Source organism: Rissa tridactyla, chromosome 2 (genome assembly GCF_028500815.1).
Source record: "Rissa tridactyla isolate bRisTri1 chromosome 2, bRisTri1.patW.cur.20221130, whole genome shotgun sequence".
In the NCBI taxonomy this organism is placed as follows: Eukaryota; Metazoa; Chordata; class Aves; order Charadriiformes; family Laridae; genus Rissa; species Rissa tridactyla.
The window spans coordinates 166050836-166122924 of NC_071467.1; the positions used below are offsets into that span (position 1 = coordinate 166050836).

Here is a 72089-nt window from a genome sequence, read left to right on the forward strand (position 1 = left end):
CATGGGGTTGTTGTGACCCAAGTGCAGGACCTGGCACTTGGTCTTGTTGAACCTCATACCAATGGCCTAAATCCTAGCCTTCTCCCAGTAAAGAATACTGCAAGAAATTACTTTGAGTACAGGAGAATATAGTAAACCTGGTTTGTCCAGTCACTCTCTTCCTGACCCTCTTTTTCTGCCCTGCGACCAAAGATTTTCTTTGCTCCTTGGTGGAAGGACAGCCCAGATTAGTGTCCAATGCTCCCACAAACCCCTCAAGATGTGCGTTCCCTACCCGTGAGATTCCAGTAATTTCCTTGAGCCCCTTGAGCATAGCTGAGCTGGAGATGGTGGCCCTGCAGCTTTAGCTTCTACAGCCTCCTATGCTTTTCCCAGTTGCCTTCATCTCCCTTCAGAGACCAAGTCTGGGTGAAGTTGCAGACTGTAGCAACGCATCCACAACATCTTTCAGGGATGAAAGATGCTTTTAACATCCCCAGATGTCCAACACTTATCTCTGGTAACACTGGAGTCAGCTAGCATAGGATAGCTCTGATGCTGATGATGCATCAGCTTGGCTTACCGCCCTTTTTCATTAGAGGAAGAGAATTCTCTCAACAGGCCAGGAGAAAAACAAGAACAAGAACTGGAATCAGTCAGGCAGGTGTTAAAAAAAAAAAAAAAAAAAGAAAAAGAAAAAGAAAAAGCCAGTGTCTTAATAAGTGAATCTCCTTCCTCTGGGGGAGCGGCGAAAGCTCTGAGCGCTACTTTGCTCCCTGCATCCCCCCCCTTCACAAAGCCCAGCTTGAGGAGCAGCAGAGCACTCTGTAAGCGACACCAGTCTAATTAATTAATGACTCCCCGGCGTCAGCTCTGTGGCTGCTGGGTTCGAAAAGGAAGGCAGTAAAGAAGGGCCAGGACAGCATGCGACTGCTTCTGGTAAATGCTGACCGCTGCTGAGAGCTGGCTGGGTTATTCATAACCTCCCCTGCTTTGGGCTACAGCGCAGAAGTCGGAGAGATACTGGGAAGAGAAGATGGCGTGGGATCCACCCTTGCAGCATCCTCTCTCCTGGGCAAGGTCTTCCTCCCTGTTGTTGTCCTGCTCAAGAGCTGCCATGGCACAGTTAATTGAGGTAAGGAGCAACTTGCTTTACTGGCTGGGGGGCCGAGGGTATCCAGAAATCATGGATTTTTCCATGCATGTTACCCAAAGAGGACAGGTAGGGCAGAGAGCAGAGGATTTAAGGTGGCTCCAAGGAGTTAGAGGCTTCTTTGGGAGATGCTAGTTGCTTTCTGCAGGCCCAGCCCTAGAAGGAAAGAGCTTTTAAAATGCTGATAGTTACTGCTAAGGACAGTCAGCACTTAAGGGCTGCTTTAAGCCCCCAAAGAGGGCTTGACACAGTGCAAAGGGCCAAAGTGACAGCACGGCATTTTCTAGCCCGGTATTGCATGTCCAACAAGTGCCCCACAGCAGAGGCTCAGGGAAAGAAGACAAGGACCAAGCATGACCCAGGTGGATCCTGTACCTGCATGTACCTGCCCAAGTTTAACATCTAGGCTGCGTTTTCCTTCTGCTTTCCCTCATTTCCTCTAGTTCAGCCAAAATGTTAATTTTTAAGGTGAGGTTCCTCACACACAACTCAGTTTCAGAGCTTTCCCCTGAGGATGACTGCGTGCTTCTATGGCCCCAGCTCCCTACAGCAAGGCTGGGATGAACTGGGAGGGAAGAGCAGCTTCACAACCCAAGACTGCGCTTGGAAGCAGTTAAAACTTATTAACAGCAGTTCCAGAAGTGAGAATCCTATGTGGAATGACAGCCCCCCAGAATTACAGCTGCCAAAAATATGTCAGCCCAGCCATTTTCAACCTCTTCATCACTTTTCCTAAGGTCTGAGCCACATTAGAGGTAGCTGCTGCGTTGGTCCAGGGTCGGAGCCCCAGAGGTACAGTACCAACGTGTTCCTGCAGCAGAGCTTGCTTTGCTCAGATTTATGGGTTTAGCTCGAAAATACATCTGTGCAGGCGTGGCTGTGTTAAGGGTTCTGATGGACTAGGATAAGGAAGGATTTTATTTTCAACATTTTAAAACTTTGCATCCCTGGCTGCCCTGACCCTCACCTGGCCTCGCACCAAGCCAGGTCTGATCTCCACAGCCTTTGGTCTGCAGATTTTAGCAATTCATCACCAACACATCAGAGACAGTGACAACCATGCTGAGTTCATAAGGGCCCTGTGGTCCATCTTCTGCCCCAACCCTCTGGTTGTCTCATTTTAAAGCTACTTAATTCAGTATTTTTCAAATGGGTCTTCCGACCCATCCTATCTCACCAGGATGTAACAGCCCCAGCAAGGCAAACAGGAACCTTAAACTCCTTTACAATTCACACCAGCTCTGCTGTGGACATTTTTCACATTTTTCCAAGCTCTTCAGCCTACAGCATCTCTCAAGGTGACAAGTGAGGCAGAACTTTCTCTTACAGAGCACATTTCACAAAGCACGCTTTGCTGAAGCCAGGGCAACATGCAGACACAGCATCCACCCCACCAGGAAGACATTCCCTTTCATTATGTTTTGTAGATGCACACTTTACGGGAATTGTCCTCATGCCAAAGCAAAATGAAGATAAATGGCAAAACTACAAAAATTTTTATAAAACAGGTGTAATTTCATGGTCTGCTTTACTTATACCAGACTTTCTCAAAAACTTGTCTACTTCTTATAGCACATCAGATGGAACAAATCTCATCTAGAAACACAAGCTCTATGGCAGTTTAACTACCAGTTATCCAAAAACAAGATTAGAAGAACAGTCAGTTTCTGTATTTCTAAAAGCGCATGAATTACAGGCTGCTCCAAAGCTCTGCAAGGACTTTTTACTTCAAGTAATTATACAATGCAGTTATCCTCAATAATTCAATTTATGCTAAGCCAGCCCACCTAAGCAAATAGAGAGAAGGTCAAAGGGGCTGGACATCAGAGCATTTCAATGAGCTCAAAAAAAACCGCCCAAAAACCACCCACCAAAAACCAAAAAAAAACCCCACACAGTAAGGAGAAGTAAAGAAACGAGACGATATTCTTGTTTAATGATGTTTAAGTGTTTTCAAATGTGCAGATTCATGTGCACTTTCCACTTGGGAGCAAAGAGGCACTAAAAGCTGCTGAATATTGAGTTTAATTGCTTTGACAGAAAGCTTTCCTCTCTCATAGGCCTTTTGGAAGAATTCTCAGTCCCTCAGGTTGAAAATTAACTGTCCAAGGATGAGCAAGCTACACTGGCACTGGGTAAACGCGGAATTAGCTCCATGGGCTGCCCTGGGCACTGCCCTATTCAATGCACCAGGAGCCCTCCTGGAAGGTGCATTTGCAGAGGGATATCTTGCACTTCACCTGGAGGTGTGGATTCTTTCCCAGGAGCCCCTTGCCCAAATTCAACTGTAATTTGTACAAGTTTGTGAAGATACACACCCACATAGCCTAGGCACCCTTGGTGCCTCCAACCTTTAAAATGCATTCATGTGCTCAGACATCAGTAGGTGCTGGATAAAAACCTAGAAGAATGGGAAAAGGCTCTTTTCCAGCATCACACCAATGCTCTAACACCAAGAAGACTGAAGAACAAGAGAGCACTGCTTTGGCTTTTTTACCCTCCTTGCACAGGATTGCTCGGACAACACATTCAGCTCCAATAAAATATACCCATTACATGAGATACATATAACACTGGCCCATTCCTCAGATTTACACCTTCCCCATAATTTCTCCAAGAGCCCCAGTTAGGATAAAGAATGCATTTCAAGAAGCAGGTAGTTTACACAGGGAAGGAGGGACAAGGCGATAGCACAGTTCATGGCACTGCTGCTGCTTTTGCCCATCAGACCTTCGACATGCCCAAGGGGTGCTCTGGAAATAGGACAAGTTAGGGAGGGAGGGATATCAACATTTGCAGCGCCTCTAGATCAGAAATAAGCTCTTCTAAAGGTCAATATAAACCCCATCGCTTCTTAGATTTGTCCCTCTTTTGGGCCAGGGCTGAAAGTTAGCACCATAATATTTTATGACTATTTCATAATCAGCTTAAGGAATAGTCTACTCTGCAGCATAACAGAAAATCCATTAGGACTTTGCTTTAGGAAAGCACAGGGAAATCTCTATGCTTATTTGACCCACTTTATTGATACTAAGGACTGATAAACCATCTGGAATAGACTACATTTTGCCAGTCATATGGTTCATTATTGAGTTCCATATTGATGTAATTATCTTCTCATTCCTATCCCAAGGTTTTCTCAGTCCTCATTTGATTTACCTGGGTTTTCTCCTTTGTTATAAACCTTTATGTCTATCTGCAGGTACCTAAAGGAGAGAATCAGGCTAGACAAAAACAAATATAAAAAAATAAATAGTCTGAAAACTGGACACCACTGTTTTATAGGAAAGGTCCACCTTGTTTTGGCAGAATTCAGGCCCATCAGTGTCATGGGTTATCACAGGGTGCTCTGGCCCCAGATATGTTGCATTCCTCATGGAGAAAACAATCAGGATGACCTCATTAGGATAACGTGCATCAGGTCAGCTCTTAAAAGACTTAGACCAGGTATGAAGTTGGATCCTGGGATGGGAAGGAATCAGGTGTTTGGGAAGTAGTATGTGGTTAGTCAATGCTCCCCTTGAGTCAATTATGCATCTGTCAGACCTTTATTAAGCTCTTAGTCTCTGGATTGGAGTTTGGAGCTTCCTATTCAGGAGATTAAACTCTGTCCTAGGAAGGCACATGAAAAAACTCTTCAGAAGCTTTATCAGACCAGAAAGATGTGCCACTTCTCTCTTCTAAGATAGAAATTAAAATAAAGATGCTTCTGGTCTCCTGCCAATTCTAGCTTGGACTCCTTGGAAAAGCTGAACAGATTTTAGAGTAAGGAAAAAAAAAAAACCCACAAAACAAAACTGCTATTGTTTTTTACTAGTTATGAAAAGCTTCAGTGGAGCAAAGGCAGGTCCTGATGGAGTAGGATGAGAAGATCCCTGCAAGATAAATTGAAGGCCATTTAAAAAAAAAAAAAAAAAAAAAGAGGGTTAATTAAAGGCTTTCAGATGTTTTACAAGACCTTCCACTTTCAAATTGCCACATAGACAAATGATATATTTGCTGTGCAGGGTGTTAAGTGGAGCTCAGATTATACCACACTTAACTCTATATAGATGAGCTCAAGGGACTGTAACCCTCTTTTGTAGCCTCCAAGTGAATGTGATGGATGAGGTGCTGTATGCAATAATCTAAAAATACTCATGTGTGACTGTAGTTTAAATGAAGGCAGGTAAAATTACTGAGTAGTTATAGTGTTCTCCTGAGGTTGATTTCCCATGTGGATGCATAGATTTAACTCAATAGCTGACAATAAAAAGAACAATCAAGAAAACAATAGTTCAGGAGGACATACACAAGCGACACACACGATCGTTTCAGGTAAGTGTTAGCTTCAAGAATGGCATCTTTAAGGAAGATACCAGTATTTTGGGTCAGCTGTATTCAAAATATTAAAGAAAATTACAAAATCCATTTTCTGTAAAATTCCTTGTCATGGTCTGTCTGAGGAGAGAGGCTCAAGAGAGGGTCAGAGACTATACAGCATACAAAGTCACTGGACCCTCCCAGACACAAACCCACACAAATGTTAAGGAAAAATTTAGACATGCTCTCAGAGCATTTTCATTATTTGCAGAGAGATTGCATCTATAAACAACTAATAAATTGCTAATAAACAATTATCCTAAATGCTACAGCTATGCTAAAGAGGCTGTTGTGTGACTGCTGCCATTCTCGGATGAAAAGAGGCATCAGGGTTCAAACTGAAACTGTTGTTCACAGGACCATGAACTGGTCCAGGTAGGAAAAAAAAAAAAATATGAGCTTCCCATTGGGAACTAGGGAGGCTGGACGTCTGAGACCACGAGAGGCTCCCTTTGGCCAGCCCAGGAGCAGCCCTGACACAAGCAAGCTCACGACCAGTTATATCTACATCATAATTTAATGTTAATTACTAGATTTATCAGCTATCAAACATAAATTCAGTCATTATGATCGGTCTTCTTTTTTTTTTTTCCTAAATGCATAATCCTATTACATCAGCCCTTGACCTGTGAAGCCACAGATCAATTATCATTACTGTATTTTAAGTGCTGCATCTGGACTCTGCCAGGGTTTCACTGCCACTGCAGAGGATTTTGATGGCCTCACTAGATAAGTTTTTCCTGCATGGGGGTCCATTGTCAGATTGTCCATCTCCTCCTTGTTACTTGGAAGGAGGGGAAGGGAGAGAGTGCACAGGTGCATTTATTTGAAGCTCAGTCCGCCCAAACCATCTGTGGCCTTTAGATATGTGTAATCAAATGCAATTAGGAATAAACATTGTTAGTTTTTCAAGGCCCAGCCATGCTGCAGGCAAAACACCAGTCAAGCCTAATTAGAAGGGGCATTTTTTAAAAAAAAAAAAAAAAAAAAAAGGGAGACCTTGAAAAGCAGTGCCTTTTACAATTTTTCTTCTTTGTTGCTTAATGAAGCGCATAACACTCCTGTCTCTAGCAGCTATCTCCTTTTCCACTGGGGATAATACCTCTGCTTCTCCCACCAGCACCACTGACAGTTTCTGCCTGCCTGAAATGAATCAGAAACAAAGCAATCATGATTTATTTATTTATTTTAGTTAGAAGAACCAGTGTCAAACTGTTCTGACCCAAAAATGCAACTCGCCTGGAAATTATTTAGTATTTTGGGGTTTAGTAGATGTTTTACAGCCCTGAGTGTCCAATGTAAGCTCAGATCCAGCTCCTTACGGAGTAGTTTTTCCTCCTCCCAGCCCTTGCTGGACAATTGGAGAAGCTGCAAAGGTGCACACAGTGAAACTCTGAGACATGCTGGGATGGGGGACACCTGCCTGGGCTCTACCACACCTGGGACATGCCATTCAAGAGGGCTTGGGGACCAAGTCTTTGACATAGTTCTGTCTTCACTGGAAGCAGATGTTGTGCCTCCTCAGGTAGGAGAGCCTGCCATGGTGGGTAATACAGCAAAAGAGAAGCCAGGGTATCATCAACATAGTCCAGCCTTGGCTCCTACTTTAGATCCGCCCCTCAAAACCAGCTCTCCAGGGTCTGAGGCATTGGAAACCCAAAGCGTGGGACAGTAATGGGCCACGAGCCCCTGTTCCAGGCTGCTGCCAGGGAATCACTTGATCCCTAGGACACCCCAAAAATCCCCTTGTCTCTCCTCGCTGCTCCTACTCCCAGAGATCAAGCAAAGAATTGGATGTCAAGGGCAGGATTTACCTGCTCTAAATTGGGTATCTAGAACCTGGAAACCCAGATCTGAGCTAGTCACTGTAGGCTCCACTAATAATCACTGAAGAGAAATAATCATGTATTCATCAGCGCTAGATTAGTTCCCTCAATGGGATGAGTAGCCCTGAGTAACTGCCGCTTTCTCTCGGACATAAATAACCCTGGAATAACTAGCTTAGGCTTAATTACTTGTGCCACACATTATTTAAGCACCTAAGTAAGGATAGATGCATTTTCTTTAGAGGGAGAGATTTAGCCTGAAGTTTAAGATACAAAAACATTTCTACAGTAGTTGTATCAACAAGTGATCTGGGCACCTCAGCTTCCGTGGGAGATGTAGTCAGTGCAGTCAGAGGCTAAGGATCTATTCCACTGGCCTGCAAGAGATACCCCAGTCAGCACTCCACCTTTGCTGACAATATTCATTATTGGTATTGGCTAGGAGTTGGATTCGCTTTCCTAAACATAGCAGGCTAATCTTATTTGAGGCACTGTGCTGTACTCCGCCTGTTTTCCAGCTGCTGCTCCAGAGGGTGCAGGTCTTCCGTAAACATTACATGGACAATTTACCAAGACCTACATCATCGCCTTTAAATTTAAGTTTAGGCTACTAAACTAAGCCATAAGTTCCTCTTTTATATAACATGATTATACAATCTTTCAGCCCAGAGCCTCCTGATTATTCCTTTCTGATTAGTTCTGTTTCCTCCTGGAGGCCCAACTTCTTCATATACCTATGGGCACTGCCCAGACAACTAAGTGGTAGCAACATTGTTGTGAGGATAACCTCAGGTGTCTTTGCAACTTTTTCTTGATATTTTCTCATCTGCTTGCCTTCAAGAGTCTTTTCCTGTTGAATTATTACCCGAGTGTTGCTAATGCTGCTTCTTGCTTACATTTTCTGTGTCCTTAACAGCTTCCTTCATCTAAAGGTGACTCCTCTGAAGCCCGATATCTTTTGCAGAAGTCTTCTTCACTGCCTCCAGTCTTCTGGAGTCTTTTGTTTAGCGCAACTGCTTTGCATAGATAAAGTAATGCTGTTAGTCTTTATACCAAACACAACCTCTTCATTCATCTGTCCATCTTGCACTTCTGGACCCCACTGGTGGCCAAGGGCACAAGTTCACCTTTGATGGAACTACTTGGGTTCCCCCCCACCCAGGGCCGCATAAGAATCGCCTTGTCCCAGTTTAATCTTTGCTGCATTTCACCTCCTTGCATCTTTTCCTTTTGTCCCCGATCCAGTCATTCTGTTATCTTGACATTTATTGCCAAGCACAAATCAGTAACTCCAAATCTTGACATTTATTCCCATGCAGAAATCAACAGCTCCAAACCTTGACATTTATTGCTGAGCACAAATCAGCAGTTACAATTTCTTGAAGCTACTAAGAATTAGTTTCATTAAGATGTTTTTTCCCACCACCACTGTACATGTCATCTCCAAAAGCTAAGAGGACCAGATGTGGGCTAGCGTTGCACCTTTCACCCTGTGAAGTTTGGACACATTGTCTGGTCAGCATGTGGAGTAATGCAAACTTAGGCATCTGCTAACGCATCCCAGTGCGCACACACAGCCATAGATCAGCTTATATGTGATAGTTTGCTAAGCTGTGGTAGCTTGACCATTACACCACAGTAATTTCACTGCATACTTCAGCCCTAGCATTGAACACTCACTCTAAGAATATGAAGAAAAGTTACAGTGACTAAATCAAACTATCCACATGAATGGTCATGATTCTGCAGCAGTCTTGCTTCATGCTTTTTCCCTTTGCACTCTTCTCTTAAATATGCAATATATTTTGCTACTTTACATACTGGTTCACATCAAGAGCTTTTGTGAAACCAAGAGAAGTGGAAGAGATCTTTAACCTTGTTGTTTCTTCCCTCCAATTTAAGTTCAGCCTTGTTTAAGGTTATGCTGTTCTTCATCCAGAAATTACTCCAGAATTGTCCATAAACTGGTAGCAAACGTTCCAATCACTACCGTCCTGCTACTGACCGTGAGCACGTGCATCCACAGTGATGCAGAGTCTCAGGCTGTCCTCCTATTGAGGCAACAATGGCTGTAGCACCCAGTATGTCAGCACATCCCTTACCTTTCTGCCTATTTTTATCTTCCCCATCTTTCACTAGTCAATGAGCTTGTTTATCATTCCTTCATGACTTAAACTGGAGAACATTTAAACATCAAAATAACGCCTGCTACTTGTTCCATCTCTGTGAAGGTTTTACATAAATTGTGCAGCAGTTAGAGGAGGATCCTACAATCCATTCCAGACCTATTGATTGATCTTGAGAATGCTGTGATCTTGAGAATATTTTTTAATTGCTCTTCTCAACTACTCCACTCTGTACTGGGAATATTACTTCTGTTGAACAAAGATGATGCATCAAGTGCTTTGAGATCCCCACAGCAAAGAGACTAACACTGGAAATTTCAGCAGGCAAAAGCAGCAAGGATCTCTGGTAACTCTGCGTGTGCTGTAGAAAACCAGTAGCGTCACTTCCAACCATCCAAAGGTGGGTTCTTTTTCCCTCACCTTCATATCTGCAATTTGCATTCTCTTTTACTTTATTTTATTCTGGATTCTTTGAGGATGTTATTTATGATTATTGCTGATTAGTTATTAATGGTAATGTAAAACAACCTGCTGAAGATCATCAGGTTCTGGTGCATGAGCTAGTCATGAGACAGGGAACCAGGTTACACGACCCACAAGGGGTTTCTCTCCACAGCTGTAGATGGGCAATATGCCCACAAGCACGTGTCTCTTCTGAGCACATGAGAAAACACACTTCTTGGATGTAGAGTAATGCTACAGCCCCTCTCTTGTCTTGGGACTTTTTGCAGCAGACCACCACTCAGGCTGAGTGTCCCACCATAGTCAAGAAAGCATGGAGTGTTGTGTTGCTGTGTGCAACACAGGCCTGCAAATGCTGCAGTGAGGCAGATGGAAGGACCAACCATTGGCAATGTGCAAGGCTCAGCTGAGCAGGCTGTACATGCATGATAACCTCCAGAGATGCAACTCCCTTCCCTGCACATCATTAGGTCCTTTGAGGACTTCCTTCTAAAACAATCTAGAGCAACAGCTACAGTCAGCCTTAAACCTCCAGCCATCTACAGAGCTAACCCTTCACCTCTACTTCCATCCGATATAACCATAGCAGGACTAACACCAATCATGTCCCTGTTCATCTCTTTTCCCTTCTTCTTGTGCACTTAAGGCTTACCCAGATATGCAGAGTCCCAGCAGAAGCCCCACAATTTCCTTTTCTCACCAGTTTTCATCTTTATATTTGTCTCCCTTTCTTTGTTGCCCATCAGAGGCAAGTCTGGAGGAAAAGATTCATCCTTTGGAAAGCTGAGCTTCACAAAATGGTAAAGTCTTGCCAACTACTGCAAATGAAGTGTCTCCTGTGAATCAGATTGAGATACCCTAAAAGTTAACTCCAGCATAGGTAGCAAGGAAAGAAAGCTGAATCCAAGGCAGGAAGTAAACTTAGAACTCTGGGGTCAGCACCTCTAACTAGACAAAGTTTTCTGAACTTAAAACGGTGCCCTGATGCCTCCCCTGACAGTAGGGCTGCTGTCTACTGCAGCTTCTTCAATTTCTTTTCTTTGTCAATGGATGCTTCGTAAGGAGTAGAAAAGGGAGATCTTTTGGTGCAGTGTCACAGATTCGTACCTCTTTGATTGTCCCAGATGTCTCCACAAGACCGCACCACTCTGACCAGACTTTCTTTCTCCCTTAGTTCACCTGTAGCAATTCTGGGGTTTGAGCACTGGGTGCCCCATGGCCAGTCCCTGCTCTAGGGGAGAAAGGTGGCCATCACAAATTGCAATGAGCTGTGGCCCGGTGGTGCTGAGTAGCCAAGACACATTGGAAGCAACCAACACAGACAACGATGCTATTCACTGCAGATGGATTCTGAATAGGGTGCCCCTGGGAGACAAAGCACTCCAGACACGGCGGGAAGCATCCTTCATTAGGAAGAGACTAAAATATGGTTTGTATTGCACAAATAGGCAAGTAATTGGAAAGCAGCTCCAGCTCCAATTCACTCTTTGGTATCCATTACAGCTGGGTTTTAACAGCACTTTCATGGGCTGAGAAGGGAAAGGCACTGAAGGGAATCATATGTGCCTGTTTAGGAGATATTTCTTTTAGAAATGAAGTGTATTCAGCTTCTATCAAAAGGCTATTGCCAATGCAGATCAGGTCCTACGTTCAGATACAAGGCAATGAAGATGTTTTGCTAACAGTCCTTCTGAAAGGTCACTGACAGGTTTTAACTCTGATTTTCTGCACCACAACCCATCATAATGTGAAGTTCATTAGCAGTGAGGGATTGTTAACCTCTAATTTTCTAAGCCATAAGCCAAGAGAATAAATGCTGCTTGTTGGTGTATATGACCCTACCATATTGTCACTGCACTGGGGACATAGGAGTTGGTCCAGACAACCTGTTTCATGACTAATGTTTGTCCTCCTAAAACACCTGTGAAACATGTTCAACCCCATTTCAGAGATGGGGAACTGAGGTGAACAAGAACTAAGGACTGACTCCACAATGAGACTTAGGTTCCTTATTTGTCCAACATTTAGCCATGAGGTCCTTGTCCTGTTTCCATCTAAATGGTCACTCCAGAGAAGTTACTTCTACCAAAGGCAGGTATCTATAAGGCTATTTGATCCAGACTCTGCCATAGATATTGAAGATCTACTCAATAGCCAAAGGAGTTGAGGTTACAGTTCACCTCATTGTAGTAGTCACCAAATCACCGCTAAACTACATAATGAATGCTCACGTCATCTTCACAAGATAAGGTTCTCATCATTATTATTCAATTTTTTCACCTGTTTTCTAATCCCCCCCTTACGCTTCTTTTTTTGAGCCTTCTCAGGATCTGGAAACAAGAGCGCTGTTTGTGTTCATCAGACACACTCCCCTCTTTACCTGAATCCCCTTTTTTTGTAGGCATGCACTACACAGGACATTATCACATCTTTTCTGACCTTTGGTACAGTACAAGCCATAGAATTTAATTCAAAGACCTTCTTGCTAGCCTGAATAACTTAACTGATTAAGTTAAGTTATCCTGCATGACAGTCAGGCTTAATACAACCTCTACAAAAGAATTTAAGAGCAGGTTTCTTTAGTCAAACTTGTCATTAGTGACTCAAAATACAGAAGCAAGACTGCTTAGAAAAGGTACTATTAGCAAATAAAGAAAAATACCAGAACTCTCTCAGTTCTTTTTTTACATTTCATTTCAATTACTTACTAATTAATTTCAAGACTTCTGTTTAATGGAGAACACCACTAAAAAAATTTACTTCCCCAAACCAAATACAAATTGAAAGAAAAAGTACACTTATAGCTAGGAAAAGTGCACTTAACTGTAAAAATAAGGGTATTTTAAGGAACATAAGCATTTGGCATCATGTCTCCTACTTAAATTATTTTCGAGTTCACTATAGATGTATGCATATATGCATGAAAATACAAAAGGAACTTGCAAGGTACAACATAAAAAGAAATGAAATGGCAGGCAGCCTTGTGGTTTATTCTTTTGAAGGCAAAAGTGAGAAAAGCCAGGACTTTCCTCCTGGACTCCCAGCACAACTGGATTGTCTCTATGCATTTAATGTGTCCTCAAGGAACATAAGGGCTCTCAGGAAATACAGGTTACCCAAATTCTTTATTGCAAAGATCTGTTTGGTCATTACTGTTATTTATCTATATATATATAAAAAAAACCCAATCAGATCCCTGGTCTAAGCTTTCATTTCAACTCATTGATGTTGTCTGCGTTGTTTAGCCTCCCTACAGTATATTCTGCTTTCTGCTCTGAATCTCTCATACTGTTGGAGCTGTAGGAATCAGAGCTCTGGCTACAAAATTGGAGCCTCTAGACCAGAGTGACCCATTTTGAACCATTTTTCCTTGTATTTCATGAAATCTGCCATGTGTGCTTTGTGACACTGACTTTACAGAGTTAAAGCAATGGGATTGAATCCCCAGTGCTTAAATGCAATTTAAATAGCCATCTCAAATTCATCTTTGCTGTTTTGACAACTAGCAAATATGTTGTTTGGGAATTACTACCTGCATATTGTGCTAGGGTCCATCAACTCCTCATTCCCTGGTGACAACGGGACTTAAATCAAGTGTCCTTTTTGAACTTACAGGCCCCTGTATCTGTCCCTGTATCAAATCCACATGGTATTTCCCTTCAAAATATCTCAAGGCAAAAGTAAAGACGCGGCAATGTTCCTGTGCTACCAGTTGGGAAACTGAGACACTGGGCGCTCTACACAGTGCAAGGTGTAGATATGAGATTTCCTGATTTTTTTCTCATACCTATGGGTGATGAGGACACTGCTATGAAATTTCTATGAAGTCTAGTGCCACTTGACATGTCCTACAATATCCGACATGGGTATGGGACCTGGCACATATGACACAATGCAAGATCTGTGCCCTGCTGGGTAGGTAGATGAAGGATACTCCACAGCACCTCAGACAAGACTAGATGCCCGCATTTAAAAGGTTGAATCCTACCCCCACTCACATCTTTAAAACCAAGGAACAAGAAACACCACTACAGAACTGCATATTACTCAATTTTAGAAGTCCTCCCCCCCTCCAGAGGAGCATTGCCTCTGCAGAAAGGGAAGTTAAGGATGTTCAGAGCTTGAACACGAGGCCATAGAGAGGTACATGCCTGGAGGAGCTCCACAGCAGGACAGCTGGAGATAAGATCCACATCTTTTTTGGTAGCAGACCCAGAGTCATCCCTGCCTGCAGGACAGGTGTTGTCCAGGGCTATCTCTGCCCAACAGACAAGTCCTTTACCCATATAACTGCTGTAGTGGGGCCAAGACAGAGTAGACAAGTTATCTGGTGCCTTCCTGCATGGCTTCTTCAGACAGTGGGGTAGCTGTAGGCTGTGGCAGTTACCACACGTTTAAAGAAGGCGGGTAGAGAAGGAACCAAGTGCAAACTATGCACTAGCCCTCCTCTCAGACCCTGTGAAGTCTAAGCAGAGAGAAAGGGACCCATGTGGGGTCAGGAAGGGAATGTGCACCAAGAAGGGGAACAGACCCAGTATCTTTCAACACCAAAATCCCAGCCTGATCCAGGGAAGCAGCTCCCCTGTTCCACTGGCAGGTTCATAATATAGAATGATGAAAAAAATCAAAAGAAATGACCAACCTTAAAGGTCAGCATTGACTGCTGTCTCACACACAGGAACTTCTGTCCTGTTTGATCTAGCAGTTGTTCTGCAATGTTTCTCAAGGGTTCAGGAGAAAGGCAGAAAATCACTCTCCTGGAGGTTGAGCTGCTGGGGCCAACTGTGAGACAAGGGCTGACCCCTGTCCAGTGGAAGCTGCATTGAGCCAAGGCTCCAGGGATTGCCCCCTGCCTGAACTACAGTCTGGCCGTGGGCTCTGCTGACCCTTGAACCTGCCCCATCACTATGGGCATGTCTGGTGACCTGGGCTCTCTGCTCACCCTGACTGCTACCCTGGGCTTGTCCCTCTCCCCTTGTTTGGGCGTGGTGGGATGGGGTCTTGCTGGTGAGACCCCTGCCCTGCTGTTTGTTGTCCCCCTCGGGTCCCCAGTTTTAGAGAGCAGCTGGCTCTCACTGCACCCCAACATTTAACTCTTTGCCTCCTTCCCATCTTATCTAGCCCTAGCAGAGCAGATAGCACTGCAATGAAACCTGTGGAGAAGTCTCTTCAAAAAAGAAAAAAAAAAAAAAGCCATGTTTAACTTTGCAGCTGAGTCTTATAAATACATTTTAAAGATAGGAAAGCAAAATTTAAGAAGTTTCCTCTTGACCCCAGGTGATGGACTTTTTAGAAAAAGTTGAGACTTTAAGAAATAACAGCAAAAAGATTTGCTTTGTAGACATGAAAACTGGCAATATTTCAGATAAATTTCAAAATAGAAAAAGCTTTAGATATAAGCTCTTCAGTGAAGTTTGTATTCCTCAAAGATTTTCAAACTGCGGGGCCAGTAAACTGGGCTCCACCATCTCCTATGCTACTGGCATCCTTCTGACTGTTTTAGAGAGCCTTGAAAATCCTAAACCACGTTTTTCTCTTTTTGTTCTCCCTCTTTCCCAGGCCACCACAGAACCCCCAAAAAAGAAACCGGACCCTGTCACTTCAGAGACGGTGGTGATCTGGGGGCTGCGCCTCTGGCAGGTGATTGGTATCTTTGCCATCTTTGTCCTGGCAGTCAGTAAGTGGTAATTCTCTGCCTTGCACCAACCACAGCACCACCCCAAGTAGGACTTGTTCCTGGAGGACTACAGACCAGTTGGCCATGGAGGTTGCAGGCTGAGGCTTTTTGGTCTCTGGCATCACAGGGTTACACACCAAGGGGTTTTTGAGGCAGGGAGAGGCAGGTGGGGTCTTTGAAGGAATAACAGGTGGGCCACCATGGCTTCATCTGCAACATACTTATCAACAGGTCCTAGCTGGTAGCACCACAGAGCAGATGAGAGAGTACAGAGCTGTGCCACAGCTGGGACTGTTTTCAGCTGCAGTACCACATTCAAGCCCAAACACATTATAGCCGTCGTCCTGCCCTGTCATATAACCATACAAACCACACGTGACCCCTTGTGGTGCTGTCCCACACTAGAGATAAGAAAACTCAAGAGGTCTGCAGTCACAACCAGTTCTGGCATTAAGGTCCCTAACTCCAATTCCGGGTGCCAAGACTTTCAATTTGATTTTAGCAGGGCTTTCAGGACCTACCCCCCACTTTTTTTTTTTTTTTTGTTACCCAAGCACTAAGAAGCCACTGGTTCAGACCTCGTGACTGCAGTGAGATGGGATCAGACACTCACACAGCACACTTTAAGGGCCTGTCTGGGTATGGCTGATTCCCCACCTGAGTTTCTCCATCCAGCTTCACCCCCTTGCAACTCAAACTCTGTGAGGAGTGTAAGCCAGCTTCACTGTACATTGCAGACTACGATCATGAGCTTCCTTTACAAGAGTATCACTTAGGACACCATCGTAACCCCATCAAAATTCAAGTGAAGGATCTTCTGCTCTCTCCTTCAGTCAACTATAACTTCATACAGAAAAAATAGATCAGTTTGATACAAGTCAAACATGATAAATCTGTTTCTTTCCCATCTTCTTACTCTCTAGACTTTTGCAAAGTATACAGCAAATTCATTTCTTCCAGCAAACAAAGTTTTGTAACAGTGAGTTACACTGACTCATCTACAATCCCCTTGAACCTCCTTTTTTTCCTGTTAGGGACCAGTGAGCAGAGGGACAGAGCCTGTCCCCAGTCCATTAAGGTAAATCCCATGAACTCAGAGATCACCTCAAATCCTTACCCACTCCAGGAAGGACAACATCCAGCCTTATGGACTGAGATACATTTACATCTTCCAGGCATTTTTTACCATTCTCTTCTCATTCTGGCTTGTGGCCCTAATTGCTTGTTAAATTAAGTTTCATAAGTGGAACAATGAAGCATTTTAAAGTGACTGAAGGAAGGTTTTGAGTGCCTTAGCTTTCTGCATCACATTCTCATCACTGCTCTCATTCCTTATAAGTGATGAGCACTCTCCAAAACAGAGTGACCACATGCAAGCTCCTGGTGGGGAACAGCCACAGACAATGCCAACCCTGACCTAGAAGCAACCTGTTTAGGAGAATATGGGTTTGCTGGGCCAGCTGTAAAACCATTGTATTGCAGACAAATTATTTCTACCACTCCCTGTTACTTTTCCATTTGCTGCTAGAACTTGCATCTAGACACAGCCCTAATCTAATCAGAGAGCATAGCAGTCTGTGTGTTGACTCTACTGGTATTGGGTAAATCAGGCCACTTCTTGTTGCCGCAGTAGCCTCTTTGGCTGCTGTAGGTAGCCTGTATCAGTCCTTCCCTGATAACCTTCCTGTTACATTCCCATACTCTGTTTAAATTAGATATTTACATTTTGAAAGCAAGTACAAGCATTTTTCTTCTTTTCTTTCCCCCTCATTGCCCTTTCTGGTCAAACACCACAGCCTACACCCAAAGTCTGAGAGATAACTACTCCCAGAACTTGTCTGATCTCAATCAATTAAGCTTATGCTAAATCCCCACATGCCGCAACACCCTTTGCCAACAATCACAAGAAACTCCACAGGGCAAAGTTAACTCTAGTGACTCCACACACCATGTGAAACACGCATCAAAATTAACAGCAGGAGTTTTAGAATGCAAGTAGCCAGGTAAAGGAGTTTATTTAGCTATTTTTTCTTGGTTCGAGGGAATCAAATCATAAAGAAATTTTTGTCCAGTAAGTCTGATTGTTTTGTTGTTTGTTAAAAATTGCCTTTGGCATCACCAGGTTATTTAGGGTTAGAAGCACAGAAAATCTCCCGTGTTAGCAAATCAACACATCGGACCATGCACTGCTTGCAGAAAAGAAACTAGGGGGTTTTTTGTTACCTAAAAATATTAGTAGCAAGAAGCAAACACCCATGAAAGTTTACTCACCTAGTGACAGCCCAGAAGTGAAACATGTTATAGAAAACAACATACGAATTTACTGCCTAGGTATTGAAAGTGCTGAAAGAAGTGAATGATGAGAACCTAAAATACTTTTAAGCATTTGTGTTTAGACAAGAAAATAGGTTGTGTGCAATTCAATAAAGTAACATCTTGCTTTAAGGTTGGAGTTCCCACTAAAAAACACAGGCAGTTCAACAAAATCAGACTAATATGTCGACCTGCTCAGATATATATTAATAGAAGAGTAGGAAAGTATTTACTAGGAGATCACAAGGTTTTGGCTTGCTGAATCTCAGAGTAATAAATAAATTCAGTACATAACGACATAAAATGGGGTCAGTTTAGGGCTTTACAGCTCTGTTACAGCCTTTTCGTTTGAAGAGGTATTCTTTCAGTGAGCAGAAGGCATTTGAAAGCAACTGAACCAGCTTAATCGTTTTTTTTATGAAATCAAGTATTTGGTGAAGACAGCAACTATTAACCAGGTCTGTGATCCAAGTCAAAACAGGATAGGTTCAATCTTAATGACATTAGAATAACTGAATCATGCATTCAATTCTCACCCATTTCTTGTATCTTGCTCCAGCAACATCTTCCTCCTCTTTTGCTTTGTGATCCCCAAAGCACTGGCGGTTCCCCAGCTTTATCAGCCTTGTTTCAACTCTCAGGACCAGACACAGGCTTTTCTGTGAGCGAGCTCTTGGAGGCTGCCTTGATATCAGTCTGGTAAACTAGGCAATGTTCTACTTTTCTAATGGGACAAGAGATGGAGAAAAACTTTAATGTGGCTTCCTGTTCCTGGCTCCAGGAGGAGCTTGCCAGTCAGAACAAGAGGGTAGCACAACCCTCTAACAACACTAACTAAGAGAAGAACATCCTTTCCAGAGTTTCTCAGAGCCTCCACAAAATCCCATTGGCTTGCTATCTCATCTTCTTATCAAGGCTTTAAGGGTGTGCCTACTTTGTCATGTGAATCTAGGTGATTCCTAGATCCCATCCACTAAACGAGGATGAGGAGAGGAATTGAGATGTTTTTAAAGTTAATGCCTCCAGTTACTTCCCTGTGGGTGATTGAGGAGCACTTGAACTGGATTCCTCTCAGCTGAAACGGAAATAGGAGATAGTTGTTCCAGTAAAGGTATGGTCTCAGATATGCAGGATAATTGCTAAGGGCAGCCACAGGACCAAACTAGAGCACTCCTCCTGAAACACAGCAAGTGTAGATGGCAGATCCTCCAGGTTCTTCCACCCGACAAACCTCCTCCTGCTGAGTGACAGGACTTGCAAATATATATATGTTCTAGGTGTGGTTTCCAACTCTTGCTCTTAGCAACTTCCACAAGATGGCATCATTGCATAATAAAAGGCAGAAAAAATGGCCAAATCGAAACTCTTATATTTCCTTATTTAACGAAGAGATTAAAAAAAAACAACAACAAAACAAAGCAAAACCACACATAAAGAAATCTTATATACAAACACACACCCCTGAAATGGGCAAAAAGTCTCTGTGGAGATCTTCAAACTCATAAAAAGGTTTTTTGGGTGGGTTACAAACCAAATGAGATTCCTCCCAACTCTACTCAGCAGAGACCAGAAAAGATGAAAAGTTTGCACACCCATGAGCAGAAGGCATTTCTGCCTCTCCCGCAGCAACTGATAGCCCCCTTTCTCAGATACCTATGAAAGCAAGTCTCTGTCAGACCTATCCATCTCTATCTTTTTCCTTTGTTTCTGCTCTGTGATAGGATAAGTCACAAGAAAAACAAAACTTTGGGAAGTAAACCAGCCCACAAAAGAAAATACAACTTAGTAGAACATGCAGAGAATCACTTAGCTCATGCTGGAGGCAAACTCATGTGGATATGTGTATTATTCATCTACTAAAATATCATGAATGTCAAATCTTTTTGCTACAACTGGAGAAGGCACATGAGAGCTCATTTTTAAAGCAAACACAACCTCTACAGGGAAAAAAAAATGTAAAGAAAGGGATGAAAAAGAAAGTTTCTTGGGTACCACACACAGCAGGTCAACTTACTGTCGCTCCTCTGCCCCCAAGATTTTAGCTCAGTCATTTTGTCCTTGGTTAAAGGAAATCTTCCCTTTTGGATATTTGAGTCAGGTAGAACGAGGCAGGCTGGTGACTGTCCTGACAGTGTGCCTTGAAATCCTTATCAGGGCTACCTCTCAGCACCCAGTATAATTCAGCTGCTCTGGATTGCTCCTCTGAGTGCTGGTTGATAAGAAAAGAGACACCTTGCAGGCAGGAGCAGAGACAACGGTTTCAGCTGCCTCTCTCTTTCTTGAGGAGACTTTGATGAGACAACAACAGACAGCTAAAATGAGATTAGCTGCCAGGGGGATTTGATTCACTCAGGAGCACTGCTATCTGCTTTCTTGGTCTTGCCATTTTTTATTTTTTTTTTGGTCCTGTGAAAGCTATAAATGGGGATCTGAGGCCCAACACTATTGCCCTGATAGGATGGGATTGAGTCATAACCTTGGAATCTTGCACAGCCTGTTTCATCCACAAAGAAGGAGGACTTTGCACGAAAAGCATTGTCCTTTGCAAACTTCAGTGCTTTGATGGAGGAAGGGGTGGTCCTGATCTGTCCTTGGGAGAGCCAGCAGCTAGCCCAAGGCCAAGGCTTGCCCAGTGTGCTCTCCATTGACTCATCCTTTCCTTTGGCATCACAAACACCATCAACATTTTTAAGCTGTTTAATTTCCTCTCTGGGTGTTACTTTGGGTTTCAAGGTCTGCTGGTTTCCTTGTTTACGTACACTCCCAGGTCTGGTGACAGCAGCCCACCAGGGAGGATGCAGGCAGCACCTCTTCGAGTAATGCCCCACTAATTTCTGCAGAGGCAATCCAACAATTGGGACTGGGTGCAGGGTAAAATACCTCTGGAGGTGTACCCCTCTGGAATGAAAGACACAAATAGAGGGAAGAGGGTATGAAGAGGGTGATAGAAGCAAGGACAGTGCTGTGAAAAGGAAGCAATGCCTCTCATCTTGTGCTCAGAACCCATTGCGTTCTGTACCATGGCAGCTCAATATAGAGCATCAATCAGCCGTATTTCAGGTACCACGGGCAGGGAGACACCCCTTTCCTTATCATCCTGATTTGAGTCTGTACTCCGTTGAATGAAAAAGGTAGGGTGGAACTGTAGCAGAAGGTTCCCACATCGGGTGGGGTGGCAGCAGATCTGTTACTGCATCCCACTGCTGTGTTCCAGACATGACCTCATGCCTTCTGTTCAACTCAAACTGAAGACCAAGCTGGCTTTGGATGGTACCCAGTTTTCATGCCAGGGAACTGCCTAAGCTGGTGGTGTACTTTAGACCTCCTTGTGTCCATGAGTGGCAGACCTTTAATTCATTGATATTATTCAGCGCTGGTATTTTAGCAGCACCAGAACAGCTCGGGGGCCATGGAAACAGGTTTTCTCACTGTACATCCTTATGTGTAGTTCACACCAGGTCTAGTACTACTGGGAAATAGGGCTTACCTGAATGAGGAGTGGCAAAGTGGTGGGCTAAAGCAGCTGATTGCAAAAGTAGGAGGTTCAGTTCTGATCTCTTTTTCCCTATTGTCCTGGTTTCAGCTGGGTTAGAGTTAATTTTCTTTATAGTAGCTGCTGTGTTTTGGATTTAGTATAAGAATAATGTTGTTAACATATATTGTTTTAGTTGTTGCTAAGTGATGTTTACATTAGTCAAGGAATTTTTCAGCTTCCCATAGAAGCTGAGAGGGAGCATAGACAGAACAAGCTGGCCAAAGGGATATTCTATATCACAAACATCATGCTCAGCATATAAATGGGGGTTGGCTGGGGGGCACCAACCCATGATCACTGTTTGGGATGGACTGGGCAACCAACCATAGGGTCGTGAGAGTGACTTGTGTTCTATTATATTATTTTGTATATTCTTTTACCATTGTTATTATTTTCCTCTTCTGTTACTTTTCTATTAGACTCTCTTTATCTCAACCCACGAGGTTTCCCCCTCCCCTCCCCCCCACTTCTCCCTATCCCCCCTTCTCCCTACCCTACTTGGAGGAGGCGCAGGGGACGGGATTCAATAAACAGCTGTGTGGTCCTAATTGCTGGCTGGGGTTAAAACACAATGCCTGTCTTTGTGCCCTTCTGCAAGACCTACCAGAGACGCTTTCCCATTCCCACCCATGCCAGTCAAATGGTAACATGTAGCCCCAGACATGAGCATCAGTAATTTCTCACCTGGCCCATAGCCACAGACTTATCTTCAAGTCACTTCAAGAAAAAAGCTTGAAGAAACGGGTCTGTCATGGGATGCTTGGGAGTCACAAATGCAAAGCTTTTGCTTATCTGCCTGCATAAACTGGGAGTCTTTCCCTTGAATCTGTCAAAGGTTCAAGAGGAGTACAAAATAGTGTGAGAGTACAAAGGAGGGAGGTTCACACTGAATAAACATGTTCCCAGGAATCAAGTATTATTTAATGAGCACCAACAAAACTGTTAAACATCTTGAATGCAATTAACTGAGCACAGTTTAATTTGAAGTGTTAGAGGCTTTATTTACCAACTTGCTGCGGGTGTTGAAGTATAAATGCCAGGCAAAAGATTTACACTATTAAATAACCATTACTTTTTGGATGGCAAAACTACACAGATGTTTCCATTAATGTGAAGGATTTCCAGTGAGGCACGGATAATTTAGGCTGGCTCAGGGATGCTTCACATGGTCCTTTCTGACAGAGGCTTTAGCCGTCTGTCTTCAAACACTGCATCACCAGCAGCTCAGTGTATGAGAAACACTCAGCAGGATGCACAGAATAATCTATGCAGAGATGGATCAAGCCGGGCGAGTACTGTCCTCTATCACAGAGAACATCACTTGGGACTGCGTGCAGCTCTGGAGTCCTCAGCACAAGAAGGAACACGTCCAGCAGAGGGCCACAAAGATGATCAGAGGCCTGGAGCACCTATGCTATGAGGACAGGCTGAGAGTTGGGTGTGTTCAGCCTGGAGAAGAGAAGGCTCCAGGGAGACCCTACAGCAGGCTTCCAGTACCTAAAGAGGACCTACAGGAAAGCTGGGGGGGGGACTCTTGATCAGGGAGTGGAGCGATAGGACGAGAGGGAATGGTTTTAAACTGGAAGAGGGGAGATTTAGATGAGATCTCAGGAAGAAATTCTTTGCGGTGATGGTGGTGAGACACTGGCCCAGGTTGCCCAGAGAAGCTGTGGCTGTCCCATCCCCGGAGGTATTCAAGGCCAGGTTGGAAGGGGCTTTGAGCAACCTGGTCTAGTGGGAGGTGTCCCTGCCCAGGGCAGGGTGTTGGAACCAGATGATCTTTAAGGTCCCTTCCAACCTGAACCATTCTATGATTCTATGACAAGGGATGGCTCTTACATGGGGACAATAGGGTAAGCCCCTCTTTTGCCCTCAGCCCAAGTTCTCACATGGAAACCTCTTACCACAAGTCAGATATTTCCTTCCATTTTAGAGCTGTCCTGCACTTGTGTGTCTACAAACCCCCAAATTTATTGGCACCAGCATAAGTAGCTCAACCTGTGCACAAGAAGGGATGCTAACGAGAAAGATAAGTGTCTTTTACAATAGAAGGACCATTTTTTATGTACTCCAATTAATAACAAGTAGCTATTTTTTCTTGCCACTTAGTCTGATGACAAATAACCTGTGCTGTTCTTGTTTCATACAATACTCTTATCTTAAACTTCCATTGTTATGCGTGATGTACACAAAGGCACACACACTCAAGACTACTACAAAAGTAGTTGTGACCTCTATCAGCTAAAAAGCATTGGAGATGCTGTTATCTGAGGCTGGCTTCTGTTAAATGTGACAGCTATCAGGTCACATATAGGGGGCTGTGTCTGGAGTCTGCAAGGGGAAGAACTGGGGTGTGGGATCATAGTGGGGCTCCAAAACAGCTCCTCTGTGGGTGTCCTCACCAGATGGATGCCTAACCTGCTTCTTCATCTTCCCTTTTGACACCTTCTCACTCAGTGACCATTCATGGTCAAGGCAAAGGGAAGATGGAGTGCAGATTTGTGCACAGGTGGACTCTGGCATCAGAGGTGGGAACTGAGAGGAGAGGCTACACCTCAAGTTGCACCAGGAGAGGTTTAGCTTGGATATTAGGAAAAAGTTCTTCACCAAACGGCTTGTCATGCATTGGAACAGGATGTCCAGGGATGTGGCTGAATCACCATCCCTGGAGGTATTTAAAAGATGGGTAGACATGGTGCTGAGGGACATTGTTTAGTGGTGGTTTTGTCAGTATTAGTTTGATGGTTGGACTCGATGACCTTAAAGGTCCCTTCCAACCTAGACCATTCTATGATTCTGTGACAGCACAGATTAGGTCCAAATCTGGTTTTGATCTTCCTAAATCACAATTTTAAATGTGGGTGTTGGGATCCTGGATTTCATTGCTAGCTCTAGTTTGATAGAAAAGACAAGCCCAGCTTATTGACTATTTTTTGAATAATTGCCTGATAAGAGGTATTTTTCCTTGTTATTAAACAATCACCCTTAGATCTTGCCTCTCATAGCTGTGGTGTTGGCTCCTCCTTGTGACAGCTCCTCTCCTTGCATGGAGGAAATGGAGAAGGTTCAGGCCCAAATCTCTCAACCCTGGGTTGATAAATCCCACCCCTGCTCCCAGCCTTTAAGATGGGATCATGAGGAAAGAAGGTTAGAGAGCTCCACCCTAGCTTCAGGAGATATTGCACCAGGCATAAAAGACCCCAAGAAAGAGACAGAAAGCATAAGCAATCAGGAGGGTTTTTTTTTTTTAAATTAGGGCTTGTGTTAATTAATAGCTCAAAATTCCAGCCTAAACCTTTAATATGGACTTTGTCACTACGGTTCATCTCACCTATCTAGGGATGCTTCCAGGGTAGACATCTAGAGGTGACCAGGTGAGAGAACAAGTGGGAATAATTAATCTGTTTGCTTTAGATATCTACCTAAGCATGAGATGACCTGTGTCCTCAAGTGCCCTGGCTACCTTGTCTGGATCTCCAGGGAGCTCCCACTGACTACCTACTCCTTTTTGTCCCACACAATGTATCCTAGCTCAGAAATCCAACTTTGCTTAGGTCAAAATTTCCTAAGGAAACACTTGGTCTGGTGACAGGTCCAACCCTAAAGCGTGTTTTTCACTGGTGAGCTCAGAATAAATACAAAACAGTTGCTGTTAAAGCTGTCCTCCTTACCAGTAGACAGAAGAATAATAATTAAAAAAAAAAAAAAAAAAGAGGTAGAAGGAGCAATGCAGGGAGTTGGTTAAATTTGTTCAAGCAAAATGCAGTGAATGACAGTAGAAGCAGGTTGGGAGAAAAAAATATAGATATCATCTACAGAATAAGCAAGTATTCAGTGACTCAATGATAATTAATAAAATTTAGTAAATATTATCAGAGCAAATTAATCAGTTGAGCAACACAGCTCAGGGTAATGCTACAGTAAGGAGTTATTTGAATGTTACTAGTGTGGGTTAGTGAGAGGTAGGAAGGTTTTTTGACCTCTGTATGCTGTCTTGGTGAGATGCTTGGGCTTATGTATGAAAACAAATGCTGAAAAAGCAAAGGCTTGCAGGAACTAAAAGCCCCAAAATCCTAAACTCTGTTCCATGCCTGGAGAAGGGTCTTCAAACAAGAGTCTCACTGAACTCACTTGGTTTAGCTTGTTGGAAAGAAGATCAAAAAGGCCACTTGATTGCAGCATTGAAGGACTTCAGAAAGAAAAGAAAAAAAGGTATTAAGATCTTTTTAGTCTAGTGGATAGAGGCAAGCGCAGAGTCTGGAAATTAAAACCAGGTCAACTCAAATAAGAATTTGAGAAATAAATGTGGCAGGGAGGGTGATTAAACATTGCTGCACTCTCCACCCCTTAACAGCTCTCCCTAGAGTAAGGTGGGATTCAATCCAACTCAAGTTATTTCACTCAGGCAGTAATTAAACTTAATAACCTGTGATGTGCAGAGAGGTCAGATGATGTGATCTAATGGTGTGGACAGACCCTCAATTCCAGACACCAGGAAAATATCACATGTAAAGGAGTAGTTAAGCTCAATGGCTGAGCAAATATTGGAGCAGCCCTGACCCCTTGCAGCAGTTCTTTCAGCATATCCTTATGGTGCTGTACAAAGGGGGATATATTTAAAAACACATTTTTCTTGAAGTCATAATGGCACAGCTACTGGACTGCAATCTAGATCTCTTAATTCTTTGGCTCCTATTTTTGCCTGCTAGGAAAGTAGTATGTTAATCCAAGCACTAGATTTTCCATGAAGGAACAGGCATAGAGTAGGATAAAATACAGGGATAAGAAAGGTTTTGAGGTAGCATTCAATCAATATTCAACCCGTACTTTAAATTTGATATTTTTACCATCCATGTGTCTCTCTTTTCCAGAAGAAAGCAGATCCTGAGTCCCCATTGCCACAGTCTGAGCCATAGCCAGGATGTAGTTACATGCCCTGTAGGTAGTTGCACACCCTTTAGAGGTAAAGCCCCCTTCTTCTGAAGCCCAGTCCAGGGATGTCTTCTGAGGCTCTAGTATCTCAGCTATAGCTCTAGTAGCAGCTGTGGTACCTTTAAATGAGATGGTTCAGGCACCAGCAGCATCACCTGAACACTCAGGGTGGACCAGTCCTATGAAAAGCCACCCAACCACTAACTAATTTTCTTAAGGCTTTAGTTGCCCTCACTGATCATTGCATTATCACAATTAGCCAGTAATTAACATTGCCATGAGTAGCTTGAACAGCCAAAATATGCTACCTCGTTCCTTAAAGCATCATTGTAGTCATATAGTAGGCAACTTTCCAGGCTTCTCAAAGAGCATTTAAACACAAGTGCTGCAGTTAACTTGCCATTGAATACATCTGCATTAATTGCTTGCACTATTAACAATGGAATGGCTGCCTAATTAACTCAGAGCAGCACAGGCTACTTTGCTAAATGTTAATTAAATGCTTCATTGGCAGACTGTATTTTTTCAGCTTCAAAGGGAGCAAACCTACTGTGTATTGCAGCCAATTTCCATGCAATTTATGAAACTGTTCAGTTCTCAATCATAGCTCTGCTGAAATATTACACCAAGCAGTCTCTGGAGGAGATATTTCATTTACATCTTTCCCAGCTCCTAGGAGAACCAAATTGTTTCTTTCTCTTCTTTTTAAGTTTTTCGTTTGGTTTGTTATTTTTTTTTTTTAATGTACTGCCCAGCTAAACTAGAAGCAACTATGTTACTGTTGATGAGCTAAATTCACTTAAGTGAAAACAAAAAAGAGACCATGAGAAGGGTAACTTGGCCACACAACACAGATATTTAGTTTAAGCCAACACAGCTCCCTTCACAGGCTTTTGTATGCTCTTAGCATGCTTCAATTATGAAACAAAATATTCTAGTTTAAGCCAGTGGGAGTAAACACACAGCCGTTATTTAGTCACAAGCATCTAATTGTTTATGGTGGAAATTATGCGTTTAACCTTTGCTCCGTCACTGTACTTCAGATGACAGTTTTTTGGGGGCCATTTCTCAGCTCCTCCAACCTGAATAGTATTGGATATGAATAACAGGAAAACATTGCCTCCTGTGAAAATAATGAAAACATGCTAAAAATCCAGAAAGGAACAAGTTTCAGAGTCTTTTATTATTTCCAAGTCAGGTTTTTTTAGTATATGCTGAAGAATGAAAATACATCACTCACAATACCTCTTGTCATGATAGATAGCAAAAAGTTGACTCCTTTAAAATACCCATTTCATAACGGACCACCAAATATTTGTTTCCTTCTTGAAAAATTACATTTCACATGCTCAGCCTGGCAGAAACAATGAAAAATTATCTGATACATCGTCAGCTTGAATCTTCAGTGTGGAAAGAGAACACCATGTGCAGGATCAGGCCTGACTTTTCAATTTAAAACAGAAATGTTCTTTCAGAATAGGTGGCTGAATTCAACCATGTACATCAGGTAGCTGACAAGGAAAAAAAAAAACATAGGTGAGAAAATGATTTTTTGAAGCCAAACAACAAAGTGATCCACAGCATGTTATCGAAAAGGAAAAAGCCTGGATTTTAATTGTGCAGGTCACAGAAGATGCTGATTATCACAGCATCACAAGGCTATATGTAATTAACACAGAAAAGCTGAGAAAAGGGAGAGAAATGAAAATTATGACACCACGTTTTGCCATGCAAAGTGTCTGTTCTTCTGCTTTATGTAGTTTGATAGCGGAGAAACCATTAAATAATGTCACCATTTCAAACCTTGATATTTTCATAGACCTTCTATGGTGTTAATGGGGCACTGATACATCTTAGGGAGATTGCTTCAAGCTCACCAGGCATTAAGGTTATAGTTTACTCAGGCTGCATTTTGGAAGCCTTCTCAACAATTAAAATGAAAGCTGAAATCCTGGAAAGGAAAAGGAGAGACACAACATGAAAGAATGAGAGGGAATATTGTTTGATAACAGTGTAATTAGAGCACTCTCCTGGGGAATAAGAGAATTGGTGAATGTTTAACATAAAACAGGCATTCAAGGCTTGAAATCAGGTCATCTGCCAGCTAGAAGAAAAGCATAATAACAAATTCTCAAGTTAGATCCAAGCTAACTGGTTCCCCAAATACTTCATCCTATGGACCCAGAATCGAAAGTGATCAAGTTATTACTCATCAACTGAGTTGCAATTAATATTCCTGCATATATTCATATCCCAAACAAAAACTTTTAGGTTCAGCTACTTTCTTTGTACATATGACCCTCATGCAGGTTTTTAATGTTGGGGGGGGTTTTATGCTGCAATTCTTCTACCCTGAGAACATGGGCCTATCAGTTATTGTGCTCAGCTGATGCCATGTCACATACTAAGCTTTTGTAAGAGTCTTGCTTTGATGTTTAACTCTCATGGAAGAGACTACAGTCCAATTCTTGATCTGTTATCTTATACGAATGGCTATTTTTAAACAGCAATCCTCATTACCAACCATCTTCACATGATGGCTAATTGTAACTGGCGTCAGACACAGCCAAATTGGTAGTGATGACGAGGTCTGAGGTGAAGACAGAAAATCATGTCCATGAGTCAGAGTCTGCATCAATAGGACACATGACCAGGCACAGGCAACTCTACAACATCCACTGCAGCGGATCTCTGGGGTGGGCCAAGCATGAAAACATCAGCTTAAGAGTCATTCCAAGTGAAGAAAAGGGGAGCCTCCACTCAGGCTTCTTCTAACTCTTCCTTTGAAGGCCACCAGCTGCATTAAAAAGGTGGAAAGGGACTCTTTATCAGGGAGTGTAGCGGTAGGACGAGCGGTAATGGTTCTGAGGGGAACCTCTGAAAGAAGGGAGATTTAGATGAGATCTCAGGAAGAAATCCTTTACTCTGAGGGTGGTGAGCCCCTGGCCCAAGTTTCCCAGAGAAGCTGTGGCTGCCTCATCCCTGGAGGTGTTCAAGGTCAGGTTGGACAGGGCTTTGAGCAACCAGGTCCAATGGGAAGTGTCCCTGCCCATGGCAGAGGGCTTGGAACTATATGATCTTTAATGTCCTTTCCAACTCTGACCATTCTATGATTCTATGATTACTCGTCATCTGGCTCTGAACCCAGGCAGTCAAACCCCAGGAAGGGTAATGGTGATGAGGATGTTCTCAGGACCCTTACGGGCAAGTTCAGTTTCCCAGATTGTCTTCAGAATGAAAAAATTTCTGCTTTTCCAGTGGAAAATAATGTTAATCTTGGCATCAACAAAAGACCAAGAAATATTACAGGTTATATTGCTTTGGGTTTACTTGATGGATAAATTATCAGTGGAGCAAATATAATCTCACTGTTTTGAAGCATGACAAAACTTCAAATATCTACCAAGCACAACAGAAAGGATGCTAAGATAGCTCCAGACTTCTAATACGCGACAAACGTTTCACTATTAACTTCCAAAGTATGAGATCCACTTCTTCTGAGGGAACAGTTCACATGCCTAAATGTAGATCTCTGACACTGTTTGGGAAGCTCTCAGGCACATTGTCTAGCCTTTGACTATCACTCCAGGGGGTGTCACAGCTCTTCCAGGGTCCTGGGTCACTCCAAGCTCTTTTTGTGGTTAATGGAGAGAAGGCAGCTGCAGAGAACAATTTATTTGGCATACCCTAAATTTCTGTCTTAAGATGAGATTAATCACCCTGTAGAGATGCTTCTTTCTCTCCATCAGTGATAAAGGGAGCCTGGAGTGACTGTCTGAGACTGTAATCCCTTCCTTTGGGACACACAAACCAGAGCAGATGAATTCCACCAACTCTCTCCTGTGTCTGACCTGGAGGGAAAAGTAAAGATATCAAGCAGGCAATAACTTCCCACTAGCAATAAAAGGATCATTCCTGGCATCAGTTTCAGTTTCCTATTCACTGGCCTGTCCTTTTAAAGATATAATGGCGTTTACTTCAATACTTAGCTCCCTGCATGACTAAGCACAATTTACAAGGGGGATGTAGATTAGGAATAGCGTTGTATTATTTTCACATAAATCTCTTGCTCCAGTGGCTGGTTATGAATCATTTCACATCCCAAGACAACACGTACCTCAGTGTAACACTTCTTCTCCTTTAGAAAGTTAAACAGAGAGCCCAGCTCATGATTGTCATGTAGCAACTACCATTTTTGTCCTCAGTAATTGTAAAGTGAGAGATACAACAACCCCTACTCCTTCCTGTAGGGCTAAGCCAGCTACTGTGATATTGACAGGCATTTTATCCTTGACTTTCAAGGGCATTGACCAATCTCTTTGTGCTTTACTCGAAAGCTGACAGTCTTATCGTTTATCAATCTCCAGGTGCTAATTTTCCTGGCAAATTTTTCTGTAATATGAGTAGAGGATTCCTGGCTTAGCTGAATTCCAGAGTGCTTTTAGGAAAACAATAGATCTTGATTTAAAAGTGGTTAGAGAAAAAACACATACCCCATTCCCCCCAGTAAATTATCTCTATGGTTGCCATCACTGTTAAAAATGCATACTTATATCTAGTCTGACCTTGCCTTGAGTCCTCACCCAGATACTGGGTATTTTTTTGTCTGCTAGCCTGAAAAGGTCTGTGCCATCCATTGGTTGTGGTGTAGCTGTAGCAGGTTCTGTGGGCAGGTGCATGGTGAAATTCTGCTGCCGCGAACATCGGCACAGACCCAGCTGTGTGCTTTCCAGATGTGGTACATTACACACCTGCAAGCTGCCCGTGTTGTGCTGCCAACAACACCACATGGGTGCCTTGTTTTCCTTTTGTAAGATAAGGAAAAGCTCAATTACCCTCAGCTTGTGATGACCCTCGTGGAAGAGCAAGGATAAAAGCATCTTGATTCCTTCCCCAATTACAGGTTATTACAATTTCATGGTGTTTTAGGCAATTCAGTTCAGCTTCTTGTGACATTTAGATGGCCCTGAGTGTGATTCCACTACAACACCTCTGCAGCAAACTCTTTAAGGGGAGTGATATTTTTGGCAGCAAAATTCAGCAAAGGGGTAGAGGAGCTGCTACACTTTGCTTGGTAACTTTACACCAACCTCAAAATGCTGAGAAAGATATTTTACTACTTTCTTTTTCTCTTTTGTTATACGAAGAGGTCATGCAGAGCTTGTTCTTGGTTAACGTGATCACTTTTTACTTAGGAGAGGATGGACAGGTACAGGACAAACTTTTAGGCAGTAAAATTTACACCAGCAAATGCTCTATGTGCTGGTGCTGTGAATGCAGTTTGCAAAAATTTTTTTTACTCCTGGTGAATGAGAAATGCTCACACTTGGAACCAAACATACAGAATATTTCTCTCATTTCCTTGGGTTAGTCTCAAAGGTCTAATACGTTGCTCATCGTGACTGGGCAGCTCCAGTTAAAATAGGAGACGGAGCTTGCAAAACAACAATTTTCCAAACACAAGGCTCTGCCTGCCTGCAGAACCCTTTTCCATAATGTATATAAACAAGGTTAAGAATTTAGGTAGGCTGGAATGTTGAGCTTTTATGTAGAATAGAAGAATCCCTCAAACTATTTTAAGGATGCCCACAAAAAAGCAACTCAAAAGTTCATAGACACCATGAGATCTCATGCTTCTTGACTTGTGTTTATGGCCTGTGGGCCAACTAATTTTACAATTATCAGTTTCTGTGTCTCACTGACCTTTTCCCTTAAGTTGCTTTGTTGTTGTCAGAGGTAGTACATGGATGATCTAATCAAGTCTGTGAATTTCTAATGTAGCAAACCAACCAGTAGTGATTTCATTACAGTGAATTGTCTGAATCATGATTAGATTTTCAGATGGAAATTCTGAAGTAACATATAGGTTTAAGCATGAAGGGAATATATATCTTACTAGGAGTAAAAGCATCATCTGCATCCTTAAGTCGTGTAAAGAAGCCTAGCTCATGGGAAGAAGCATGATGGAATAATAAGTGCATGATGGGGGGATTTAGGAGATCTGGGTTCAATTCTTGGCCTGCCCTAAATGGATTTGGATGAAAGTCAATTAAGGCATGTATTGAGCTCTTGTTCTGGATCTATTTTGAAGGGTTCCATGCCAAACTTCTCATTGCTTTCTTCAGCGGGAAGTCCACAGCCCCAGTATCTACCTACCACAAAAAAAGAATTGCTAAGACTCATTGTCAGGAACCTCTAGCAATAACACGGTGTTGAAAGGTGACAGTACATCTTAATTGCTGCTGTCATTTCCAAAGAGATAACGAATTTAAGTTGTTGATTCTCTGATGCTCAGAAACACCATTGGTGTATATGGTTTAAGGTAACGGTTTACATTGGCTTTAGTAGGAAGGACGTGCTCAGTCGAAGAGTGGTAATTCTTTGTTTTCAGACAATTCAATTGTTTTAGACTGTGTGACCATATCCCTCAGGCAGGTACTTCCACTGATGTAAATGGCTACAGGTTCCTACTGGAAGAAGCTCTTCTGAAATTAATTTTTCTTCCTGCTGTCTCCCTACTGCAAATGGGTCAGCCTGTACTAGAGAGAGATCTGCTGACTAAACTGAATGCTCTTGTTTCCCTCTCTCCTTTCTCAGTTATCACACTGTGCTGTATCTTCAAGTGCCGGATTCCCCGGACAAAGAAAGAGATTGAGGCACGGTATGCTCAACGACAAGCAGCCAAGACATACGCAGATAAACTGGACACTGTGCCACCACTCAACGAGCTGACAGAGATTCCTGGAGGTACTTCCCATACCCACACCTACACATGAGATCCATCTATTTTATTGGGGTGGTTTTCTATATGCATGAATGCAAAGGGATAGGTCCTCCCTTAGTGTAAATCAGTGTGGCTCCTTGGGCACAACCATTAAGATATTGCCATGACATGGTAAACACCTCCCATTTGCATGTACTAAACCTACAGCATTTGTGGAAGCAGGCATGGTCATTTAGATGAAAGGGACAGTTTCTCCAATGGTACAAGTCAGGGTCACTCCTTTGAAGTTCGGGTTTAAAATTTCCAGAGTCTGATTCATTTTAAGGACCAGTTCCTGGGTTGGGGTGTGGTGACGGTGTCAGTAGGAAAAAAAAAGAGTTGTTAGAGTTTCACATTACCCATAAATCTCTTGCCCCATTTGGATGGCCAAGAGTATTTCTGTCACTGCTCTCCTCTCCTCTCACTCATCTTTCCTGATTCTGTACCCTAGGCTCTACTGAAACTCTCCTTACTCTCTCTGGTCATGTCCAGTCCAGACCACTCAACTCTCTGCCTGTGGTGAAAGAAGAAGATGAAATGGCCCTGCAAGGAAATTAGGGGACTGCCTTCCTGTTTGTCTGTCTATGGCTTCTCTTTTCTGATGAGATCCATCATACCTTGGACTCCCTGCTTCTCAGTTCCCTTTCTGCATTCTGCCTCTGTTTTCTCAATATCTTTTTATGATTTTTTTTTCCTCTTTCCTGTGTCTCTGCAAGCACTGTGGTCTGTAGCTTCATAGAAACTGAGAGTTTCCTTGACTCAAAACGTGATGCTTCAGCCCACGAAACTGGTGAAAGAGGCAGATAACAAGATAACATAATTGTAGAAATGTAGTCCTACATCAGCAAAATACAGAACTAAGTGCTTAACAGTAGGAACTTGCACATACCTCAGTATTTCAGAGGTGTTCAGACTTCTGACTATGCCTACACTATAAACAGAGGATGCTGAGATCACACTCTGGAGCTGAACCCAATAGGCATGGATAAGCCCTTGTCCACACACTTAAATTCTCTTAACCTAATTTAAAGTCAGAAGTCATCCGAAAGTCTAGTTAATGCAGTCTTACATTTATGAGCAATCACACATGGAAATGCTTAGTGTTATATCCTTCAATTTCCGGGCTCTCTAAGGACCAGCTATCAGTAAATCCCAGAGGGTGTGAAGGATCATGCCTGTAGAGAACAGAAAGCCAAATTCACTCTTTTACTTCTGCATCTTCTTCCTGCCCAGCTGTTACTTCTGGAAAACCAATAAAATAAGGATGAGAATATCCAGAAGAGATGGAGGGTATTTGGGCAATGCAAATAAATTTTCATCTCCTGTAAGCAACTTTACAACCCACAAACATGTACATATGCTCCATCCAAAGGCTGGCTATTTTGGGATAGATTTAATCAGACCATGCTAAATTATTGCAGCATGAACTCATGAATAAATCTCCTCAAGAAAGCTATTTATGGGAAGTCAGCTGCACCATAAAGACTACCCAAACTTTAATTCAGCTAAATGTGTAAGTTGAATAGTTGACCAACCTTTGACCTTTTGAGAATCCCAGAATTACGGTCCTGACAAGGTGCAGGGCAGAAGGCTGGTGGATAACATATTGCTGAGTGTCTGTTGATGTCTGGTAATGGTTTATGAATCCGTGTGCTCTGAAGCTCCAGGTCCTTAAGGTCAGATACACATCTGCCCACGTTGACCTGAAGGACCTGGTACTGGGGTGGGAGTCATCTAACCACAAGTAGATTATCCACATCTACGGAGAAACCTACATCAGCAATAGTTGTCCCAAATTTATCCCTTTATCCACAATGGAAAATAAAAAGGATGTGATTCCTTTCATGGTAGGGTGGGGGCTGCTAAACTGGAAGAGGTAAATTGTGCCTTAAAAATGCCTGTATGTCTCCAGTCTTGGGAACCCAAAAGGACTGATTCAGCCGTCAGTGCCTGAAGTGTTAGAAGCAAAAACTGCGTGATCAAACCCCCTGGCTTGTCCTCCTTCTGAGATTAGTGTGCATCCTGTCCCCAGAAAAAGTTTCACTACATGATTTAGGCATTACAGTGGAAAGTATGCAAAGCTTTGGGCTTCATCTCTGTGCTGTTAGTTTCATCTGTACAGAGTGTGATGCTCTGCCCCTGACATTTGGCAACCCACCTTGATTTATGCAGTCATGAAATATAATGTATGTGTTTGACAACTATTTATATACTTCTACTGTGACAATCCCTGGTAGACCCACTCAAGGCCAGAGAGATGACTTGAGTGATTTCAGTTACTGAGTGGCCATTAAATGCTTTAAAAATTTCTGTAAGTGCCAAATGCTATTAATCATGAATATATTACAATGCTTAAATGCTCTCCTTTCTTGGCATTGTTTTACTCAACTTCACATTTACTTTGATGGAATATTCTTACTGCCAAATGGTTCTCCATGCACTTTTTTGAGTATCATATATGGCAAGCCATTTTATTGCACATAAATAAAATGGACTTTAGGGTTCAGTGTATAAAATGTTATATACAAAATGAGTCATTTGTGCTCTGTCTCCCAGTCTGTGGGATAAGTACAAGCAGGACTTGGCCTTTGCTCTAGGTGGAGATGTCCTGTCTGGGTCCATGGCCTGGGAGATCTTCAAGTATTCTGGTCCAGCTGACGTTTTTGAGAGTTCACCTGGTTCCTGCCATATTTGTCCAGGAAGCAGACAATGTGGTTGTTTTTTTTTTTTAATTCTTCCCTCTCCTTTTTTTTTTTTTATTTTTTTTTTATGAAATGTCAGGACTTCCCCTGATGTTGTAAGAGTCTGTATTGTTCTACTCCCATTTGTATGTACAAATAAATTGCCAGTTCCCAGGACAAAGGATGATATTTTATTTCAGTGTGCATGCTGAAGCAATATTTTAGGTAAACGTAACAAATCCAGGTTCGATTTGCACCTGTAATTCATTGCTGCAATTTGGAAGTGAGACTAGAGACATCCATAGCAATGGGACATTTGAGCCTACTTAAACAGATTGGAATCCAATGGCCAGGTAAGGGTTGAGACATCTCACCAAAGGCTCATGCCAAATTACCTCCTAAGTCACTCCACTGTCATTTTTCCTTACCCTGTGAAAAACATGAAATAATTTGACTTAACCTAGGTGCCAGCTGAAGAAAGCCAAACAGTGACCAACCATCTTCCATTTGCTGAGGTCACTCCCAGGTGATTGCTACATCTTGACCAATTTTAGTTATTAAGTTGTGTTAACATGGTTGTCTACTTACATTTCTGAGTCCTACTGGGGATTTTCAGAGGAAGTCATGGGAAACTTAATACATTTTTACTTGTTTTTGCAAAACTTTGTACTCTACCGGTCTTGAGCAAAGGAAAAACTTTCCATAAGAAATATAAGAAATATGATCTGTGTTAAAGTGTCAAGTTGCATCTTGAGGTGAGAGTTCAATGCATCAAGGTCTGAGGTCAGAAATACTTTTGAGAAAATTAACCACTTCTAGTAGAAGAAAAACAAGAAAGATGAGGAAAAGTTTTCTGCTACCAAATTCTGTGTCAGAATAACTAAAAGTCTGTAGACACAGTGGTTAAGTCTTCTTACCTGAAATGTGGACACTGAATCCAAGATATTCTTAAGTAAAAATATTTCATAAGTAAAGATATTATAAGCTTCCTATAACTAATATGGCTTGTGTGCTAAAACATACCAAAACAGAGCTTAGTATGCACTCAAGCTAATTGCTGTACGCCTGTGGTATATTTCTGCCATTAATTATAGTGGTGCAGGTAGGAAACCAGTCTCATGGTAACTGGATGTGGACAGGACATAAGCTAAGCCTACTTTTGATGAGGCTCTGAGCAATCTGATCTGGTTAAAGATGTCCCTGCTTACTGCAGGGAGGTTGGACTAGATGACCTTTAAAGGTCCCTTACAACTCAACACATTCTACGATTCTATGATTTGTAGTCCTGTGCTGAGCAAGCCATCTTCTGCTTGTCTGACTCTGAGAGTAAGCATCCCCAGCAGAATCCCTACTCTCCACTCTCAAGCTGCAGGAAACATACCCCATAGAGGAAAGCCAAGAATTAGAAAAGCCAACCAACAACAACAACAAAAAGCCCCAAACAAACAAACAAACAGACAAACAAAAAAAAAACCGAAACCAAGCCAGGTCTGTACTGAATTGCATGAGAACTGTTTCTGTTGCTTCTTGTAGAAGGAGACAACTCCACATGAATGTCTATTTGGAAATGCTTATGATCCATGCTTATAATGTTCATGGATCAGCTCCTACCAACAGAGGCCATTTCCTCCAATAGATCCACAACTCAGCTCTTGAAATTACTAGTTCTGCTTTACCCTCTTTGTCTGTCTTCTCAAAACAAAGATATGAAAAGCTGGTAGTCAGTGAGGAAAACAGTTGTATGGACAAAGCCCCAGCAGAAGTATTTTCCCTTTGTCCAAGATTTGCCAGCAGAGAGCAGGCGTTTTGCCCTCTTCCTGGCTAGTGTCAACCCCAGTTAACCGCTTTCCTGTTTTCTTTTTCTGTCCTTGCATACAGCTCAGGTTGCAGAAGAAAAAAAAGAAGAAGTTCCCACTGTATCTGGAAAAGTGGACAAGGCTCAGGGTAAGAAAGATGGATCCAAAGACTCCAAGAAGAAGGATGGTGAAAAGGACCAGAAGGAAGGATCCAAGAAAGAAGGGAAGGATGGGGTGAAAAAGAAAGAAGGAGAAAAGGGAGAAAAAGGAGAGAAGGGAGAAAAGGGAGGAAAGGACACTACTGACAAGAAACAAGGTGGTGGGAAGAAAGGTGAAAAAGAAGGTGAAGCAGTAAAATCAGGAGGAAGCAGCAAAACTAATGGCAAGGCTAGTGGAAATGCCAAAGCCCCAGCAAAGAAGAAGTGACCTTGCCGAAAGACAGTGCTGGCTGGCTGTCAGGGAGGACACTGTCAAATTGCTGTTGGTAGAGCTCTGGGAGCAGACAGGATATGTTGTCTCCATATACTCAGGCTGTTGAGTGCCACTGAATGTACATATTTATTACCTCTTTAACACCAAGCCACTGGGGTTTTTTTGGTCCACCAAACGAAAACCTGGCCATTTGGATACACAGTATCTTGTAAATAAAATGCATGGTGCAGAGCTACATGATAACAACAACTGGAATCAAACTGCAACCTGGAGTGAGGATCAGGGCTTTGAATATACATGGAAATGCAGAGATGAAGATCTAAACTAATGGGAGGACATGATTAATTTAAAATTTGTTCTTCTTGAGGACCTTAAGGAGTTTGTACTCCTCCTAAATAGGATTTGCATGTGTGTAATTTTAGGGATTAAGTAAATTCTGAATGCTGAAACCCAAAGAATGGAGTTTTCAACACTGTAGCTCATGTATTTTCTGAGACATGGCTTGGGCACATGGGAGAAAGTTTTCCTTCCTTCTCAGATGCCTCTTTCTCTGGGCTGCTGAAGAAAACACAAAGAACTGTGTATCTCCCAGAAGATTTATCCACCTTTTCCTCTTTTCTGATGAAAGACATATAAATCAGGCTGTAGGAAGATGTGCACAGAATAAAAAAAAAGCAGACTGCATCTGTGCTGCCGTAGGCAGTAGCTGTCCTCAGTTCATCATCTCTTCAGGAAAGGCAGCAGATGACAAGAGCCCACTGGGATGACGGGGACTGGAGATGCTCAGCATGTTGCAGCAGAAACTCAGGGTCTCAGGGGAGCAGGGCTGAATGCATTCATGTCTTTGCTCTCTCCCTAAGCAGTTTTGAAAACAGGGATTTTGCAATATTTTCATGTGGCTGCTGTTTATCTCACCTGGAAATATCTTGGAAAGTAGTTTTATCAGGAGCAGCTTTTATCCTAGTGTGTTTTGTAAATATCTCAGCAATTTATGCCTTACGATTAACAGCCATAGGGTATTTAGCTAAAAAGCTAATGGGGGATAGTTTGCAAGCTATTCTGATGACTAAAGCTCTACCTATTGTCCCTGCTGGATACACCAACGCTGAGTATATACACTGGCATGGATTTGTCTACTCCATGGGGCAAGGAGGGAGTTATCTCCAGTAATTTATTCAGCTGAGGCCCCATGAGTTAGACTTATATTAATCCAACTGCTTTCTATTTACCATGAGTTTTCAACACAGAGAGTTGATCTATCACTGTAAAGACATTTCTCATTTCTCCCCCCTTTCTTTTCCCCCTCTCTCCTCTCCTCCCCAACCCATCCTGGTAGAAAATGAACCCAGCAAAAAGAAGAGCATGTTCTGCTGTGTTAACGAGGTCAGTCAGCTCATAAAAAGACCAGAGCAACTGAATTGGTGTAAGACTTGAGGAGCAAAGATGGGAAAGATGTCCACAACCACAGAAACATTTACTAAGACTATGAACGGTGACAGTTCACTGCCTCCAGGTGTGATCCGCAGTGCTAGAGAGAAGTCAGGGTCAGAAATTCTGCTCCATGTATGCAGACAAGTGGTTGGAGCCCTTAATCTCTATCCGCTGCAATGATATCCAATGATGGGTGTGGATAGGTACGTAATAGACATCTGTGTTTAAGTCTGAATCTCAGTCCCACCCCTAATTTTTCAAAGGCTGAAGATGTGTGGGGATTGTCGCTTCCACGCAGGAGCAGAGGACCTGGTTTCGATTCCCTTCTCAGCTGAGAGGTCTCAGCTGTCCAAGTTTATGGTTCAGGACAGCTACTGGGCTGCAAGTAAGAACAGGAAAAGGATTTTTAACCACTTTTTCAGATGGAAGAAAAGGGAATCTAAGAGTCATACAGCCAGGTGGGGAGGAGGCTACCCTGCAGGAGCACAGGTCTGTAATCTAGTCTATGTATGTACATTCATGTGCATCACCTGATGAGGGATCAGTTCATATTAACACACCTTCACTCAGGGACCTGCAGAGGCTCCTAGTGCCAGAGTTAATGGAAGCACATTGATTCCAACATACAGAAACATGATGGGTGTCAATCGCTATATTCCAATTACCTGCTTTCTGCTGTTCTCTCCCAGTTTAATTGATTTCTTTCTTAAGGAGCCACAAAGAAAATAAAGTAAGAAAGACTTTTAAAATTGCATTCAGGCCATATTCTTTGCCTGTGTGCAGAGATGTCACTCCTTGGGACCTGCACAAGGTTGCATGAGCTCACTGTGTATTATATGGGGCCTGAATGGATGCTCATGTCTTCTAAACTTCAGCTCATGGGTAAAGCATCTGTGGGATGGGATGCAGCTGTGATTTGGGCAGGAAAGACTCTATCCCTGTCCTGCAGCTGGAAACAGGGTGTGGTTGCGTTAATCCTGCTCTTAATGCTCTTTAGGATGTGCAGAATGAGGATACTGACTCAGCCTGTACCTATTTGGTGAGAAGGAAGAGGAGGAGATCTATTCCTGATCCAAAAGTTTCAATGAATATAATATGCCCCTTCACTTTGTCATTAAGCTCACTGTCACAGAGTAAAATAGCTCTTTCCTTAACCCCCTCCTCTTCAATACAACCACTCACTCTCTCACACCAAAAGAAAAAATCAAATAAAAACTACTGCATCAGGACTGCCACAGCCTTTGCAATTCATCTTAATTCGTTTCTGCCAAGATCAGGCAGCAAATACATTCAAATTCTTATGTATCAGATCACAATAGTTTGTAGTCATGTCTTACTGAAAAAAATGATGTTTTGTTAAAAAAAAAAATGTTTCTCCTCTGAGAAGGACCAGCCCTGGGTCATCTGAGGGGATTTATCAAGTTGTTTCTACATTGTCAGAGTGACGGTGCACAGATGGGATAAAGGGAATACATTACCGGGGGCTATGACTTTCAGGGAGACGTTCTGCCTAACAAAACTTATGGTGTCTGAAGTGGGCATGGGAGGAAGTAAATTTACAGGCATGGTCCAAAATTGGTGCGTGTTTTCCCCTAGTTCATGTTACAGTGGTCAGGTGGAATTTGGAAGCCACGGTGGGTGTAAAATTGTGCTGCTGGAGTGGAGCACACTGACCACCAGCACTTGGGAGCTGCTTTTTACACCACCAGATGGAGAAATTGTATTTGAAAAATTATATCCACAGCTGCTGGAGCTTTGTAAAATGAATCATTAATGACAAGATTGGAGATACGCTGATTTCTCCAAAAACATAAGTGAGACAACAAATCCCAGAGGCCAAAAGCACAATTTAAGACCCAAGGCTCAGAAAGCCAGGTAGTAATGACAGTAGCTCTGTTGTCATTAGATTAGCCTGATGGTTTGTGTATGGCAAGGGTGGTGTGGAGAAAACAAACCGAGATACTACAGAGCCAGGATGAGGAAGGACTTGCACGATCTCCTTCTTGACGTATTCCGTAGCTTTCCACTAGAGGGGACCTTGTACTTGCTCTGTAATATCTGGAGACAGTTTTAAAGGTAATTTGTTCTGGATATGTTTTGCCTTATTTCTGGTGTTAAATCAAGCTTGGCTTTGGTAGCATCTCTTCCTTGGTCTAAAGAAGACTTTCATGGCATTGGTTTATCTACCTGGGCCATCATATCTTCTTCCAGTATTGTTCTTCCACTGGTTAAGAGAGGTAAGAGTTCAGCTGACGGTAGCTTAATACCCCAAGGACACGGTTGATGTAAGAGACATCAAGAAAATAATCATCGACTTTGGTGGATAAAACTTAAGTCCCCCTGGCTAGGTGTCCCCTGGGACTGAGGTGAGGATCATAAATCTGGACGGGCAGGTTGATAGAGCAGAGGGGAAGCTGAAGTTTTTTAATTTAATTCCTGGTTTCTTTGGGAAAGAAGCCCATGGAAAAGTTGTCCTCATTATTTTCCTCCTGCTGACTTTTCCTTGTTGGTTTTGCTTTTAGTGTTAATGAAAAGCAGTGAAAAACTAAGCATAGGTTCTATAGGTTCTGACCTGATCTGCCAGGAGATACCACATACTAGGTGCATCTATTGCTAGGAAATTTCATGATACCTTTTCACCATTAAATTGTAGCTTTCTCCAAAGGATTAAATCCTCCGGAGTAATTACAGCTGTCCCAGAGGCTCTCAAGGAAAAAAAAAAATAAAATCTTTTTGATCTCTATCTGTGTACTTTCTTACACAGTGGGACTCTGAATAAGAACTGCTGTCTCTTATTGATTTCATTACACAGATCTGAATATTAGAAGTGTCTTGGCTCTGCCTTCAGAAAGTAAACTCCTTATACCCATCTCCCTTTTGAGAGGCAGCAAAGAAGAAATATAGATCACCTGTGCTGTCCTGATCACCTGGTTAGACCCATGGAGAACAAACGAAGTCTTCACTGGGACTGGGAGATTCCCCGTTCCACCAGGTGACGTGTGGAGTCCCAACATGAGGCAGAGCTGTTAAAACCATGGGGTTTTGCCTTTCAGTGGCCAAAAAAAGAGAAGGATCAACCCCCAAATATTTCCAGGACTGGAGATGAAGCTTTTAATCTGTAGGTCAGGCTGGTCTTTATGTTACTGACATGGATGGCCATTTTCAAAGAGTTAGGGTTTTGTAGGCTTAAATAAAAGGGTACTTTTCAGAAATAAAGAGCTGTGAAAATTTTCCTTTCTTTTTTTTTTTTTTTTGTGGGGGAGGAGAGTGGAGGGAGAAAGTGGGGTCCTTCGAGCATGTTTCTGCAAAAACACCAGCCAGCTAAACGCTCTCATGAAGTATAACTCCCTAAGGTATCACAGAGATGTATCAGACAACTGTGAGACAACTCTGGCTCTCTACTGTTCCTAATTTCACATGGCATTTTGCATGGCACTCCCCTCATTTTTACACATAGACCCAAAACACTTTTATGGTCCTAATCTTTTCTGGTTAAACAAAATACATCTTCTTCGTTTGCTGAGTCCATGATGAACTGAGTCCCTAAGTCTGGACTCCTGCAGACTGAGAAGTGTCATGCAGGGTAACTGGGACACAAAAAGCAATCTGCTTAATGTCAGAAACAAAATAGGGGACAATAGATGAGACCTGAGCACTGATCTTGTGAAAGAGGGCTTTGTGCATATTTCCTTCTTAAGATGCTCCAGGGATTTGATCTAAAATAATAGTGGTGAAGCCTCCCTGAACTTCACTATCTTCTCTTATCATAAAACTGCCTGTCAAAGCAAAGTTATTTGCAGGGAGGTCATAGGACACAATAGAAATTCTCCTATTCAAGACACAATAGAAATGCATGTTCACTTTCAAAATCTGCTGTAGAGAAACTGAAGAGGTGATACAATGCACCGGAGGAACTCATTTTGCTTTGAGAAGAGTGAAGGGAAAAAGGAAAACAAGACACAAAGACTTTGGTAATTTGCCTTTCCTTGGGGTCTTACTCACAGCTCTCTTGAGTCTATGATTCTAGAGAAGAGAAAGTCTCCTTTACCTCTAGACAGGGAGAGTCCTCCAGAAAATCTTCAGTCCATACTTGATTTGTTCTTTTTTTCTTTTCTGGGCATTTTTGTGCTACCATCCAGGACAAGAGGCAGGGATCTTTGGCTAGTCTAATGCTGATGGGATACCGGATTTTGGTGGCCTTTGGATAGATAGGCTGTTCTTATGATCCTCTGTAGTGTGTCTTGTTTGCTGCCTGGGGTCTGCAGCCATTTGGGGCCATCACTTCCAAGCACTTTGGTGGTTGGTCCTGCCTTCCTGTCTCTAAAAAACTGAAACCCATTGTGGTGAGCTCTACCTGATTCCATTTCTAGCATTCAAAGACTTCTTGCCATTCCCTTGCATACAAAAAGTCTGTCTGTGGCTGACCATAGGAGCTCCGGACTGTTTGTGCCTTGGTGTGAAGAGGGATGGCTTTGAAACAAAACTCCTTGAAGCAGAAAGTCAACTCTGTGCTTTGTAGTAAGGGTCTGTCCCTTGCTATTTGTCCCTCCTATGTAATGCAGTGCTGCTCTCCCTCCACTCCAGCCTCAAACTGCTCAGCCCTGAAACTCAGTCACATCTTTTTCTTTGCTCAAGAGATAGAAAGTAGCTTATGGGGGGCTTTCTTCATAGGCAATGCATTCAGAATACCAATTTAATGAGTTTATTTTACAGGCTTTCAAATATTCCCTGGCTCCATGCTATCACACAGTGGTGTATCTTACTGATGCCAATGCTTCCATATGGGGATTATGATTTTTTAAAATTCCTTTTAAACATCCCTGGAGACTTTATTAAGACTTCCTGTAAGAGGACAGGGAGTCTAATACAGAGGGAAAGAAACAGGAACTTCGATTTTCACTAGAACAGGGCTTGACTTTATAAATGAAACACACTCATGCTCTCCCCCACCCTGTCCCCATCCCATTTCCCCCCCTCCCCAGCCCATAAAACAGACCCTGGGATCAATGCCCCATGTGTACAGAAATAAAGACTAATCGTTTAATTTCTGTGGCTTTCTGTCTGATGAGTCGCCGAGCTGGGAGAGGGACAGAACTGCTGTGTAGGGCATAAGTCCTATCCTGGCTGGAATGTGCAGTCAGGGGCGAGCTGTTGGGGACGGCAGATACATGGACAAGGGGGAGGACACGTTCACTGAGGGTCACTTGTGTTGTATGTTTCTCGTTATTAATGAAAGGGCTTAACACACATTTCCCCTTTTCATTTTCTCTTTTAGTCAGAGAGGTGGAAAGCTGGGCTGAGCTGACCCACTGGGTGGTGGCATGTCATTGAGAAGGAGAGATACCAGGCAGATGCTGTCCATGGCAGTGTTGTTGGGAAACCTGGGGAACCTCTCTCCTGGGGAATACAGACCATAAGGCAACAGCAAACAGAATCTGAGGAGTATAAGCCCTTCAGCTGCATAAAACACTTTCCAGGAGATCTGTGTTCTCCATGGGACCATCTTCATTGTGTGCAAGAAACAGGCATGGATTTGATTGTCCCAGACCTTTTTTGGGGGGATCAAAACCAACCATCTCAGATGCATGTTTAGAAATATAGCAGGCATTTGTTGCTATCCATTACCACACTGAAGACATAAGGTTGAAAGATAGAGTCCAAAAGAATAGTTTTTTAATGCTATCTCTGTTGTGATAAACACCAGAGTCTTGCAAGCTTTCTACTGCCTGCCATCCATACCAGGCCTGAATCACAAGTTCTCCCACATCTCTAGGTGTACACCCCGAGGTCCTTCTGAAATCGCATCTTCCCTGAGCAGGATGAATTGCATGATGGATAAGTGAGTTTCAGGCCATGTAGCCTTTGAGCTCCAAGGGGCAGGAGAGGAAGGAACAGACACAAGTCAGTATGGACACTGCAGGGGTAGAAGCAAGCTGACCTCTTCGCAAGAATGGTCCTTATCAGCCCATGAGGGGTTGTTTTAACAGCCGGCTGTGAGGAAATGAGCTGGATGAGGAGGCTGTGAATGCAGATTCCCAAAGGCAGATGTGGAGTGTAGGAGTCCAGCCTGCAAACAAGCCGCCTTCCGGAGAGGGTTCCCTGAACCACCAGGACCTGGGCCAGAACTTGCTTTAGGTACAAGCAATTGTCTGGGGCCCTATAATTTGCAGGGCTGGAAAGACGTGACCCATCCAAGCTTCCATTCCTAACAACAAACCAGCAGTTTGTGGTGGCTGTGCTGGATTCTGCACCTGAAAACACTAGAAGAGAGATGTCCACAGTGGATATGACATGGGGAAGGGGGTAGGACTTTGGTTTCATGGGGAGGGGAGCTCATGAATGGGTGAGAAGCATGGGACAGAGCCTGATTTACTGAGGGAGGGTATGAGGGATAGGTAGGAAGAGTTCAGAGCCCTGATTTGATCAAGTTTAGGTGTGATGCGATCAAGAAGGGCAAATAAAGCTTTTTCATTTTGTTAAACAGTTATATTTGCTTTTCATAGAATCATAGAATAATTTAGGTTGGAAAAGACCTTTAAGATCATCAAGTCTAACCATTAACAAAACACTGCAAGTCCATCACTAAACCATGACCTTAAGTGCCACATTCTATGTGTCTGTTACATACCTCCAGGGATGGTGACTCATCCACTTCCCTGGCCAGCCTGTTCCAAGGTTGATGACAACCTTTTCTGTGAAGAATTTTTCCCTGGTGCAACTTGAGGCCATTTTCGCTTGTCCTATCACTTGCTACCTGGGAGAAGAGACTGACCCCCCCCCCCCCCACCTTGCTACGACCTCCTTTCAGGTAGTTGTAGAGAGCAATAAGGTCTCCCCTTCAGCCTCCTTTTCTCCAGACTGAACAACCCCAGCTCCCTCAGCTGCTCCTCATTAGGCTTTTGCTCCAGACCCTCCACCAGCTTCATGCCCTTCTCTGGACACGCTCCAGCACCTCAATGTCTTTCTTGTAGCAAGGAGCCCAAAACTGTGCTCAGATGAGAGTATGCACCTCTAAATCTTGTTTTCGATCCTAGTTGTCTTAGCCTGGCTCCTTCCTGAGGTGTGTAGAGTGGAGAAGGGACAGCAGGTGAGACAGCTGTGTAGCTGCAGGGGAAAAAAAACCTCCCACAGAACTGGACAGCAATAGGGAAAAAGCTAGAAATTCAGAGCTAGACAGTAGGGAAAAAGCTAGAAATACAGAACTAGAGGGAGCGGACCTGCAGCTTTGTCTTCAAAAGCAACAGTGTGCACTACGCCAGACAGCTCTGAAAGGGCAAAGAAGTCAACTGATCCAAGGAAGGAGATAGTAAGCAGCCTGACATATACATATGGAAAAAATTTCTAGGCAAAAAAAAAAAAAGACCCAGACATATGGTAATAGTAGAAGCATGGATGTACGCATCCAACAGCTTGATTCTCACAGTCCAGCTGTTATGGCCATAACACAATGAATGCAGTCCAGTTTACGGTAGACACTTGTCATCTCCGGGCACAAATCCTGTTCTCATTGCACTCAGTAGGATGCACCTACTCTGGTAAAGAAATGAGACCAGCACCCATTCCCTGCCCCAGAAGCCTTCTGCCCCACCAGGGCGTCCATCCACATAGCTGAAATCTGAAACGGTCTGGTTGCATCCCAGTTGCGCAGTTGGAAGGATTCCTGGCTTGTGATAATGCCTGGACAATACCCAGGAATTTTTTTGGAATATATTATTTAACCTGGGCCAAAACCATGCTAGAGACTGAGGTAAAAAATTAACAGCATAGGTGGTATTAGAAAAATGTTTGGCCCACCTCCTGATCTTGTTGAGTTGCTGGTATAAAGACAGTAAATAATAATAGTTCCAGCAACTGCTGATGGAAGTTGCAGTTGATGGCAGACCCCACATACGTGGGGTTGTCTCTTCTTTTGTGGGCTTGTTAGGTATGCTGTTCCCTGATAGTTTGGGACAAAACCTTTGCTTTTTGTACAGTGCTTTACACCATTTCCCGCAGAGCAATATAACGTCAATTCTGCCTTAGCTCTGTTAAGGTTCCCCACCACCTTTCAGAGATATGCCCACGCTACAAATTTCTGCCTTTCAAGTATAAATCAACTGCCTTGCTTTCCTCTCCTCCTTTTCCTTTCTTCAGAGAAGCATCCTGGGTTTAATTCCCAATTTTTACTCATCTCTGTGTCCAAGTGCCCTATGGGTGATTTCTGTTGCCCATAAGGTCGATCCTGACAGGCCAGTGGTGGCATCCTGAGACAAGCAACTGTAAAACAGAACCTCAAGGTAAAGAAGGGGATTCTATTTAATTTAAAATTTCCATCCAGATTTTTTTCTAAACAATTGGAAAAAAAAAGAAATATCTTCTCAACAGCAATACATTTTGGGTTTTTTGAGGACAAGTGGGAAGTTATTTCAATGGAATGATTTGTCAATATCTGATTGGAAAGAAACTCAAGAGATTCTGAGACCTCACGTCCTCTAGTTATTGGAGATAGTGACTCATTAATTTCCTTGATTGCCGCAGAAGTGTCATGTACCACCTCTGGATATTAAAAAAATTGCCTATCTAAGGCATTTCTCGATCTGTTCCTGTGTTGAAAAGCTTTATTTTCACTTTCAGAGTATTATTAGCTTTGTTATAGAGGAAAGAAAAGGCTGCTGCGGTTCTTCTTTCTTTGATGTGAAAGAGATGGTTAAGACAGTGGAGCTTGAATAAATTGCTGTGTTTCTCATCCCTGCAGACAGATTTGAGGAGAGTTTTTGGGCACCAGCCTCAGGTACAATCCCCGGGGCAACAAAGCTGGATAATTGCAGGGCATTCAGGGAAGATATAAGAAGATGACCTATATTTTGGTTTACCAGTGTTCAAGGGGCATAGTTCAATGCACAAGGAAGATCTGTAGAAAGAGGACACTCAGAATCGGCTCTGCTGGGATATTTAGCATGCCACTGAGATGAACCAGGTCCATGGCACTGGTGTTGCAATGACCGTGCATTTCTAAGGTTTGGTTTTACACCTAATATTTGGGAGATCATCAGAATGATGCAGAAGGTCGGCCACATTTCACTCTTCTCATTTCTAGTGATATGAAATGGTGGGGCAGGTGATAACCCATTTCCAAGGCTGCATAATCGAAAGCAAAAGAGATAAATTTGCCAGAAATCAGCCAGTGGACTAGTGAATGGAAGACTGGATTGGTGGCACATCTGTGGTAATACCCACCTATGACAGGTGGCCTTTACATACATTTCCAGGTTAATCTTGTTAAACAGGGCTAACTAACAAAAAAAGATATATAAAACCACTGGATTTTCTGTGAATGTATGTTCTTAGGTAATTCTGGCACATATGAAACCTGGATGTTAATTAAAGATGAAGCATTAGCTCAAAGTTTAAATAGAAACCAAGGCTGAATGTGATGCAACCATATTGGAATAAAAGGTGGCCTTTTCTCTTCTTGGGGTGTTCAGACCTGAATTAAAAGAGCAATAATCTCTGAACATTTTAGCTAGTACGTGAGAGCTCCTGCATTTATCGAAGACAAATATCTTCGATATTTAACTAGTAGATGGGGCCCGCAACATAGTGACCAAGGATGAGGAAAAGGCTGAGGTACTTAATGCAGTCTTTGCCTCAGTCTTCAGCAGTAGGACCAGTTGTTCCCTGAGTACCCAGACCCCTGAGCTAGAAGACAGGGATGGGGAGCAGAATGAAGCCCCTGTAATGCAAAAGGAAACAGTGAGGTTAGCAAATGTGACACCCATCCAAAAGAAGGGCCAGAGGGAGGGTCCGGGGAACTACAGGCCAGTCAGTCTGACCTCGGTGCCTGGGAAGGTCATGGAACAGGTCCTCCTCAGTGCCATTACGCAGCACATGCAGGAGAACAGGGTGATCAGGCCCAGTCAGCATGGGTTTGTGAAGGGCAGGTCATGCCTATCAAACCTAATATCCTTCTATGATAAGGTGACCCACTTAGTGGATGAGGGAAAAGCTGTGGATGTTATCTACTTGGATTTTTGCAAGGCTTTTGACACTGTTTCCCACAGCATTCTCCTGGAGAAACTGGCTGCTCATGGCCTGGACAGGTGTACTCTTCGCTGGGTAAAAAACTGGCTGGATGGCCATGCCCAGAGAGTGGTGGTAAATGGAGTTAAATCCAGTTGGTGTCCGGTCACAAGTGGTGTCCCCCAGGGCTCGGTGCTGGGGCCGGTTCTCTTTAATATCTTTATCAATGATCTGGATGAAGGGATCGAATGCACCCTCAGTAAGTTCGCAGATGACACTAAAGTGGGCGGGCGTGTTGATCTGCTTGAGGGTAGGCTGGCTCTGCAGAGGGATCTGGACAGGCTGGACCGATGGGCTGAGACCAGTGGTATGAGGTTCAACAAGGCCAAGTGCCAGGTCCTGCACTTGGGTCACAACAACCCCATGCAGCGCTACAGGATTGGGGCGGAGTGGCTCGAAAGCAGCCCGGCAGAAAAGGACCTGGGGGTGTTGGTTGATAGCCGGCTGAATATGAGCCAGCAGTGTGCCCAGGTGGCCAAGAAGGCCAACAGCATCCTAGCCTGTATCAGGAATAGTGTGGTGAGCCGGACTAGGGAAGTGATCATCCCCCTGTACTCGGCACTGGTGAGGCCCCACCTTGAGTACTGCGTTCAGTTTTGGGCCCCTCGCTACAAGAAGGACATTGAGGTGTTGGAGCGTGTCCAGAGAAGGGCTACAAAGCTGGGGAGGGGTCTGGAGGACAAACCTTATGAAGAACGATTGAGGGAGCTGGGGTTGTTTAGCCTGGAGAAGAGGAGGCTGAGGGGAGACCTTATCACCCTCTATAACTACCTGAAAGGAGGTTGTAGAGAGATGGGGGCTGACCTCTTCTCCCTGGTGACAAGTGATAGGACGAGAGGAAAAGGGTTCAAGTTACGTCAGGGGAGGTTTAGATTGGATATTAGGAAACATTTCTTCACTGAAAGGGTTATTAAACATTGGAATAGGCTGCCCAGGGAGGTGGTGGAATCACCATCCCTGGAGGTGTTTAAAAAAAGGGTAGATGGGGCACTTAGGGACCTGGTTTAGAAGTGGCTTTTGTCAGGGTAGGTTAAAGGTTGGACTCGATGATCTTAAAGGTCCCTTCCAACCTCAGCAATTCCATGATTCTATGATTCTATGATTCTATGATTCTATGACAATAGGTTCAATGCCAGGTTACCAGAACAACCTTTCAGAAGGTGGACTTCAGATTTTCTTAAAGAACTCACTGTCCCCCTGCTGCCTGTAAAAGTCTCAGTGTGACTTTGTTGTCCAATATAAGCTGCAATTGATGCCCTACATTTTCCAAACAGCACTCTCTCTTTTTTTTTTTTTTCAGTTAGGACTCTCGCAAGCATGAAAGTGATTTGAGGGACACATTCCTCATGGAAAATCCTCAAGGGGAAGCAGTTTTCTGTCCGTGAAAAAGGGGTAAGTGAAAGTATCTGATCTGAGCCTTTCAAACAGCAACAATTCTCTGCAGATTTGAAAAACTCAACCAAGCACAAGAACTGGCAAGAATAAAGGACATGCGACTTATGTAAGCACTGGCCTGCTGTCTGCTGGGGTTTTACCCATAAAATAAACTGTAAATTTACAATAGTATTTAGGCCTAATGACTTAGGCATCCAATTACTTCGAGACCGAGTATGAACTTCTGAGAAAAGAATGCTTAAAAATGATTTTGTTTTCATTTCAGACTAACATATTTATTGTGTGGGGGATCCGAGGACGTTCTTAACTACACATGTATAAGAAAGCCACCTTGCCTGTATAATTTGAAAAATACCCACCAGTGGAAATGAGACCTCCAAAACACAGTTCTGGCAAAACAGCCATATCACGTCTGATCCAATAATACAGTTTAATTCTTTCAACAACTTCTTAGCTAGTTTGCCAAATCAGATTGTCCCACTGGCAAAAAAAATCTCAGAAGGCTGCCAAACCTTTTCAGACAAATTCCCCAAACTGAATATTTTATCCTGTTATGTACTGGAGAGACACAAACAGAAAGAAGAGTCCATTTTATTCTACTTACTGAGCGCATACACAACAGTTCAATCTGAGGACTTTCAGAAAAGCATTTCAGTGGCGCAGGAAGCTAATGGCTAAGAGGGACTAAAGAAGATTTGAAGAAAATTAAACCTTTATTTTATTTGGTTCTTTTCCTTCAGTTCAACTGAAACACACTTTTCCAAACACTGTTTCAACATTCACACATTTGTGAATAGGAAAGGAGTGGCTGAATGCCTTTGTTGTAAAAGAGTGGAAAATAAGGAAAATGATGGGAAAGGGTTTAATGAATGATGAAACACAGAAAAAAATACTGTGAATAACTAAGAAGGTTGCTATGTCCTACACTGCATTTGGAGACCATAGTGAAGGTCAAAGTGGTCCAGACCGAGGTGAGAAGAAGCATCAGAGAAGCGGTAATAATGGTCTGCAAAAAAACTGAAACAAAGTTTTTACTGTAGAGAATGCTGAGAATGCCAAGGAAATGCCTGGAAATAGTTTTCAAAAACCTCAAAGATCACTAACTAGATCAAAGAAATATTGTGTTTTCCTGGTCTACTGTGGACAGAACAAGTGAAAATGAACTTAATTATGGAAATAGATATATAGGGCCGGTGAAGAACAGACTCCAAATGATGAGAGTAATGAAGTGTCAAAACCTCCTTCTGTCCTGTTTCAGCTGGGATAGACTTAATTTTCTTTCTAGTAGCTGCTGTGTTTTGGAATGAGTAGTGAATAGTGCTGATAACACGTATTGTTTTAGTTGTTGCTAAGTGACGTTTACATTAGCCAAAGACTTTTGCAGTTTCCCATAAAACCTGAGTGGGAGCATAGACAGAACAAGCTGGCCAAAGGGGTATTCCATACCATAGACGTCATGCTCAGCATGTAAATGAGGGTTAATTAACCTGTCTTTATTTCAACTCCTGAGTCTTTTTCCCACTCCTTTTCTCCTTATTCTCTCTGCCCTACCAGAGGGAGGGGAAGGATAGTGAACGAGCGGCTATGTGGTCCTAGTTGCTGGCACACCACCTTAATTTTAGGATTTTAAGAACAGGTTAGATGCAAATCATAGAATCATAGAATCATAGAATTGTTACGGTTGCAAGGGACCTTAAAGATCACCTGGTTCCAACCCCCCTGCCATGGGCAGGGACATCTCCCACTAGATCAGGTTGCTCAGAGCCCCGTCCAGCCTGGCCTTAAAAACTTCCAGGGATGGGTCTTCCACCACCCCTCTGGGCAACCTGTTCCAGTGCCTCACCACCCTCATGGTGAAGAACTTCTTCCTAACGTTCAGTCTGAATCGACCCATCTCTAGTTTTAATCCATTCTCTCTAGTCCTACCATGACCCGACATCCTAAAAAGTCCCTCACCAGCTTTCTTGTAGGCCCCCTTAAGATACTGGTAGGCCACTATAAGGTCTCCTTGGAGCCTTCTCTTCTCCAGACTGAACAACCCCAACTCTCTCAGTCTGTCCTCATAGGAGAGGTGCTCCAGCCCTCTGATCATCTTCGTGGCCCTTCTCTGGACACGTTGTATGTCCATATCTTTCTTGTAGTAGGGACTCTCAGCACTGGTGAGGCCACACCTTGAGTATTGTGTCCAGTTCTGGGCACCTCAATGAGAGAGATATTGAGGTGCTGGAGCGAGTGCAGAGGAGGGCAACGAAGCTGGTGAAGGGCCTGGAGAATAAATCTGATGAGGAGCGATTGAAGGAGCTGGGACTCTTTAGTTTGAGGAAGAGGAGGCTGAGGGGAGACCTCATCACTTTCTACAACTGCTTGAAAGGACATTGTAGAGAGGTTGGTGCTGGTCTCTTCTCACAGGTAATTAGTGATAGAACAAGAGGGAATGGGTTCAGGCTGCAGCAGGGTAGGTTTAGGCTGGACGTTAGGAAAAAATTCTTCACAGAAAGTGGTTAGACACTGGAATAGGCTGCCCAGGGAGGTGGTGGAGTCACCATCCCTGGATGTGTTTAAGACTCGTTTAGATGTGGTGTTAAGGGATATGGTGTAAGAACTTTGTAGAGTGGAGTTGATGGTTGGACTCGATGATCCCAAGGGTCTTTTCCAACCTAAATGATTCTATGATTCTATGATTCTATGTCTCCAGAATTGGACGCAGTACTCCAGGTGGGGTGTCACAAGAGTGGAGTAGAGGGGGAGAATCTCCTCCCTCGACCTGCTGGCCACGCTTCTCCTGATGCAGCCCAGGAGACGATTGGCTTTCTGGGCTGCTAGTGCACACTGATGGCTCATGTTGAGCCTCTCGTCTACCAGCACCCCCAAGTCCTTTTCTTCAGGGCTGCTCTCAAGCCAGTCGCTGCCCAGCCCATATCGGTGCTTGGGATTGCCCCAACCCAGATGGAGGACCTTGCACTTGGTCTTGTTGAACTTCATGAGGTTGGCATGGGGCCACCTCTCCAGCCTGTCAAGGTCCCTCTAGATGGCATCCCTTCCCTCCAGCATGTCAGCCGCCCCACACAGCTTGGTGTCATCAGCAAACTTGCTGAGGGTGCACTCTATGCCACTGTCCATGTCACTGACAAAGACGTTAAACAAGACCGGTCCCAGTACTGATCCTTGAGGGACTCCACTTGTCACTGGCCTCCACTTGGACATGGGCCCATTGACAGCCACTCTTTGGGTGCGGCCGTCAAGCCAGTTCTTTATCCACTGAATTGTCAGGCCAACATACCCATATTTTATCAGCTTGCCTATTTTATCATGGTTGGTTTAGGTGGAGATGATTCATTATTGGGGCTGTGACATGGAGCTGGACAATGTCTTGAATAGAAAGGTGGTAGTTTTGTGCATAGAAGATGTGCCATATTTCCAGTTCAGACTAGAAGTCTTAAGAATTGTTTAGATATTTTTTAAAAAATATGGGTTTGGGGATGCCCTTTTATCCTAGGACTTTCTGCTTTCAGAGCTTCTTACTCCATATTTCCAGGCCTTGTTCTTCCAATACAAAAAAAAAAAAGGAAAAATAATGCTTTCGAAGTTGATTTGAAATCTACAAGTCGTCGTCTTTGTGGAGAAAAATATCTTCTTTATACAAGTGATCTATCCTTCCAAAAATTCAGTAGTTTTTCAAAGATCTGAGGCACAGTTAGAACAAGGTAGTGCAATAGAGGGTTAGCTCAAATCTTGGGATTGAGACCCTGTTCTGTCATGTGCTTCATGTTTGGCCTTAAATAATTAATTTCTCTTCTCTATGTTGTGACTGCGAACTCTGTAGAGGGGAAAGAAAGAGCTCTGCCCTATTTCAAGAGGCTGTTTGTGAGGAGCGATGCATTACAACTCAGGGGTGCAGTCTTGTTGACAAACAGAGCTGGTAAACCCATGAAATCTGTTTAAAATTAAAGGGGTGGCAACATTGATTCTGGCAGCTGGGAATTTGTTTACACAGTGACTTCAGACAGCTTCCAGGCCAGCTTGGAAGCTAAGGAAAATTCACAGCATAGACAAGACTTCATTGTCCTTTCTTTCCTAAAAATAATTCACATTCTCCTGCTTCCCAGAATTCATTTTGCCTTTATAGCCATAAATATTGTGTTCTTGTTGAATCATTTCCCAACCCTCTTCATCGCCACCTGTTAGAGGCTGGTTTAGGATGTCCCATGTTGCAAAGCTAAGAGATAAAAAAAAAAAAAGAGCTAGAACTCAACACCTGACCAGCCTGGCCTATAACCAAGAGGTATCTTTAAAAACATAAGGGTAAATGGACTTATGCACGTATATCCTGTGTACCCATTTTTTTACATCTATGGGTTGGACTCCCCCTGACGAGGGTAAGAGTCCTCCTTCCTAGACCAGCTTTTCCCAGGGTGTCCCCAGGGAAACTGAAGGACTCCTCAAACCTTTGAAAGCTCCCAGACAGGCTTCTTCAGAATCACTGTTCCCTCCATGCCCATCCTTCACCCAACCCAGCTGCATCATCACTCTACTCCCTCAACCATGGTCACTGCTCAAGCACAGTATCATCCTTGAGGTAGGGGCAGAATACCTGAGGACATAAGACACTTTAAAGCAGGCTCTTGGCATAGTTGTAATAGCAGCAAGGGAGCTCTAGAAGTTCTTCCTGTAGAGTCCTGAAAAGGTGTATTTGTTGTGAGTGACATACTTTGCTAAATAAGAAAACCTAAAGCCAATCAGGTAGCCAAGAAACTCACCTTTACTGTATAGAAACACGTGGAATTTCTAAAAGAATAAACCAAGAACTTCTCCCTCCTTCCAAAGGGTTTGTTTCAAATAAGTTAAAGAATATCAAGGAACTTCTCCCAGTGTAAGAACTGTGTCATTCATATAGTTAATTTCTTTTGACCCTGGTCAATACCAATTAGCATCCTTCCAGCAATTGCCTGGCCCTTTTTTGAGGTTTGCACAGGCCAAGGACTATTTCTAATTTGCAGTACATGAAGATATCCTGTTTCAGGTTGTCATGACCTAAAAGTAGTAGAAGAAGTCAGCTGCAGGGTTGTAGGCTGTGCTGTGCCAGTTGGCCTCAGGATTAACGGAAAGACCCTGACCCATTTTACTCATGGATTCAGATGTATCTATATCCAGAGTCAGGTTCATACCAAAGAATGTGAATGGAGAACATGGAAGTCTCCTGCCTTGGCTCACTCTCCAACTTCCTTTTTGTTTTATGAGTGTAGATACAGCCCATGAAACCATTGGAGTGCTTCCAAGGAACAAGCCAGATCCAATATTTATAGACTCAGCATAATTTAGTGGTTCCCATTCTTTTAATATATGTAGAAGGTTTTATTTTATTGCTGTCAGACTTTTGTTCTTCCAAATTAATCATTGATACTAGGCACACAAACAACACAGTGATAAATGTTTTACAAACATCAGATATGTTGTATATGTCAGACACTAAACTCACTATCTTGGAAACAGATATTCTGAAGACTACTACACAACAGAGTCAGGGAGAAGGGGAGTTTTTTTGCATAACCTTGAAATTCAAAGGCAAGTATAAAGTGGAAATGCTCTGTTAGAGTTGACTAGGCACTGAATAGATCTCTTAAGACCTTTAACGGAGACACTACTTATTAAAGCAACATCGAAGGAAGTTGCCAAGTGAATCAGGAAACCTTAGAAGATACAGTTGACATGTATGCTTTGTGAAACTGTCTGATTCAAGGATAAAATGCTGGCAAAATAAGAATGATGAAATACAGCGTCACTTGTTAGAGAATTTAACCTCAAGTGGAGACTGACATCAAAGTGATTTAAAGCTGCTACCAACCCCAGTCCAGCTGCAGTGGTGTCCATTTACCTCTCCTATCTACTTTTCACTCTTTTTAAAAATGTCTTTTTTTTCCAGAGGTGCAGGGTGTTTTGATTGTTGCCATTGTTCCTAGGTTTCATTTTCTCCTTTCTCTTTCAGCAGGATTTTGCAAAAGGTGTTTGATGTTTCTTTTCTGGGAAAACATACATAGCTTTCTCAGATATGGGATTTCATCCCAGGGCACACTATGGAGAGAGGCTAATGGGAAAAAAGGCAAGTAGAAGAGATTGAAGAAGAGGACCAGGAAAGAGCAACTGTGTCATAAGGTACTTTTGAGTCTCCCATATGGTCTGCCAACATCATGGGGATGCCTTGAACACCTCAGAACCTGGTAAGTAAATGCTCTAAGTAGATAAGGAGAAAGATGTTCTGTAGAGTATAAGGTAAGGCCTCTATAATACGTAAATAATGCATTTTAAGGAGAATTTCAGCTTTTTGGAACGCAACATTAAATCTTGCCTGAATTTAAATCAATGTGATGCACATGTCTGGAAAACTGTTGGTAACAATGAGACTATTGAAACCAATGGCCAAATATTCCAGAACTTTCAAGCACATCAACCAACATTAACCTGGTGCTGCTCTCAACCTCATTAGCAGGAGTGCCAGCTATACAAATGCTTTGTTCTGAGTGAAGCTGGCTCTTGTAATCAATTCAATTTTGAGACAGAAAAAACCCCCACTGATTGAGTTTCCATTGTTTTCTAGGGTCTCTGGATTCCTGGTGCTGCCTACACTGGGACAGAAGAACAGGAGTTCTGTAACTAAGTGCAGACATCGGAGTTGCCGATGTCTACTGCTGGTGAAGGCGGCCCAGGCTTCTTTTATAGCTTGCTAAAAGAAATAAATGCTCCTCAGGCACTGCTCCTCTCATTCTAAGGTAGACACTAGATCAAAAAAATTGCTCCCTAAAAGGCACTGGTTCTTTCTATTGACTACAAAAGGAGCCCAGGGTCACTAGACCAGAGGTGTATGGTGCTCTGTAGACATCTAAAGGCATTTGTGGTTTCTCTTTCCACATGGTGTTCTACTGCAGAGCAGAAAAGGGTGGCAAGGTCTGGCACAGCAGAAAGCCCTGATGAATAACGCTGCAGAGCTCTGAGATGCTCATCTCAGCGTTACACATTTGGATAGCAACAATACAGGGAATCCTAGAACTGTGGTCCTCCCTGAGACGTCCTAGAAAGCTGTGAGGAAGAGCTGGGAAACATAAAATGGGTTTTAAACCTGAGGGGTTGGTGATAAAACACCCATTGCTAAAAGACAATGATGTGAGAAAGAAAGGAAAATGGAAGAAAACCTCCACCATCAAGTTGCCAGGGTTGCATTCTCAGTCATTGATGACATGGTGATCCAAAGAGTCCATTGAGAACTCGCTTCCCTCTAAAACCCTGACTGCCTGTTTAGAGAACATGGGACTTTCCCTGCCCTAGAAAGGGTTTAACAAGGGAATTAATGGACTTACAGACCTTCCTGTGTTCTTCTCTGGGTCTGCCTTGCTCTGAGAAGGAAGAAACCTCAAAGGACCCAGAACTTGTGAGTACTTCATAAACTTTATGCACCACAAAAAGAATCACAACTTTTGCTGTGGGGGATGGCTTTTAACGCAAGCCTTTGAAGAACGATATAGACTGTATTCTTTTCCAAAAAAACAAGCATTGCCTTTTCATTTAAGTGAAACACCAGGCTTTTATATCCAACCTTTAAACATTAAGTGGCCCAGCTGTGTTCTTTAATGTCACCATTCTGCAACCTTAACAAAATGAAAATAGCCATGAATATCATCGATCTCTGGGCACAGATGCATTTCCACATCCTTCATTCCACATCCAGCAGCCTTTCACAGGCCAGAACAAAAAAACTTTCACATGAAAGTCTAGCCATTCATCAGAAAATCAGCTTGATAAAAATGGTGAAATTTGAAATTCTCTCCCCCTCTCTGGTTTTGCTCAATGGCTTCCAGATTGCATCCATTTGATTTACAAAATGAAAGACGTGCTCCCCCCTCCCCTAATTACCAGGGACACAAATTCAGTTTTGGATAAAAACCTTTTGTGTGTGCCTCTTAAGCCTTCCCCAAAAGTTCTGCCACTGGAATCTGGCCAACGATTTTGTTGATGATGCATGAGCTGGAACCAAATGGAGATGATTTTTCCATTATCGGCTTTGGCTCTGCAGAACCGACAGGAGTAAAATATTAGTTTTGCTTGCTAAAGAATCCACTATGACTCAAAGACACAATGAAACAGATCTTTGGGGAAAGAGACTTATGTTCCTAGAGAATCACTTTCCTAACTATAACCATACTAGCTCTCAAAGCTGTATACAGGAATCTTATGTATCTTATTACAGACAGTCAAGAGTCCAAAGGTTCAGACCTCCAAAAGGCCTTTGAAGACTTGGAGCAGGCAACCGAGTATTCTGTCAACAAGATTTTTTTTTTCTCTACAGAAAATGTTGATCCCGACTAAAATGCAAATTAAAAAAAAAAATTAAAAACAATCAGGGTTGGGGCATGGTTTGAATTTTTGTAAGTCCTTGCCTCCATTGAGAGAGTGGAAGGACAGAAGACTGTTTCTCTATTGGAAGAAAAAATATATTCTGAGTGTGTGTTAGCCAGTGTGGTTAAAGGTATGGACTACTGAAGACTTAGGTGAGGCTGGAGGTTTAGGGAACTGTCAGACACCCAGAACCGAGGAATAGTTTTGTAGTTGCTGTCTATTGCTTTTTGCAAAATGGTTGCTGTATTTGGTGGTGCTTATCAAAGAGGCTGCCACCACCTTCTTATTCTTCCCTTGGTGTATTTCTACCCCGCTTTAAAAGGAATTACACACTAAGGAGGACATTCATATTGCTTGGACATGGAGATCTGCAACGGAGAAGGTGGTGATACAAGAGGCCCTTTCCTGACCTTGAGGCAGCAGCTTGCCCCTTGCTCTTCCTCCAGTGCTTGTAAAAGTTCAATCTCATCACAGATCCATTGGGTAATTAGGAAAAGGTGGGAAAGATGTCTCTACGTGATTGTTCTCTTTCAGGGTCCTTTGTGGCGAGTTTGGCTGAAACATGATTTCCTCTCAGTGGTGGCATGGGGAATGTTTTCACCAAAAACCTATACTCAAAACCTGGTATGTGATCACTGCATCTCTGGTTGTGTCCACTTCACTGGCAAGCGAGTCATGCTATTCCAGAAGGATCAGAGTGCAGTAGAGTGCAGAATTGGTGTTTAGCTTCTTAATGTTTCTAAGTGCATTAGTGGGATACATTACTGCAGAGACACATCTAGATGTTAATATTTGCAGTGTCCAAAGGGATGACAAGGAATTGTCTGAGACATCACTTCTTTCATATGTGACTACAGTGATAATGTGCCCCACATTCTGACACCACCTCCTTATTTTTCATTTAAAAAGGGCAAATTGCAGATAATCGAAATTATGTTTTGAAAACCATTGTAAAAAGTTTAAGCATCCAGCAGTTTTTGGCTGAAGAGCAGCAATGACACTTACTCAGTGAGTTTTGCAGAGCTAATCCAAACAATTTGCTTTTATCTGTGTGTGTGTGTGTGCACGCTTTGGCGTTTGAGTCTACTCCAGACTCATTCATCATGCAGTAACTTCATGTAGCAAATAAAAATAAGAATGTGTACCACAGCAACATGTAGGGGCCTCCAACAGGATCTGGGACCTACAATGTGGTGTTGCATAAACTTTTACTAACAATTAGATTCTGCCCTGAGTAGCTACAAATCTAAACAGGATGGCAAAAAAAAATAAATAGGCAGACAGGAAACATGGAATCATAGAATGGTTTGGGTTAGAACGGACGTTAAAGATCATGTAGTTCCAACCCCCCTGCCATGAGCAGGGACACCTCCCACTAGAACAGGTTGCTCAAAGCCCCATCCAGCCTGGTCTTGAACACTTCCAGAGACGGGGCATCCACAACTTCTCTAGGCAACCTGTTCCAGTGCCTCACCAGCCTCACAAGAAAGAATTTATTCCTAATATCTAATCTAAACCTCCCCTCTTTCAGTTTAAAACCATTACCCCTCGTCCTATTGCTCCACTCCCTGATAAAGACATCTTCAGTTTCAAGTGCATATCTGTAGGGATTGGGTCTGTGTTCAGAGATGAGTGGTGGACACGGCAGAGAAGTCCCCCTTCTGTGGGATGTAGCCTTACTGTTGGCTACATTGGAAGCGCCCAAATGTGTTCAAAAGAGATGAATTTAAGATATGCATTGGGCTGCATTAACATGCAACACATTCAGCCCCAGCAGAATTCAAATACTTGCCTCAAGTAGAGGGTCTCCTCCTTAAAAGCTTTGGCTATGGACCTGAAACAGTCTTGAAGGTTTACAAAGTGGGTTTGTGATAGGTCTGGTCTTAAGAGTGGAATCTCATTTGGGTTTCAATGACAGTATAAACATGCCTAGTTTTCAATGACAGTGTAAACATGCCTAGTGCAACATTTTGGTGCTGTCTAACAGCTGGCTTGGCTATAAGATTATCTGCAGTGCTATAACTTTATCAGTGATTGCCATTTTTCAGTCTATTTCATACCGGACTTTCTGCAAATTCCCTCACTTGGAAACATGAAGAAGCTCAGGGGTAAAAGCGCTATTGCAAGTAATATGGACATTAATGCAACACAGAGTCTGGTGGTTGGATATACCCCTGAGTTTTATCCCAAATTTTCCATTAATTGTCTGTGCAGTGCACACACAAGGAAAGAGTTTACCTTGGGATAGGAAAAAGTTTATTCAAGCAACTTATATAAAACTGGTGGACGGGATATTTAGGGCAGGTCATGTTTCAGTCAAAGTATTTGTGAATTTGCCTTGATTGCCATAGGAAAAAAGAAAATAAAAAGAAAACCAGCAGTATTGTTCTCTCTCTCTCTGTTAATTGTAGAGAAAATGTCAGGATCACTGATTAGACAAGATACTTAATTCTTAGATAGCTACAGTAACGTGGAATAACCCCAATTTATTACTCAGTAATTACAGAACTTTTTCATGACCTCTGTATTTAGGACGTTTAGGACTGAGGACAAGGGCAAGAAGTTTTTTAATCCTAGAGCTTAAATTAAATAAGTTGGCTGTGTTTACTCCTACCCTGACTACATAAGGTCGTTATTGTTAAATGAGAAAATCTGGGCATGGATCCTGAGGGTCGTGCTTTCTGTTTTCGTTGGTCAATTGTCTGTGATTATATTAGTGTGTCTATATTGGGGTGTGTGTGTGGAACAAGTTTATAGTCCTGCTCTTCCTGATGGTCTTCTTCATTGGCTCTTATCTGGAGCAAGTCAACTTGTCGAACAAAGCCAGATACAGAGAGTGATGGAGCTAAACCTACAAAACATGCAAGCCAAACTGGCTCACTAGCTTGAAACACTTTGAGAATTTAGGGCCGAGCAGTTACTAGTAGTCTTATTGAAGTAGCAAGTGCCCAAAACAAGTCATGTCTACGGTGGATGATGCCCTAGCTCTCTTGTACAGAGTTCTCTCACTTTCTTGTGAAACAGTTTCTGCGGTTCATTGTTAGAGATGGGACACCAGAGTCATTTAGACTGTAAGTCTAATGCAACCCTCTGTTCTGTATCCATACCCTCTTCCCATTTTGCACGGGGGATGTGAGCCAGCAGACCTTGCACTGCAAAAGCTGTGTTTTTCCAGAGGAAATCAAGGTAAAATGTGTGTGCATTTATTTTCAGTAGAGAGGGTAACCCAAAGGCAGGTGTGTAGCTTGGAACTACTTTCTTCATTCAATCTCTCTTGGGCTTCAAGTCCCTTTTCAGAGCCCCAGCTGAACTGAAAAGCTGTTTTTTTCTCTGGTTCAGGCTTGCAGACCTGTCCCCATCATCTTCAGTCCCAGACTTTATCTTTATTATTGATGTAATGCATTTTAATTAGTAAATTCCTTCATCTTTAATGCTTTTGCATCAGTGCCAGCTGACCCCATGGCCACTTGCCCCCCAGCAGCTTCAGGGTCATGTAGTAGGAAGTTCACTTTACTTGCTTTAATGACTCTTTTTCTGAATTAATACATCTTTTGGAGATATGAACCCTGACAGCACTGTTAATATAAGATTCTGAGCTGAATTATGCTCTGTGTAATACCATTTGCTTCAGTCAAATTGCTCTTGAATTTCTTTTCTCTTATTAACTCAGCACATTTTACAGGGCAAGGGATTTTTTTATTTTATTTTTAAATAGGCTGAGGCACAGAGGTTAAGTGATCTTTGTGTTGAGTTCTCTGTAAATGAGCTCGGTGCTCAAGGAGATAATAAATATTAGCAATGACTATAAAAACATTGAGTGGAAGAGAAGACAACAGAAATATCTCTGTGTTACAAGAAGACAAAAACATCACAGAACTAAATAGTGCACCCACATCTTGAATGCTGATGGCAATTTTACTTCTCCTCCCCTCCTCCCAGGAAAGCACACATTGGGACCAGAAAAGGTTCAGAGAAGGGTGACAGAGACAACAAAATGGAAATGGCCACATCGGAAAAAAGACCCCCTGCTCTTCGGCTTGTGAAATAGGTCTGTCAATTCCTGAAGGGTGATGAGGTGGGAGAAAGTGAACAGGGTTCTACACCAATTAAATGGAGCACCCAATGAATTTTTGGAGTAACACACTTCAAAAACATAAATGAGAGGAAGCCTTTTTTTGCCAAACTCATATCCTCTAACACATTGTCACAGGAAGCCTTGGAGTCCAAATATATAGATAGGCTCATAAAATAAAGACAAAACCGTGGAGGATCAATCTCGTGGGATTATTAAATTCAAGGGTCTGGATTCAACTTCCAGCTCAGGAAACTTCTGAGCTTTGCAGTTTCAGATCCTGGGAAATTATTCCAGACACAGGATCACTCTCTACATTCCACTCTTCCACTCTTTCTCTATGCATTGCCTTTTAGGGCAGTCTATAGTGATTTTTGGCTTGGCTAAGTGTATTCACCAATAGGAAATGTAGAAACAGACTTGTTCTCATAACCAACAGCTCTACTTTTGGTGTCTTCAGGGCACCAGCAATAAAGTAGCTGTTTTTTTGGGCAGCCAAAAGATGATAGACCCAATCACTTGGGTCTGAACCTCTGATGTTCAGATCTTCCTACTTTAGTGCCTCCTATTTCTCCTCCAGCGGCCACTGTTATGAGAAGGATCTTCCTCACAGTACTGTTTCAGTTCCTTTTCCATTTGAAGCATAAGGAACTGTATTGTAATGAAATATGTAAGGCAAAATAACGTAACTCTCTTCAATCCACAGGCATCTCCTTAGGAGTGAGTGCACAAGACTGATGAGATTTCTTTGGGGTCTAAACTCACAACTCAACATAGGGCAACTCATCTGGGCACTGAGCAACAAGAATCATGCTGTATCTTTTCTGTGGGATAAATTAAGGTTGAAAGGATAAATCCCTGAAAAAAAAATCCCTATGAACTTTCTTAACTTTATTAAATTTTGAGTGTTTTACAAGTTGACACAGAGGTGAAAAAGACTAATTATACACTTTTGCTTGTTTTAGATTTTTTGTGCTATTCTATGCAACACATATTCATGTATTCCAGTGTCTTGCACAACATTTTTTAAGGCACTTGAAGGGTAGCTCTTCAATCATGTTGAAGTCTCATGAAGAAACTGCTCACTGTTCAGGAATCTGTGCTACTAGCCAGATTGCAAGAAGTTTAAAAAAATTAAAATGAGTCGTTGGGCCACTCACTTTGGAGATCTGTCCCTTGTTCCACAGCTTTCCACCCTGTATTGTAACCCACCAGGGTACTGAACACTCTATGAGGAACCATAGTCGTCTTTTCTGTTGGAATAGGGTACCTTGAATTTCCTTGAACCGCTGCCTTTTAAGAACTTCTCCATGGACAACAGCCATGGAGAGTCTGACCGAAGGTAACTTCTTCCTACTCACTCCTCTGAAGCTGCACGCTCAGTTTTGGGAAATGGAAAATGAGCATTGGGAGGTGACATAGAAAAAGATATCCCTATGTTGTGAGCAGATATATATGTTTATTTTTTTAAATTTGCTTAGAGACCTTCCTCTCTATCTTGTCATGTGTTGTTTAAATCCAGGCTTGGTTCTTCGGGCTTCCCTGCAGCTATCTGATTTTTCTAGGAATACCTGTGGTAGAATCTTCACAATTTGAAATCCTGGAGGTCATTCCAAAATTGATGAAACAGCAATGAACAGAGAGCCTGAGTTGCTAGGCAAAGTGGTCTGACTGAGTTAAAATGAAACACGCATTTTGCCTTTCTGGATTCAAAAATGAAGAATTATCTTTAAAAAAAAAATTTCCCATTACCATTCTGCTGATAGCTGGAAATCTTCCTCTCTCTTGCTTGCCTGGCAGCTGCTTAAACTGTTCAAATGCCTTTATGAGCCAACTCATTGTTTCACAAGTCCACTTTTATTTCAGGAGATTAAAAAAATAATTCTTTTTCCTGTTCATTCCTTTTCATTCTTAAGTCCTCTGTGCAATGAGAATGTTAACACTTTGTGATGCCCTTTCAAACAGAATTCTGCTACAGCTTGACAAATCACGTGTCTGACAATACATATGAGGTTTTTCTTGGCTAATGGTAGTCATCTAGGTGCCAGAAATCTAACTCTGGGCAGGTCAGTTGAGGCACCCCCTAGAATCAGATTCAGAAAGCTGATCCTTCCTGTGATTGGGTAGGTGTTTAAAAAGAGTAAAATAAATAATCCAATTATTTTCAAACAGAGAAATGCTGATTTAGTGTTTTGTGGAATGCCAGCCTTATAAGTACTATTATAACCTAGTGAGGGAGAGGATCTGGGCTTTTATGAAACCTTTGTTCTTCACATTGGAAAGTTATTTTTAATGTACATAGTTTCCACAGAAGGATTTGCAGCATGGTCCTTCAAGCAGATCTCGACTGCTCCCTGGGACAATGTGTGAGGCTGTGTGTGTGGAGGATAGAGATCATAGAATCATAGAATCATATAATTGCCTAGGTTGGAAGGGACCTTTCAAATCGTCTAGTCCAACCATCAAGCTAACATTGACAAAACCCATCACTAATCCATATCTCTAAGCACAAAGTCTACCCATCTTTTAAAAACCTCCAGGATGGTGCCTCAACCATTTCCCTCGGCAGCCTGTTCCAATGCTTCATAACCCTTTCAGTGTAAAAGTTTTTCCTAATATCCATCCTAAACCTCCCCTGGTGCAACTTAATCTTGTTCTATCGCCTGTTACCTGGGAGAAGGGACCATCCCCCACCTCTCACCAACCTTCTTTCAGGGAGTAGGAGAGAGCGAGAAGGTCTCCCCTCAGCCTCCTTTTCTGTAGGCTAAACAATCTCAGCTCCCTCAGCCGCTCCTTATAAGGCTTGTCTCAGGTTGCCTCTTCCACCCAGGAAAGATGTTGCCTTTATGGATATATCTAGATATGGATATATCTAGACAGAGCTGGCAAAGGTGACAGACACTGCAGTGCCTGCTAAAAACAGTTCTCTACAGCATTGGCTGCAACAAGTGAGCCAAGCCACTGGCCATCTCTCAGGGTCTGTTCCTGAGTGCATGCTTAAACTCTTGAGGAGCTCTGAGTCCTTTTGGAGCCTTTCTGAACTCCTGCTGCTATCTCATTCCATTCCTCTTGTTCTCTGCATTGCACGGAGGCTACTATGTCAATGCCTAATCTTATCTCTGTTTCGCTCTGAGAACACAACCAGAAAGGAACTGCCCCCTCAGAAGAGCTTTGTAGCCCTAGTTATCTCTCAGGACATATAAAAAATCTGTCTGCTTGGTCTACAGAAAACAGATTTTGTAGTAAGGGCTGATATTTTTTTTTAGACCAGCTGATACAACTGGAAATAACAAAGGAGCTTCCAGAAACTGAACGCCTTCTTCAGGACTGAAATAGAAGCAGCCATCCTCATACTAAGTAAAAGTGGTCTTTTTTATATCTTTAAATCATCACAGCTACAAGATAATATTGAATACACATCCTGATCCAAAGTCTGGAAGGGGCAAGAGAAAGATTGCCATTGGCTTTAGTAGCTTTTAAGTCATCCGAGGATCCTGAGATACCAAAACATGGCTGGAGCTGGACGACATTTGTCCTAAGGAAGCTAGTGAGATGTATTGACACCTAGTTAACAGATGTTCAGAGTTTTCTATGAGGTTCACGCATGAAAATTTATATAAAAGCTTAAAGCTCTTTTATTAATGAGCTACTTTATCTCACTTCTGATACTCATTTGTTGTTTGTTCAATAAAAATAACACCAGTATCTAAAAGGTTTAAGAAAGGCAGGGCGTGCGATTGCTGTTTTAAAAGCATTGAATGAATGGGGTCTGATAGCTGTTAAAACTTGGGGAGATTATTCTGACAGGCAAGACTTAGAGTTTAAGCTTTTAAGTTTGCTTTTACATGGGAAACTTTTCAGATGTCTTAAGTGAAATGTCTGCCTTTTTTTAATGAATGCATCTCTTGTCTTTGCTTGCCAGAATAGTTCTTTGCAATAAAAACTGGATAGAGAGCAAGAAAGATCTGTGAAAAATAGCCATATATCACATCTGTTGGTGTTACGGTGATTCTTGGCCATGAAAAGAGGAAAGCAGGTACACATCTGAGACCCCAAATGCTCCTCGTGCCTCACAATCAGGAGTAGAGAATTTGAGGCTTTTGTGGAAGAAGGCAAACCCGACAACCACTTTAGACATCTAAATGTACATGGGTATATCCTGTTCCTGGCACATTTTTGCGTACCTCATGTTCTGCCCTGTGCATGCTCTTGAGCTCTGCAGTCTTGGCTGAACTGACACAGCTAAATGACTATTTCTGGCTATTTCTCATCAAAGCCACTCAGAGGAGTTCACGCTCATTTTCACCTTGGAGACCTTATTCACTCTGGGAAAGCCCAGAGGGCATGGAGCTCAGATCAAAACCCAGGCCGAAGAGGGGGGACTGTCCTCTTGCTCTTTTAGAGCTTCCAGGTGAAAGCACTTCCCAGTGCAGGGAACCTAGAAATCTAGGCTTTGTCAAATCCACCTCCTAACTAGCAGGACAGAAAATGCTTTGATCAAAGGCACCCTTTGTCTTTCCTGTTGAATCTTCTCTTACGAATGCAATAGATCTTTGAGAAAGAGAAATTAAGAGGCATTTGTAGCTCAGCGAAGACTGATGGGTGATCCCTGCTGGGATGTTCTCAGAGATTTTGGGTGTTAACAGTTGTCTAGTGCAAAACATAGGCATAGTTCAAGATCAGTTTGTGCTTTTGTCTTTGCAAGTTGTGAGCTGAATACCCACCACAAAACATGTTCCACCACGTGTGGTATCAGTATGAGCATACCAGCAGTGCCAATAAAACAAGGCCCAGAGTTTAATATGCAAAATGCCATACAAATTGCTGAGAAGTTACTTACACGGGCAGTCTTGATTTTATGAATCCACTGGAGCCATTTCAGTTAATGCACAGCACACGAGGTGCTTGAAATGAATCTCGTAATCTCATTACATAGCCATGCACAGCGTCTGTTGGATGTACATTACCTTTCAGCCCCAATGCAAAGTGGGTTCATTTAAAAAAGCCATTAAATCATAAAGACAAGAGCTACCCAGGTTGGGGAACACAAATTAAAACAAGTACATCTGCATTTTTGTTTGCACAAAGAATCAGTAACAACATGGGTCTAATAAGAAAGGGAGCTAGAGAAATTAATAGATTATATACATTTAAAGCACAGGAGGGTGATGCATTAGCAACTTTTTGTGCCTGAAAGTGAGCAACAGAAAATCTTTGCCAGGACCGGGTCATTTAGAGAGGAAATGGGGTGGAGCCTTGGGATGGTACAGCAATGACAAGCTGCCTTCACAGCTCGGAAGAGCTGCATTTTCCTATAGACACAGATGGTTTTATTCAATTAGCTAAACATCAGTGGTTTGTACCCTCTTCAACCAGCAACCAGTGATCAGAAGCGATCCTCTTGAGCAATTCCAATGGCATTATGTGCCTTCAAATGAGCAATCAGATCTTTTCCCAGATTGATCAATCCTTCATCAATTCTAATGGCAGATTAATTACTCAAAACACATTCCATTGTATAAATTAGGTGTCCTAGTTTACATGATGGTTCCCACTCTTAATTTGTCTGTGCCACTGTTTTAAAACATTCTTAGAGACAGTAGTGTTTTCTTCCAAAGCTGCCAGATATAAACTTTCAGTGAAAGAGAAGTTACATCTTAAAATTAGAATCATAGAATAGTTTAGGTTTGAAAAGACCTTTAAGATCAGCAAGTCCAACCACTAACCCAGGACTGCCAAGTCCACCACTTAACCATGTCCTTCAGGATCACATCTACACATCTTTTAAATACCTCCAGGGATGATGACTCCACCACTTCCCTGGGCAGCCTGTTCCAATGCTTGACAACCCATTCAGTGAAGAAATTTTTCCTAATATAAATTAGTAAAGTATATTAATTCAGTGGCACAAAGAATGATGCCTGGTCACCTAAAACTCTGAGGAGCTTTTACTTTCTTCTTCTAGAAACATATTTTTTCCCCCAAACCTTTGTCTTTTATATTGTGAGCACTTTTAGGGCTTGACTGATTGCACTATGGGCTAAAAGAAGAGATATTGTAGTCTTAAAAAAAAAAGAAAAAAAAGAAGTAACATTTTCCTGAAACCTGAGAAAGCTGGAGAAAAAATCCACCTTCATTCTTTGGGATATAGAATTGAGATGTTTCCATCACTAAGAAGAATCACCTTTTGCTCATTTAAAGAGAATTATCATGGAAGATGCTAAAATTGCAGGTAAAAGTATTTCAGATTTTAGAAGATAATTCCTAATCATTGGAGAGGAGGAGGTCTAAGATAAAGACCAAGGAATGATGCAGGATTCCTGGGACTGGAGGTTTCTCAGATTCATTAACACTAGTAGTGATTTATCTGACTGCCACTGGAGGCATGCACCCTTGTATTTTCAGGGTTGTATCTCTACACTGAGCCACCCCACTTCCTGGTTGTGCTTTCAGATGTCTATGTAACTTTTCCTGCTGCTGCATCTTTTGGCCCCACACCTGGGGCCATACCCAACGCTGAGCAGAATTGAAGGACACTGCCATGGGTCTTACAGATATTCCTTATGCCTAAGAGATCTAAAAAGTGTCTTAGTGCAACATCAAATTTTGTGCATCTGTGACATTGCAGATATCTGGGGAGCTTGGGGTCTGTGTCGCCCTCTAGACCTTAACCAGACATTCCCCGTCCTGCACTTGTATGAGTAAAAATCCCTGCAGAAATACAGAACTTGGTGTTTCCACACAAAGGGAGGAAAGAATATGATAGAGAGGGATGAAGTCAGTCTTAATCTGCAATTGCCGCTAGCCTAAAATTCTATTCCTCCCTACAAACTTATCCTCTCTCAAACCCAGATAATGACATTTTGATCAGTTGCTTGTTTTTCTTGTTACCAAAAAAAAATTGACTAAGAGCAAATTTCACAAACTCCTCACAAAACTTGGAGCCAACATACAGTTCCCTTTCTGACAAATGTCAAAGTTTTTCCTTGTTTTAATGAGTAATCATGGGAAATGGAACATTTGCTTGGTTTTGCAAAGTTTTGCGGTAATAGCAGGTAGCAGCACAAACCTAGTGGCTGGGCATGAACTGTGAATGAGAAACAGCATTCAGCAGCATAGGCATAATTATCCAGAGAAGACTGTTGCCATCATTACAGCAACAAAAATAGCAAATTTAAGGAAAAAAAAAAACAACAAGCCAACCGGCAAGCCTCTGCTTATTTTGCTGGGAGTTATAGGTGTATAATTAAATCGTGCATCAACATATTCTTATGGACCTTAAACTTTGATTGTAAAATACCAGTTGTACTGATAAATGACAAACACGTGTACAAAGATATTTCAGACTTCTGTTCATTTAGGTGTTTTGGCTTTGGTTTTTTTTTTTTTCATGAGGATTGTAAAGGTTTAATTGGTGTTTAAGAAACTAATCAAAAGCACAGAATCATGAGAACTTGTAGTCACAAATATGAGCTAAAATGGGCTAGGAATCATCTTAGCTGTAGGTATCATGTCTCAGACAGTAATTTCATCCAAGGGATACAGTGTGTGATAGATGGGAAGAATCGCTTGCTAGGACTGGTTCTCGCTGATTCTAAGTGATGCAAGGAAAGAAGAATTTGCTGATGGCAAGACAGAATACAGAATACTGTTCTCTTGGCTGAAAAAAAAAAAAAAACTTTAAAAATGCCCAAACCATCTTCTCTTTTGTAGCTTCACCTTCTTTGCACAAACTGGGAATAGCTGGTAATATTTACTGAAAATATTCTTTTGGTTTTAACTTCAACTCTTTATTTTTAGATAAATTTGTATACAATGTGGATTATTAAATTGAGATTAATTTTGGTTGTTTTGAGTTCCTCCAATCTCTGTTGTTTGCAGGAGTTCAGAACTCTACTGTAACTTTAAAGGACTACCAAGGTTTGGGAGGGGGGGCAGGACTGTTTCTATTTTTTGTTTTTTCTTGGTATTGATTGATTTAGATATCTAAATTCTATTAATTGCAGTAGTGGCCAGTTAACTGCATGACTTACAGAACATTTCTTATGAAAAAAAAAAAAATAAAAAGAAAGACACAATTGCAACAAACGGTGTTTTCTACCCCATTCAGTGTTACTCCTTGATGCATTTTTATGTATGTGTGCCACAGCGTGGAGCGAAGGAGATTCATCACACAGGGTCATCAATCAGAGGCTCTCCAAAAGTAGGATGGATATTTCTATTTTCACCTTGAGCAAGGAATTCCTCCAGTGGCTTACCTTAGTGCGGATAAGTCCCTCAGGCAGAAGAGCGCACAGATGTTCTGACTCTGCTTCTGCCCTATGAAAAGCCAGAGTAAATAGCTTTACAGTCTTTCTTTCAAAGCAAATATGCCTCTGAAAGGCTGATTCTCAGGAGGCATAACTGATTACAGAGGCTTTACATCTTGTTTCATTACAATTCAGGAAGCTGTAATGCTTGGCACCCGCTGAGGATTTATCTGTCTCCAGAAGTGTAGCCAAGGGTGAACAGAGGCAAACAAAGTTTATCCTCTTCTAATTTGGGCAACTGGTGGTTTACAGCTCCATGTGGTGGGCCTGGAATACCAAACAAGTGAGTTTATCCACTTGTTTATTGACTCCTGCGCAAGAGTCCTGCGCCAAAAGAGAACAAAGATGTCTTTATCGCTCCGAAAGACAAAGCTTGGCTGATCCATGCATGATCCCCGCAT

General features: G+C 42.6%; 1 protein-coding gene across 1 annotated transcript; it reads left to right on the forward strand.

Moving 5' to 3' along the window:
• The first annotated feature begins 1015 nt into the window (after positions 1 to 1015).
• On the forward strand, positions 1016 to 38031 carry TMIE (transmembrane inner ear). Its single transcript, XM_054193291.1, has 4 exons — positions 1016 to 1114; positions 15468 to 15585; positions 32963 to 33112; positions 37688 to 38031. Exons 1-4 carry the CDS (start codon positions 1016 to 1018, stop codon positions 38029 to 38031), a joined length of 711 nt encoding a protein of 236 aa, XP_054049266.1.
• The last annotated feature ends 34058 nt before the right edge of the window (positions 38032 to 72089 follow it).

Coding starts and splice junctions, on each gene's coding strand:
- TMIE (XM_054193291.1), top strand. CDS start 1,016: ATGGCGTGGGATCCACCCTTGCAGCATCCTCTCTCCTGGGCAAGGTCT. Junction 1,115..15,467: donor CCATGGCACAGTTAATTGAG/GTAAGGAGCAAC, acceptor CCTCTTTCCCAG/GCCACCACAGAACCCCCAAA. Junction 15,586..32,962: donor CATCTTTGTCCTGGCAGTCA/GTAAGTGGTAAT, acceptor CTCCTTTCTCAG/TTATCACACTGTGCTGTATC.